This window comes from Chiloscyllium plagiosum, unplaced genomic scaffold (genome assembly GCF_037043375.1).
Source record: "Chiloscyllium plagiosum isolate Xiang-an unplaced genomic scaffold, Cpla_swu_hap1 HiC_scaffold_27, whole genome shotgun sequence".
Lineage (NCBI taxonomy): Eukaryota > Metazoa > Chordata > Chondrichthyes > Orectolobiformes > Hemiscylliidae > Chiloscyllium > Chiloscyllium plagiosum.
The window spans coordinates 71,388,663-71,460,751 of NW_028270165.1; the positions used below are offsets into that span (position 1 = coordinate 71,388,663).

The following is a 72,089-nucleotide window of genomic DNA, read 5'->3' on the forward strand; positions in this document are numbered from 1 at the left end:
CCTGTACGGGCAAGAAAACGTGAATCTAACTCAGAAGAGTCTCCAATCAGAATGTGCCAGCATTCAAAAGGGTAATGCCGTCGGCATTCCGAAATTAACCAATTCAGAAAGGATCTAAGAGTGAACGCGACTTTGAAAGGAATATCTGAGTATTATGGTCAATTAGACGAAGTTTGCAAATTAAAATTGATTTATGTTTGGTTTTATTATTTCAAAGATTACAGAGTTTCATCAGGAGTGGATACTTCAAACCATTCTTTAACTCAGCTCTGAAGTTACTCCGAGTCCCAGCATAAATACATGGATTAATGCAGGAACTCATAAACTGCAGCAGGTATCCACTTTCCTGCTCAATAAACGCTGACTGGCTTAAAGTGAAACCTGAGAAAAAGGTTACATTCGCAATTCAGACATAGGTGGTCGTTATTAAAATTAACGAATATGACAGGATGAAGCTGCCCAAAATAGCGAATCGTAAAACCATGGAACTTTTTCATTTTTTCATCTCTCAATCCCTCTGATTTTCTCCACAACTCTGAATCCAGAGTCTTCTGTGGGCTCCATTAGCCACCACAATATGTCTGACAATTAGAATGTTCAGCAATAAAATCAGATTAAATGGAAGGCATGTGGTTAAAATGGTACAAATCAAATCATACGCTGCCCATGCAGGCGACGCATAAAATATTAATTTTATGTCGCACAACCAGAGTACATTATTAATTATGTAGGTAAGTTCATTAATAAAAAAAAACATAAAGGCACTTTTTATGCAGTTGACTGCAGTCACGATTCCAATAACCAACGATGCTGTTCGTTCCGTGCAGTACTTCATATTCATCTTCTGACGAGCAATGGCCAGAAATCGATCAATGGTAAAAGTAACCATCAACCATGCTGAACAATCAGTAGCTGTGCAGAGGATTGCATCATGGACACTACACACTGGAGTGATGAACGAGAAGGTTTCTGAGAAGTTAATTCCAGCAACTCTGTTTAACATTACAGCAGTTACCACGACCAGGAGATCTGCCATCGCCATGAACATCAGGTAATAAATGATACAAATAGAAAGACCGCATTTTCTTTGGGAAAGGATCACAATCACTGTAACGTTATCTGCCAGAGAAACATGTATAGATGTATGTAGAAAGCAGAGTAGTAAGAGCGTCTGAGATCAGCAGATAACGAGAACTGTTCTACAAAGTTTTGAATGAAATCAATACGTTTGAGACATGAGCTTGAATTTGAAATTACCAATTAACATTTGGGCAGTTATTTCTACATGCAAACTGTTTGCCTTAGGGCGGCATCGCAGCATAGTGGTGTTTCACAGCACCAAGAAAACGTGTTTGATTCCAGCCTGGGTTGATTGCCTGTGTCGAGTTTGCACATTCTCACGATGTATCGTGGGTTTCCTCCAAGTGCTCCAGTTTCCACCCACAGTCTAAAGATTTGCAGGTTAGTTTGATTGCTTATGCTATATTATCCCATAATATCCAGGAAACCTTTGGCTAGGTGGGTTAACCATGATGAATGTGGGTTTTACGGGGATTTGGTGTCTCGGTCTGCCAAGCATCACAGCACACCTAATGAGTCGAATGAGCTCTATCTGCACTGCAAGGATGTTATGATTCCTGATTTGAATATAAACAGACCATCGGAATATGAATGCAAATTAATATAATGACAAACACCATACAACAAAATGCATCGAAATTTTATGTGTAATCTGAAATGAAGGATTATAAATGCTATAATGGTCATATTGACAAAGTATTATCGAAATGTATTCCTAATGAGAAATAGGAAAATAAAGCAAAAGAAATTTGGAAACTAAAAAGAAAAAAGATCCATTTTTCTGAAGAGTGAAATTTGCTCAATCTTACAATCTACTGCAAAATTATTCCCCATTGGAAAGATCGACGGTCAAAATCACGAAATGCTCAGAGAATCACATGGAAAATATTGAGTTTGAGAAAATAATGAAGGGATTCTAAAAGTGTTAAACTTGCTCTGCTTCCACATCCATGAGCAACTCACGTATAGTTGTATTACTTCATTAAATCATGCGCATTTTAAATTCGGAAGCACGTGCTTATTGGTGTTTAACGTTGCTCAGATCAAAGAATGCAATCAGTTCTGTGTGCAATGTTTCATTCCCACTTACTTAAATGGAAGGCCTAACAGTCAATTAAAAATTGAAAACGAGCGTTAACCATGCATAACTGTCAAAATTTGGAACAATTCATGTAAAATCGACACTGCTGGCGTCTACTAAAAAGAAAACTGAACTGAAAATAAATTATAGCAACCCGTCTAACATTGCAGATATTATCATGTCACAACCAAGGAAATCAGCTGATAATGATTAAACTAGAAACATGGAGTGCAATCACTGAATTAGTTAGTTGATCGAGAAAAAAGAGGGATAAACAAAGAAAGAGAATGACAAAAAATGAGAAAGAGCAAGAGAGAGGAAGAGGGATATTTGAGCGTGTTTAAGAGAGTACAGGACCGTTAGTGGTTCAACTTCCAACCAAATGCCCGGACCGTTTTCTACGACACGGTGTTGAGGGCATTGATTAATCTGTGATCCTAAGATAGAAATCATTCCTTACTCCATAAATAATCATTCTGCCATTAAAAGATAAATTATGTTACGTCAGGTCAATAGAATGTTAATGTATTTTAATAGAATTAAACCTGTAGAAGAAACACGGAATGTAAAATAAGTGGAAATCAACACAGCAGCATCGAATAAACGAGAAAACGAATGTTGGGTTACATTGCGGACATCACTGATTTGGTAGATTACAAAGAGAAGTCAGAAGTTTGGAACCTAACAAGGACACATTTTCTCGCCCACTGAGGTTCTAAAGTGATCACATAGAAAGCCTTATTGTAACATGATTAGCTGTTAGAAAAGATGGAGAACAACTTGCTCAAGTTTATCCTCAAATGGAGTGAGTGAATATCAAAAAGCGTTACTCTGAATTTGGAGTGTGATTGTGGAGTGGCACACAATTCTCACTTTGAGCTCTTAAACGAATAATCATCTAGTTTCTTCTGTGTCACCCTGGATGATTGGAAATAACTGACGGGGAGAACTCAAAGAGCGTCCTACCAATTGAACATTCCACGTCACTACCTCCACGCCAAACTAAACAGCTTCAATAAACTAATTCATTGAATCCTGTAAAATTCGTCATTTGTTTCAATCTTCTCAATCAATGAGATATTTACAGTAATTATTCCATCATTTCAGAGGGAATAACTAATGAAATAAACGATATTTACATGATATTTACTATTTGCCCACAGAATTGATGCCAAAATGGCAATAACTAAACAGCTGCATTTCTGCAGCATCCTGACAGCATGTTATTATAAACTGAAGAAGTCAAAACAACACAATACTTCTATCTTTGCACAGAAACAACGGGATGGTCTTTCACCTGGAATCACAGCATTAGTAACACAAGGGTACTTCATGTAAACTGTAGTAACACTATGCCAGTTCATCATAGGACAGTGGTAATGCCACATTACGTTGCATTTGCACAAAAATAATGAGAACATTGCAGTAATTCACCCCCAATAGCATTGCCAGTGAATTCCTGTGATTGTATTTAAAATATGATATCAGTGTAATCAAATCACTTCATAATGACCCTGTCCGTTAAATGAGCGCAAGTGCATTTATTTCCTCTTATGCTAGTAGAACATGGGATCAGTGACATCGTTCAAACAATCGAACGGCCACCATCACAAGAAGGTAGCATCAAGTTAATACGGAGAAAGCACTTTGATAACGTGCTTTCTTCTCATAATGAAGGCATTCCACGTTTAAACGAATGAAATTACAGCATCCATACCAAAAAAAAAACTTAAGGCCATAAAAATCAATTAGTTGAATGCTGAAATGGCAAAACTAATATCGTTATATTGGTCAATGATGCTGTGAAAGAGAAGTCGTGCCATGGAATGGAAAGAAAAGAGCACATTAAATTGGAACATGTAAATGTGCTTCAGGTAAAATTGTAGCATTGATCGAACCAAACAATGATACTCTCACTTGTAAACTGACTACAATGTTTTACCTGGAACGCGATAGCCCGACGGTGGGATAATAAATGTCAAACGCCTTCGCTGCTGGTATTCCATGCATTATTATCAGACGCTCCAAGTGCACGTTGCAATGCTCTGAAATTCACACTGTTGTTCATAATTGTAGGCTCGAGGGAGGTCATTTGTTGTTTCGATGCTTTGAACTAATTAAATTTATTTCAGGAAACAAATGAATGCAGCTACTGCTCGAATGAAATTTATTTTTTGGAAGAACATAATATTATCCCTCATGCTGAAGGTATTAGGTTGAGATTTAAAGAGAAAAAAGATTGTTCAAGTTATATGTGCAACGTGACAATATATTATTTAAAAGTATATGCTAAACTCTTATATTATTGTGAGTAATTCTGTGGTTTTGTCTCTAGAAAATATAATTAATTTGGTAAAACTTTATCCTTGTCTTTCAAGTTATGTATTTTAGCTATTACAGCCAATACAAACATGTTGTGGGCCAGAAAACACAAACAAATTTCACATTTTATTGCAAATGAAAAATATTCTCTGCAAAAGATTGGCATGATAGTTGCTGAGACAGAGTCTTTGAATTTTAAGCTACCAGCTTCTCAGTTTCATTGCTACATTTGAAAGGGTGGCCTTAAAAGTCAAAATCGGATCAAAATTTAAAATTGTGTTATACACTTGAGATATGTATTCACTATGGTATAGCATATAAAGATAGCATAGAAATCCCATGCAATGTTACATTTCACTCGTTCCATTTTGTGAAACGCATAGCCAAAAGTGGATTACAGTCTAATTGGTATTGTTGTTTCCGATGGAGTGTGGCCTTTTCAAACAAAGGTTGGAAATGACTGATGGCGAAGCACAAATAAATTATTTAAGTATGATCCCACTGTTTTATTCCACCACATTATCATTTCAGTCTCTTCTTGAACTTTAAGTGATATACATTTCCTCTGTTTGATGTATTATCTTTGAATGGAATTAATTCTTGAATATGAAATATTATGTTAGCACTTTCACATTAGGAACACTGAGTACGTTACTTTTACACAAGAGAATTCAGTTGAAAGTCTCAAACGAAAACAACAAATATTCCAATTGCAAAGTAAAATAACGATATTAACAAAAACAACATAAGACTAGAAGGGTTCAGCATAATCTGTGACCAAGATGAATTATTCATGAGAACTACTCATCCTGTGCCGAAAAATATGTCAGGATGAACAACCAGTCTTCATTCCCCCTGTAAGTAACTGACTGCCTCTCGTGTTGTGCCACTGCAAAAACAACTTGCAACGTACTGACAATGTTCTGGTGTCATTGTGTGAATGACTAAAGAAGCTGTAACATGAAGATTGTCAGACGACTGCCAGGTTGCTTTCTGGAGTGCCATCTAATTGCTCCGTCACTAATTAGGCAAGGGTGTGCTGAGTTCATGTTTACAACAGTCCACCTATCAATAAAGATTCAGTAGGCAAATAAATTTCAAACATTTGGATCCAGATCTGGTCTCTAGATTGGCAGCGATGGGACGTATCGAAACAAGTTGCCAAGTGTGACCCAATGCTCTGATTGCCTGTGAGTATCTGTGAATTTTGAAAATCATGGAGCATGTTTATTGGCTTCAGAAGAATACAGTCCGGGTTACTGAAATTCAGGCCATTGAGGTAAATGTCACAAGGATGTGAAACTGGAGAAAATGTAAGTGACCCACAAGAGGAGGAAGCTGAGTAATTTGACTAAGATCTAAACAATGGATAAGCAATTGAGGAAAGAACTGGAAGATAGAGCATTGTATGTAACTATTTGCAATTGTCAGATATGGCAGGAAGAAGAAGCACATTATCTAAATGGCGAGAGTTGCAGAGCTCTGATATACCGAAGCTTGTCACAGTCTATGACGTATGGTAAGTTACTACTGACATGCAGGAAATAATTAGCAAAGTTCATAGAATATTCTGCTTTTTCACCAATGGAATTCACGGAATCATAGCTTCACGTTTCGTTACTCTGTCAGAGGGGGCTATTCAGCAACTTAGTGTCAAATTCATGAAAAGTCCACACATGACCTGCGCACTTGTTCGATCTACAATATTTCAATGCCTTATTGAATGTCACAATTAAGCCTGTCTCCAGCCCATTATTGGCTATTCACCCATAACAGTGCGGATAGTTGTGTGAAAAGATCATTTATCTCATCCTCACATTACCTTTTTTTCACAATATGCCTGCTGCAAAATTGGAATATTAGAATATCATTTTATTGTCACGTGCACATTGAAAGAGTACAGTGAAAAGCTTTTCCAATGTCTGCCTTCTTATGGCGACATATTACTGACACAAGTGCTTCAATACAATTCTTGAATCCAGCAGAGAAATAGAAGTATTTGCACTACTAAACCGAGATGAAAATAACTTTAAAATTACAAATAGATATTGCGTCATTGCAGTTCAGCGCATGATCAGAACGAACGTACCACATCCCACTCCAGCACCCAACAGCAAGCCTCGTTCTGATCTCGGCCCCATTCCTCTTCATACCGACAATCAACTGCTCCAGGGTACGTCCTGGTCTGCTTCCCCTGTACAGGTGTGTGCCTGATACTCACTGCCTATATGGTACACCGTGGCTGCTTACTGGCGGTGCTGCTGACGGACTGATAGCCCGCACTGCTTCCTTCACCTTTTCCAGGCCTTGCAGCACACACTCAGCTCTGGGGCTCGTGGCCGACTCGCTGCTTCGGGGTTGGTGGCTCCCACGTTGCTTGTGGCGCACACGCTGTGAAATCTGTGGCTCCTGTCTGTCGAACATTTTACCGGTGGTAATAGTTTCTCCCGTTCTATTCTGAACAGAAACTTGTACATCAGTAGGAAGGTACTGCTTCAGGAATACTTTCGGTGTGTGTCTGTGTGTGTCTGTGTGTGTGTCTGTGTGTGAGAGAGAGAGAATACATCTGCCGTGCTATGCGCAGTAGTGCATTCTTTATTTAAGAAGAGTGTGAATGTATTGATTGCAGTTTTCTGAACTTATACTGTACCTCAGTCTCGAATGGGTGGGTTGACTTGTGAGGTCAGGATGGAAAGTTGAGACTTGTCCATTTGAAGCTAGAAGAGAAAAAGCCCATTCGACTGGCACATTCAAAACCTTGAGAGTTTTGATAGAGTAAACATGGAAAGAAAGTTCTATCTTGTAGGAGAATCTAGAACTCTGTATCCCAGGATGATGGGGAGGAGGAATCGAGCATTTAAGGCAAAGTTAAAGACTATTTCTTTCCTCGCAGAGTACTGTGAGCTTTTGGAACTCTCTTTTTCTAAAGGCATGATAAACAGGTATTTGAATATTTTCAAGGCAAAGTTAGATACATTCTTGCTTTTAAAAAATCGTGAACTATAACTCGGATTCTATGGGAATTCTGACAAGCAGAGGATTCAGAGAAGTCTTGATATTTCTGAACGTCAGAACAGGCTTAAGTTGCGGAATCCAGCTGTCAAAATGTAAATTCGTACGAGATATTTGTTAAAATGAAAATTTGATGTTGTTTCCGTATTGTGTTCCACGATACTGATAATTCGACTGGGTTATCTCATATTTGAACATGATTCTAAAGGGATGGACCGATTCTGATTAACTGAGTCTGAGGTGGGCTCCTCCAGATTAGGTGTTCAACCAAAATCCTGGTACCCAGTCCAGGGGAATGTTCATGAGTCTCTGGCTGCAACAGAATTTAGTGAGTGAGGTCTTGTAGTATGTGTAATATTCCCAGTGTCCTCGACCAACATTTCAAACTCAAAGAACAACATCAATGAAACCACATGACCATTTTCCCAGCTCATTTCTCTAGTTGCACGTAGGACGGCAGCCTCTATTCTCAGAACAGCTACCAAACCCATCCCCTGTGCGTCAGAGTAATGTAGGAGGGATTTCACATCCGGAACAAGGGCAGTGGCCTTTGCAAATAAACTTGATCGTTCTGCTGTATTTCAGTCCAGCTAGGAGCTTCCGTCTCCCCGAGAAGCCTTCACCTTCCAGACTGTGCAAATCATCTGCTGCACGAGGAAGCAGCACGATGGGACTCCTTCTTGTCCTTACACTGTGTGTCTATTTGCCAAGTAAGTGCGGACCGAACAATCTGACATTGTACACATTTAGTGCAAAGTTCCCCGAATCCATGAAGAAATCATAGAAATTGCATCTGGTTCAGTTTCACTGTGCGGATTTATATCTCTCCCATTAATTTCCAGGATCTTTCTGTCAGTCAGTGGTACAGACTCCACGAGCAGACACCAAGGAAGAGTGCCAGTCTCTCAACATCAACTGCGTTTTCTATGGTGGCTTCTTTGCATCTCCTTTGAAGCGGGGCGAATTCTTCAGACAAACACAGACTGGAACCAAACGAGAGCGGATCTTGTCAGGAGGACGATTTGTTGTGAGGACAAATACAGCAGAAAAGACATTTTCACTGGAAGTTCAGAATCTGAATGTGAAAGACACTGCCACGTATTATTGTAAAGCTTGGTACCATACAACCCACAGTGATTTGACTCAGCCACCCGCCATACCAAAACGCTCTCTGCAGATTATCACAGAACTAAATCAAATTCCGAAGCCCATTAGCCCTGAACATCCCATATTTACGCTTCTCAGTGCCTACTCCGCAGTCCTGGTTATAGTAAAACTGGATTGCTGTTGTTATCATTTTGAGTTTCGTAAATGCTGAGGGTGTCTGTTAGTGTCGTCTTTTGTGGGATCGTCGTCAGTGTTATGGTGTGGGAAAGTACTAATCCCTTTCAGGAGACACTGACAGCAGACTGGATCCAGTTCTGGAGCTGGGACCTGGAGCCGCAGATGAAGCAAAACTTTCACTTCTGACCATGCCAGGAGATTTGGTGCTGACGAGAAACATTGTGTGGCTTAATGGGATTTCACAGTGGCTGAGACTTAAACAAATATCTTGCACAATTACAATCAATATTCTGTAGATCCATAGCCACATATGCATTAGGAGAATTTTGCGGCCTGGTTTGGTGTGATTATGCTTTCTGATTTCTTTTTCAGTTTTTTCACATTATTCTCAATTTCTGCGAAGAGTTCATCTCCAGTTCAGGTTATTGTGCCGTGTCTCAACCATTTTAGAATTTCCTCAAAGACAACTTGACCTGACATATTATATCAAATGCAGAATCGAGTGATGTGATTCAAATATCCTCAATAATCAAGCAGAGCAGACTGGTGATTTTCACACAAGGGATTGATGTGCCAGTAGTTTTTGCACGAGTGTGACCGAGAACGATGTCATTGTGGACGTCCGAAGAAGCAGTGGATGGATCTGGGACGGTGGTGACTGTCACAGCCGGTAAGTGACGGCAAATACCACTATGTTCAACACAGTACGGAAATTGCTTGCTTTCGTTATATTCTTGTGATCTATATTTATTCAAAACAATTTCATCTAAAACAAACCGTGTTCTAAGGCAAGTTTTCATCACAATTTTAGATTTGAGAGCAGAATTTTCAGGATGAGTCACGTCTGGGAGTCAAACCCGAGGCAATCGAGAGCAGGTTCAGTTCACCCAATCTGTTGCATCCTTGGTCTAAAAGGGCATCAGATGATACAATCATCATCCCAATCTCTCACTCTGAATTGTAATTGCGATAAATTGATTCAAACCTCTAACTCCCACTGGCACGTATTGCATTGGGCGTTACTGTGAACACAGGAGCGGGGTCAAGGAGGAGCCTTCTGTGTAAATAATTTCTGTCTGATCCTGTCAATGGGAATGAGGAATGAGGAACTAAGAAAAGGCATCTTCGTTGTAATGATTGGTCTGAGACCCCTGGAGGGGCACAAATCTCAGAAAATGAGAGATCAGGATTCAGACTTCCTAGTTTTAGGCCTGGCAGAATTTCACCATTGGACAGTCAGTGACTGAATTTAGCTTTATTTTTCCTGATACTTTTTCTGTTGCCTAAATATTAGCACTAATTTCGGTCATTTCCTCCTTTAGACGGAAAGGAGTAACTGTAAGCACCCACCCACGGTGAATGTTAATGTTTGAGATACTGGTATTGACTTTTTATTTTCCACAGGCATCTCGAATTTCGTAGCAAAGCGCAAACAGTCAAATTATAAGAGAATGCAACTTCACCTTTATTGTTAACTTTTCAGTTGTTAGAAAGCAGGCAATCAAAGCAGTATCTAACGGTTTGAACCAGAATCGAGACCATGCCCGTGCACGATAAAATAGTTAGTTTCAATCTGGCAATTCATAGTCTTCTCCGAATTCCGGACACAAGGTCTTTTCTGTGCAATGTTTGGTTTCAGGATGTTGCTCCATTTGTCACTGTAGATGTCGCAGATGTATCTTCACTTTGTTTTTTTTTTCAATTTGAGGTCATGCCACCCTTGAACAAGACTCTCATATCTCTGAGCTGATTTATCCAAGAATCGCATAAACAGAACACATTTATATCCTCCGTTTGCTGGATCAGTCCAAATGTATCCTTTTTTTCTAAATACATAGGCGGAATACCCATCATAACAGGCGTTTGCTAAGGCATTGTGTTTCATTTCAACTTTTTCCTTTCAGAGCAAGTGGATTTGGTGTTTGGTCAAAGGGTGGTGATGGAGGGTTGATTTGCAAAATGGGGGACTTTGATCAGTGGTGTGCCAAAAGGATCGGTGCTGTGTTAACTGCTTTTTGAATGTTAATAAAGGAGGTTTGGTTAGTAAGATTGCAGGTGACGGCAAAATTGATGATGTCGTGGACAAGGAAGAAGGTTATCTCAGAGAACAACGGGAACTTGATCAGATGGTTTGACGGGTAGAAAAATGGCAGACAGAGTTTAGACTAGATGAAAGTGGGAAATAGGGAAATTCAGAGCCGATTTGTATACTCAGTGGAAAGATCCTGGGGAGCCTTGCCAAATAAAGAGATTGTTTAGTGCAGGTTCACAGTTCGATGTAATTGAAGTCGCAGCCAGACAGTGCAGTGAACTAGGCGTTTGTTGTGCTTGCCTTTCTTTGTCAGTGCATTAACTGTAGGGGGTAGTAGGCCACGTTGCAGATGTACATGACATTGGTTAGGCCAGTTGTGGAATAGTGCGTTCAATTCTGGTATCCATGCTATATGAAAGATGTTGTGAAACTTAAAAGCGCCCAGGAAATATTTATATGGACGTTGCAAAACTTGGATGATTTGAGGTATAAGCAGAGACTGAAAAGGCTGAGGCTGTTTTCCCTGGAGCATCAAAGGCTGAGGTCTGACCTTACAGAAGGTTATAAGATGGTAAGGAGTATAGATAGAGTTAATAGCCAAGTTCTTTTCCACAGCGGAAGGGAGGCCAAAACTAGACAGTGTGGGTTTAACGTGAGAGGGAAGATTTAAAAGGGACTTAACCGTTAACTTTCTCATGCTGAGTTTGGTGAATTTATGGAATGAAGTGCCAGAGGATGTCACAATTACAACTAAAAGGCAGCTTGATTGGCATTTAAATCGGTAGGGTTGTGAGTGATGTAGGACAAATGCTGGCAAATGGGACTGGATCAATTTAGGATATCTGGTCGTCATGGATGAATTGGACTGATGGGTCTGTTTCTGGGCTGTACACTGCTTTGACTCCGCATATGGCCACCATCGGATTGTACGCGTTTGTATTACATTAAATATAACTTATAAAAGAACAGCCATATCTAATTAAAACGTATCCATTTCTTAAGGGATCCGATATGTAATCCACACTTTGATCGATGTTTGAATACAAAAGGGCTCAGTGTATTTGGAAACAGCGTGGGGCATAATGTGAAGACAGACGGGCCACCCTAATATCCCTCATTTTAGGGCCCAAATAAATGGAGGAATGGCCTCTCCTGTTCAGATATCATAGCATTTTGCATCATCAACTTTGATTTTATTTTACACCACTGAGTAAACGGTTGAGCAGAATTACGCGTGATTTGGAAAGTTTGAAAAGACTGGGCCTTCTCGCAAAGGTCGACAGTATGAAGAGGTTTCATAGAAATTTTTCAGTCTTCGGATAAAGGCTGAATCAAATGCATGTGGAGATATTGGTTCAACTGTAAATCGCTCCAGAACAAAGCTCTGTCAATACATGAAGTGCCAACATAACAGATAGATATATTCAGAGGTTTGCATTCATAAGGAGACAGTTCAGAGTGTGGAGCTGGCTGATACGTTGACTGGTTGGAGTGAATGTTTCAATGTGATGACAGTATCGTTGCAAAGTGGGGATAGGAAAATGGAAGGGAATAGAAGGAAACAAGAAACAGGTAGAAACGTGTTTCTTCCAGTTCGGGAGGAAGGAGGTATTTGCAGCGCACAATTGTTCCAAATGGACTATTCCTATCCTGGAATTCCTATAGTGTGGAAACAGACCATTGGCCCAACAAGTCCACAACGACCCTCGAAAGAATAACCCACCCAGAACCATTCTCCTACCCTATATTCCAATGATTACAGTGGAACTTCACAATCCTTACTACAATAGGTATTTTAGCATGGTGAGTTCACCGAATCTGTGCATCTTTGGCCTGTGGGAGGAAATCGGAGCACCCAGAGGAAAACCACGAAGGCACGGGGAAAATGTGCAAACTACACACAGACAGTCACCCGAGGCTGGAAACCATTCCGGGTCCCTGGTGCTGTGAGGCAGCAGTGTTTACCACTCAGCCAACATAGCCGCCCGAATGTAAAGATGCCATATGATGCAGATTTCAGAGCACACTTTGCCAGAAAATACAGAGACGTGATCACGAATAAACTGATGACCTTGATATCATGAGAATCTAGTCCTCAGTGACGTTGAAACCACAGTGTAAATGTCACTGACTGAATCCAAACGCCAATTGCGGGAGTTTGGGACGAATTCACGGGATGTTCAATAGCAAACAAATATCACGAAGTGAGAGGTATTGCTTTTGAAACGAAATGAAATAATTTGAAGCAATTGCCAGAAAAGTGAAGTCGAGGGGAATTAGTTCCCTGATTTGCAGAATGGCAATTATTTGCGAAGTGAACAGGAAGAGCAGTGTGGTCATGGACTGTCGCAGAAAGTTGGCAACCATACCAAAAGTAATGAAACTGTGGTGAGAGGTTAAAAAATAAAGCATACGGCTTCATAAGCTTTATTAAGAGGGATTTGGGGCCAAAAAAAAACAACTAGGTTGTGTTAAATCTGTAGAACACGCTTTGACACCAACGCGATCGTTGTGCCAGAGTCTGGGCAACGTTCTTTAGGACGGATGTCAAGGAATGACAGAGCACTCAGAACCATTTGCAAGAATTATTTCACGGTCCAGGGAGTTTGCTAATGGAGCTGGATTGAAGAAAGTGGGGCCATTTTACTTCCATAAGAGGGGTTTGAGGAAATAAAGACGGAATACAAATAACAATTCAGCACGGAAATTGACCTTCAGTCCTCTGAGCCTGCGCTGACACATATTCTCCATTCCATACTGACACCGCCTTTACAAACAGGATCTGTATCGTTTAATTCCCTTCTTCTTGCTATATTTGTCCAGCAGCTCCGTAAAATCCGGTCTTGTGCTTGCTTCTGTCTCCTCCTCTGCCAACGTTAATCTGGAAATCCTCTCCCTCGCACATTCCTTCTGAACTCTCCCCTTCGCACTTTGAACCTGTGTCGCTAAGCAATTGACCCATCCACCCTGGAGAAAAGCCTTTTCAATCTATCCACGCCATTCACAATCTTATAAACGCCGATCAGATGGATCTCACAATCTCCTGCCCTCCAATGACAACAATCTCAGTCTACCCAAACTTTCTTCCAAGCTAAAATCGTCCATAACAAGTAACATCCTGGCAAACATTTCTGTACCCTCTGCAAAGCATTCGCACCGTTCCTGCTTGGGGCAGATGACTAAATCTGGATGAGTGTAGACAGAACAGATAAAGTAAATCTGCTCCAGTTGGTGGAAAGCTTGAGAACTGAAACTAACACATTGAACAGAACTAATAACTGATTCAATGGCGACTTCAGCAAAATTAAGTTCACGTCAATGGTTATCACACGGAATGTATTTCCTGAGACGGCAAGAAAGACAAATTTGATCCAGGTGTTCAAGAGGAAATTGCGCAATTATCCAAGAATTAAGAATGTGTCAGGCTGCTGGCGGCGAGTACACGCTGAACTTCCCATTCAGAAAGGCAGCATGTACACGCCAAACCGAACGATCTTCCGCTGTGCCATTACTGTTCTTTGATTCTATGCCGGATACTGTGGCCTGCAGATACCTACTGTCCATCTTAGCCATTCAGTGTTGATACGTTTTATCACGTTTTGTTGCATCATAATGAAGGTAGTGATGGAACACAGCGGGGGATATTGTCGGTTTTGCAAATTTACAAGGTACTCCTCGTGGTGAGGAGGATAATGACGGATTAAAATATTTCCCACATGCACATTTCAACTGAAATGCACAGGAAGATTTGAGATAAAATCGATAAAAGAAGGCACCCCAGCTGGTTAGCCACTGTTCCGTAGTACAGGTGCAGATGCTTCTAAAGAAACAACGAATGCTCCCAGTCTGTAACTTTTTCCCATTCGCCTGGAATCATTCCCTTTCTGTAGTACGTTTCTAATTACCATTTGAAATTTGATCTTGATTCTGAAATCTCCTAACACATTCTGGCATTTGAGCCAGCTCATCAAATTTCCTTGTGTCAACAACAAGAAATGGCAACATCTCGACATTGTTTTATTAATTATGATGAAGACATCTCAAGACTGCGTCAAATTAAGATTTTGTCTTTTTAAGTAGTCGAACTGTTTACACCACTACCAGGTTTTTGGTATAGTCAGTGGGCAAAAAAATAAGAAAAACTTTTTTTTTTAATTCCACAGATTCACCGTCCCTGGTGTCCCTCAGTCTTCCTCTAACAACCTCTGCTGCAGGCGACACCGTTACTTTCAGCTGTAAATATTCAGGATTCTGCCAGTACACAGTTTACTGGTACCGTCAGTTCTCAGTACAGGCTCTGAAATACCTGCTACAGAGATACACTTCAGGAGAACAAAATAAAGAAAATGCAGCTGGAGGAAGAATTTCTGCTGATATTGACTCTGCAGCTAAAATCAGTCGATTAAAGATCTCCACAATACAACTGACTGACTCCGCTGCGTATTACTGTGCACTGAGTCGGCGCTCAGCATACACTGTGATCCAGCGCATGGAGAGAGCTGTACAAAAACATAAACATACTTGTGAGTATTACACAGTGATACAGAGCACGAAGAGACCTGAACAAAAGCGTAAACAAGCTGAGGTTTGGAGCCACAGCAATACAATGAACAGAGAGAGCTGTACAAACTAAAGTAGTGGTTTGCAGTTGCGGGATGTGGGAAATTTGTGAAACAGGGCTGCAGCACAGAGACTGTATTCATTGTTTGGAAATCCATTGTACATAACGGAAAGGTGATAATTATATGAATAAGTTTGTAATTTCGTGAAAATTAACTTCAGGTATTACTTTCTGCATTTTTGCTGACTGCTATTGAAGAATTAGTCCAGGCGCTAGAGCATTTGTTCTCTTCTAGACAAGTACTGCATGGAGAAAGCAGATTCAATGGACATTTATAGAATTAACTGGACAAACGCAGTGGCTGCTCAAATTTGTCGAATTCTAAGGAAGCAGAAAGACTCCTGGGAATAATTGTATCACAGCTTGAACGACCTGGAACAATGACAATATGACAAATGCATGAATATTTGATTTTAAATTTGTATTTGTAGGTTTTTTTCCTTCGGGAAAAATAAACCCTAGTCTAAATGTAGATGGAAAAGTACTTTCCAACAGGATTTTATGGAAAAGCATAAACTATGTTTATTACTGCTTATTTGAAAATCAAGTGAAAAGGATAGATTCGGTTGAGCTGGGTTTCCATCGTCAAAAATTATGCGTTTCATTTGTTTACTTTAATCGTCATGGGAGGTATATTCCTCCTTCATGTGAGTGGAGTTTTCCACTTCGACTTTATTTGAATTGAAAGTTAACTTTATTTTAACTTAGTTCAATCCTACCTTGGTTTGTTTGAGATTGGGCACCATCGTGAGAACTTGCCTGGCGGACTCAAAATGCTCAGTTTGTTTCCGTTTCTGTAGGCTTTGTTGTGGTTTTACTGTTACTCACTAGGAAGTGCATCTGCTGCGTCCAATACAACTGAAATACCGGACAAAGAAAATTTGTCTTATTCTGCGCTGTGCTAACCGAACCTCTGAATTTTACATGATGTAAGATGTTCAAGGCAGGGGCGGGCTAATCAACCATCAACCAGAATTTTGTACTTTACACTAACCTTTCACTCCCTAACCATCACAAACCATTTTCACCAAAGCATCCTGTTCTTCTATTCCTTTGCCCCTACTCTAATTTTCCTTCTCCTGGCATCACCACCACGAGTTCCATGCACTCCACTGTCAATGACGTGTATACTCTGATGCGATTCGATAACAAAAACATTTCTTTCTCTTACTGTCCTGTTATCGAACTGCTGCATTGATCCTTCTTTATTCTTCACCTGTGCATAAAATACGGATTTTTTACACTCGCGTCTTGAACGTATGCATATTTTGAAATATTTTTGTCATGTCAACTCCTTGTTCCAAATTTTCCAATTATTATGGATTAGACCAGAGCCCCTGAAAATATTTTAGGGATGGAGCCTAGAACCTAACATTTTCTTACTTTAAAGATAGATGCGAACTGGTTGTTCCAGATGTGATGTGACTGGTCCGCCAACACGAGGTTAAACCAAACACAATTTATTCAAACACTGTAGTTAATAGACACAAAAAAGAAAGCAGAATTTAGAACAGCTTAACTATTGAAAACCATAACCGAAAAATAGGTGCAGTACCGGTTGCTAATTAATTGTCATAACGCAATAAATTCGATAACATCTCCGTGGCAAGATGATGGCAGAGTAAGATGCTCCTGCGAGAGGTCTTCTACCCCACCAATTCTTTTTCTTTCTATTTCTTTTCTTTTCTGTCTTTTTTCTTGTTCTCCTCTCGCCACAAAAGTGAATCATGGAGCAGCAGCAGGCATGGGCAGCACATACCAGACCAATGAGTCCTGACACCACGCCTGGGTTGCACAACCTGAAACAACACGTGGACTGCGAAAACCCAGAATCTCTGGAGCAGTTCATGGGCTGCAAGTCCCGGAGCGGCACGTGAGCTATGAGTCGCAGAATGGCACGAGCAAGCAGCTTTGGAGCCGCAAGTAAGAAGCGAGTTTTGGCCCAAGACTGGCTGGGGAAGGTAGTACTCGAATTTACCTTGGAGCAGCTGAGTGGCACAATGAAGCAGACTGGAGTCTTCGAGCGGAGCTGAGACGGCAGTGAGATTGAGATCTGCGTGGGCACCCTGTGCTAAGCTGCTGCAATGTGATGTGTATTTGAAATATCTTACCTTGCTGTCATGTCAACCCTTTAAATAGTCTTTGTTCAACTTATTTTTTAAACCCTGTAAATTAATGCAGCTATATTTATTGCTCTGTTGTATGCAGGATGTGTACCGAGGTACTTGGAAGTAAGATCTCGGCATAAGAAGGCAGACAGGTTAAAACGTTTCCACTATCGTCTTAAAATGGAGTATACAATGCAATAAAGAATATGCTATTTTAATCTATTTTATTATATTCTGATCTGATCTATTATATCGTATTCTAAACGCACCTCTGGCAAAAAGGTAAATTCAAAGACAGGTTCTTACATGCAGTCTCCAATACAGGAGGAAACAACATCAAGACGGATTTCAGAGAAAGTAGCAGCTCATTGAAGAGTTCGGGTCTTCTTGGACCGCAAACAGCTTCTGGCTGATCAAACTAAAAAAAAACCTAGAAAACATAGTTTGTGAGATCTAGTCACTCCCATTGCTTCCATTCTTCCAACTTCATTAAAAAAACCTAAAGCCCTCTTACCTTGTTTAGCTAAGACCTCTCCCGAATGCTGTCCTGAACCTATGCCTTTACAACGTCTCTTCAAACAAAGCCCAGGACAGAATAACCTTTCAAACTGATAGTATTGACACACGATAGAAAATAGAGCAGTTGTTTTCACTTTCCAGATCAAACTATGTTGTTGCAGATCTCTTCTTTCAGCAAACGCCAGAAATCATAGTGGTGAGGGGCCAATATCAGCAATAGAATCATGCCGGACATTCCACCTAAAAGCCAGCTCTGCATTAACTATAGTCACGGCTGATCATCTCCCAACATTACACTATCACAGTTAATTCCGAAAAACAAACATATTATAACAATATACCTGTGGTAGTCATTCGTGAGGCCAACATTTATTACCCAGTACTAATTTCAGGGAACAAGGTGCTGGTGAGCAGCCTGCGTCCACGACTGAAGACTTCAGGAGTAAGCACGCCCACAATTCTGAGGGGAATGAAGTTCCAGAAGTTTGACACACGGTCAGTGAAGAAATTGTTTCATTGTTCCAAGCGAATCTCCCTTTTAATGATTAATTTATAGTGATTAATTCGAAATTTCATGCACTTGCTACAGGAGCCAAAGGCCAAGATGAAATTCATCAGGATCGTCCTGCATGAATTGTTCGAGAAATTAATATTCAAGAAGTAAGTGCCCTGACAGTCATCTACTCTGACTTTGTTTTTTTAATGGAATGTAAACATCCTTGGCCGTATTGTTCTTTGCTGCCCGTCCATCTCAAAGGGTAGTTTGTAACATATCATATGCCACTTGTCGGCCACACTGAGTGATTAAGCAGCTTTGCTTCATGAAGGACGTTCCTGAATAGTATGTCCTTCAGTGATATCCGACCTTGGTGACGTGGCTGCCATAAGACTGTCGTTTTTTTTTGACTTTGTAACATAATTCAAATTTCACCGTGGTGGGATTCACCCACATCTCGATAGCATTCGTGTCTTAACTTCCGGATGGCCAATCCAGTGACAAAACCACGACTCTGCCGCCTTCATTCAAGTGTGACTCCAAATGCAGCACGATAATCTATCTCTATAAGTATATCAAAAGTTCCAACAAAGTCCTCAAGGCATTATCCAGCGATCAGAACAATACACCTCTGTGTTTCCCAGAAAATATATCTGTGGACTAGGACAAAGTCTATTAAACGACTAAGTCGCCTGTAATCCAAAGGGTCTTGATTGAGACTTTTTCTTCATTGTGTTGAAAAAAACGCAATTAAATTTGCATCTTTGTTAACATCGCACCAGGCCCTGGTTGTTATTGTACGTGTCACATCAGTGTCGAATGAAGGAATGGCCTTTGAAAGGGCACCAAGGAGATTTATGAGGATTAGTTAGGACTGGAAAAGAAAGATTGGACAGGGACCCGTTGTTTTCGGAAGCTGAGGAGCTAAAGCGGAGATTTCTTGGAGTTGTTCAAGTTTGTAAGGGGCGTGGATACAATAGTTGAAAGGGTGTATTTCTCTTGCTTGCGACATCAGTGACTCCGGTTCATAGATTAACAGTTATTGAGAACTGTTCACCGGTATTGTGAGAATTAGTTGGGTTTTTGTTTTTATCCTGGACCCTACACATATTCTGGATCTCGGTGGCTGAAATCAAAATGCAGGCACAAGTGTTTAACCCACTGAGCAAGGGGATATAGACTGTAAGTCCTGACCCTCCAAGTTTACTGAACAACACACTCGAATTAGGGAAATGATGGGAAATGTAATTCGGTTTGATGGCTATTTTCCCAGTCAGAGATGGCCAAGCTGCTCGGTTTCCAATTGTGCTGTGAAATTATATATATTTTATTAATGTCCCAATTGTCGAAAACGTCTCATACTGCCTGAGGTGGGAGTTTGGCATTGAGTGGATTGGTCCTTAGCAGAGCTGTCATCGATCTGAATGGTTAAACTGCCTTCTTCTGTGCTGCATTTATCTTTTCTTGTTGATTGTGGCATTAGCTTCTCGATGGATAAGTGCTTCTCAAGGTTGTATAACTTCCGTGATACTCTGTTTTATTTGTCTAACGTAATGTTTCACCTGTCCCCAACCTTCATTGCATGAGCACATCGTTGGAAATAAAAGACATCAATTTGTTCAGAGATTACTACGTGTGTCAGCAACAGAGAGGACTTAAAACAGGCTCTCGGGCTCCTCATTAAGTACAAAGGACACCTCAACAAAGAATTATTACACTCGATCCTCCCCGTGATAAGTAACTATCACATGTGCTTCTCTATAATTACCAGGGTTGTCCCGACTCCTCTTCTGCAACAAGGGAACAACATTTCCTAACCTCCAGTCTTCTGGCACTACTCTTGTCCACAATAATAACTTAAAGATCGAAGCCAAATGCTCATCAATCTCCTCCTTGGATTCCCAGCGAATCCGAGGATAAATCCCATCCGGCCCTGGGGTCTTATCTATTTTCAGATCTTCCAAAATTGCGAACACCTCCACTTTGAAACCTCCATCATATCCAATTTGTAGCCTATATCTCCGAATTCTCACTAACATTGCCCTGTTCCAATGTGAATACTGACGAATAGTATCCATTAAGCGCTTCCCCGATCTAGTCAGTTTCCACACACAACCTTCCCCTACTTTGTTTGATTAGACCCAATCTTACTCCAGTCATTATTTTATTCCTTACAGACATATCGAAGGTCTTAGGGTGTTCCTTGATCGCATCCGCCAACAACTTCACACGTCCCCTCCTGGCTCTTCTTAGCTCTCTCTTTGGATCTTAATATCTAACTTGTAACTCTTCAGCCCCCTAACTGAGCCTTCACACCTCATCGTCACATAAGCCTTCCTGCTCCTCTTGACAACAGTTTCAACTGCTTTTAATAAACCATGCCTCCCTCTCTCGACAACTACCTCCATGCCTGATACACTGATCAAAGACCCACAGTAGCTGTTTGTTCAAAAAGCTCCACATTTCAAGAGTGTCCATCCCCTGCAATTTCCTTCCCCAGTCTATGCATCATAAATCTTGCCTAATCGCATCATAATTGCATTTTCACCAGGTATAGCTCGTTCCCTGTTGCATATACCTATCTCTGGCAATTGCTATTCTAAACATAAATGAATTGTAGTCATTCGCGCCGAAGTGCTCATCTACCGACAAATCTAACACTTGGCCAGGTTCATTCTCCAGATCCAAATCGAATATGGCATCGCACCTCGATCGCCTGTCTACAGAAACCCTCCTGCACACATTGAACAAACAGTGACCCTTCTAATCTACTTGTACGTTCGTATTCTCCGTTAATATTGGGGAAGTTAAAGTTTTCCATAACATCTACCCAGTTACTCTCGCTCCTATCGAGAATCATCTTTGCAATTCTTTCCTCAACATCCTGCAACAATTCGGAGGCCTATAGAAAACTCCCAACAGGGTGACCTCTCCTTTCCTATTTCTCACCACAGTCCAAACTACCTCAAGTGGTGAGTCCTCAAACGTTCGTTCAGCTGCTGTAATACAACTCTTGATAAACAATGTCACAGCCCCGCCTATTTTCTGTTCTTGCTGAAACATAAAAATCCTGGAATCTACAACAACCATATATGACACACTTAAATAATACTTTGAAGGTACTTTCAAAGGAGGGCATCTAGTTTCTCCTCATTATACCATGGCTTTCATGGCCCTCCTCTAGCCATAATATCGAAATCCCAGGTCGCAAACCATGCTGCAAGTTCACCCACCTTTTTCCGGGTGCTCCTGGTATTGAAGTACACACATTTTAAACCAACATTCTGATTGCTGGTACCCCTCAGGACTTTGTAATCCTATCCCTAACCTCACTACCCTCAGCCTCCCGTATACAGGAACTACAATTCATGTTCTCGTACCCCTGCCGTATTAGTTTAAACACCCACAAACACCGTTAGCAAATTTCACCCACCCCCCTGAGGATATTGTTAGCCCTTTGGTTCAGGTGAAGACCATCCTGTCTGCAGAGGTCCCACCTTCCCCAGAAAGAACTCAAATTATCCAAGAATCCAAAGCCCTCCCCCTGCACCAACCCTGCAGCCACGTGTTCAGCTCCGCTCTCTCCATGTTTTTCACTTCACGTGCACGTGGCATGGGCAACAAACCAGAGATAACAACTGTTTGTTGTACTGTAAATTTCCACAGTAGCTCCCTGAGTTTCTGCCTTAGATCCCCACCTTACTTTCTCCCTATGTCGTTCGTGCCTATGTAAGCCACGACTTGGGCTGCACCCCTCCCTCCACCTCCCCACCCCCCCCCCCCCCCCCAACGATCCTGAAAATAGGATCAGAGACATCACGAAACCTGGCACCTGGGACGCAACACACCAATCGTGAGCGTCTTTCCTTCCCACAGAAACTCCTATCTGTCTTCCTAACTATGGAGTACCCCATGACTAAAGCTCTGTCCTCTTCCCCCTTCCACTCTGAGCAAGCGGGACATACTCTGCGCCAGAGACCTCTGCCTCATTTCTTACCCCTGGTAACTCGTCCCACCAACAGTTTTCAAAACGGTACACTTGTTGTTGAAGGGAATCACCACAGGAGATCCCTGCACTGCCTGCCGGTTCCCTTTCCTACTCCTGGTGGTGACCCATCTACTCTCTTCATATGGCTGTGGAGTAAGTGCAGAGAATTTTGAGAAATTCGATGTGTCGACGTTCAATCACTAAAACTTTGCATGTCTGCGATTCTTTGTTGAATGAAAGCCATGTTATAATGAGGAGAAACTATATGTCCTCCTTTGCAAGTACCTTTAAAGTATTTTTTAAGTGTCTCACATATTGGTGAGAGTTAAAGTCTCCGCTCAGCCTGTTGCACACTGTTCATGCTCAAGTTGAGCTTGGAATCACTGAAGTTCCAACATTTGTAGTATATGAAAATGGAGCGGAAAGTTGACATTGATTTCACGTGAGCAGTCACGGGAGTCTAAATTATAACGTTGCTTTCTCCCCACAAATGCTACCAGATGTCTTGAGCTTCGCCAGCAAGGTTTGCTTTGTTTCAGATCTTGAGCATCCGCAATTCCTTATTTTATTGTTTTGGTGCAAGTTATAATAAGAAACACAAAAACTAATTCTTCTGATGATACCATCAAAAGATTCTGAAAATGAAACTTCGGGAAAGCTCATATTAAATTTTGTTTGCAAAATTCGATGAATCGACAAACTGCAGCACTTTAACCATTTCTGTCTTGCATCTGAAGCCACAACACAATTTATTCTGATACCTGATACACACAATTGAAAATGGTTCCACCATACAACAGGTATCTCAGCCATTTTGTTCATCGGTACTTTTCCCGCTGAGTTCAGTAATGGCAATATAAAGAACACTGGAAAATAAATGAACTTGAATAATCCTAGAATCACTACAGTGTGAAGCATGCCAATCGGCCCATTGAGGCTACACCAACTCTCCAAAGGGCATCCCAACCACACCCATTGCTACCCCATCGAACCCTGTATTTCAAATGTCAAAAGCTATCAACCTAGCCTGCACACCTCCAGGCACTAACGCAAATTAGCATTTTCAATCCAACTAACCAACCACGTCTTTGAACTGTGGGAGGAGAACAGACCAGTGTGGAGAAAGACACACTGACACAAATAGAATGGGCAAACTTCACATAGAGAGTCGTCTAAAGGTGGAATCAAGCCCAGGTCACTGGTAGTGTCAGGCAGCAGTGCTAACCACTGAACAATCATCCGCCCAACTGAAACATTTTTACATATTCCATTACGTTGGTGGAAATGCCGATCTTCAATCAAAGCATTTAGTCTGAGACTCCTATATTATCAGAACTTAGCCGGAAAATATTTGTCCCTGTTATGACTGGGTAGAATGATCACAGCCAAACAGTTGACTGGGCGTGAGAATGCGAACTTGCATGCAGCGAATTGTGAAGATCTGGAATGTATGACAAAGTTACTGGTAGCTAGGAATAGAAAAAGAGGAACGCCTCATCTTCCGCCTCAAAACACATTAACCCCAGTCCATCAATGTGGACTTCACCAGTTTCCTCATTTCCCCTCCTTCCATCAGTTCCAACCTTCCAGCTCAGCACTGTCCTCATGACCTCTCCTCCCTGCCAATCTCCCTGCCCACCTATCTGCTCCACCCTCCTCTCTGACCTATCACCTCCATCCCTACCCATTCACCTACTGTACTCTTTGATACCTTCTCCCCAGCCCCATCCCCCACCCCCATGTATTTCGACATCCTGGAGAATTCCTGCCTTCATTCCTGATGACGGGCTTTTGCCCGAAACGTCGACTTTACTGCTCCAAGGATGCAGCCTGACCTACTGTGCTTTTCAGCACCACTCTGATATAAACTCCGGTTTTCAGCATCTGCAGTCCTCACTTTTGCATAGAAAAAAAAACCTTCAAAAATGTACTCATGTGCGTATGCATCTATCAATAGGATAAATGTGCCGGCCCTGCATAATATGTGGTGGAAAGTAACTCATTCGGTATTAATTTGAACCAGTAGAAATATACGCATATAGAAAATAGTTGCAGGATCAGGTCATTCGACACCTCGAGTCTGTTCCACTATCCAATGTGACCCTGACTAATCATGGAGATCAATGCGCTCATGCAACCCACTTCCCATATCCCGTGATCCCTTTACAGACAAAAGCGAATCTTGATCGTTCATACAAGAAAGAGAGAGATAATAAGAATGCCTATGTGAGAGAAAGAAAGTGAGCTTGTGTATGAGAGAGATAGATAGTGAGATTGTGCACGAGAGAGAGAAAAAAAACCCACAGGAGATGAAGGTCCGAATGGTCCCTGCACTGGTCGTTACAAATATCTTCTTCCGTGTGAAGCTGTCAAAGTCTGTCTTTTTGTGTGGAGACAAGAGTGGGGAATGCCCGATTCCTCTGGTCAATTTTTGTCTGTAAATCTCACCGTTCTTTTTTTCCATCTGAGCCATTGAAATGGAACAGCAATAACGATTAACTTTGCTGATTACACAGCTTGTAAATGTTATCATGGCGGCTCATATCCCTGTTCACAAAGGGCACAACTGGCCGGATGCATAATAATGTGCGGCGTGCTCTCTAGCACAACAGATAGTGCAAATCTTGCAACCTCAAATGATTAGAGTGTGATTGCATGTTTCATCCTCACATGCCTCTAATGCATTTTGAAAACTCAGTGTTCATCACGTGCCAAACTAGATGGCTTTTAGAACATAGAACATAGAACATAGAACAATACAGCACAGAACAGGCCCTTCGGCCCACGATGTTGTGCCGAACTTCTAACCTAGATTAAGTACCCATCCATGTACCTATCCAAATGCCGCTTAAAGGTCGCCAATGATTCCGACTCCACCACTCCCACGGGCAGCGCATTCCATGCCCCCACCACTCTCTGGGTAAAGAACCCACCCCTGACATCTCCCCTATACCTTCCACCCTTCACCTTAAATTTATGTCCCCTTGTAACACTCTGTTGTACCTGGGGAAAAAGTTTCTGACTGTCTACTCTATACTATTTCAACAGTTCACCAAAAAAAAATGCTGATGTGAAAGGTAGCTGGTAGGATTCGAAAATGTGCAAGGAAAGCATTGTTGTTGCGTTCACATTGCGGCAACAATCACCAGTTGAACGCTGATAAAGTTCGTCTGAGATCATACAAGGACCCCACCAGCGAAAAAGGCGAATCCACCAGGCCTCGTCTCGGTCTGATCCTATCCTTCCATGTAATTCTGCTGCCTCTCGTTAATCCTGCCATAGAATGAATATTAGAGTGAGAATGAAGGATGAAGAGTATCAACGGGTTTGGGGATTCCCCAGAAAACCAGTCTCAGGATCAACACATTTTCGGCTGTTAATACAGGAGCAAACAACAACACTTTATTTTCTTTACCTACTTACTGCATGAGGACGTCGCAGGTCAGGCAGCGTTTATTGACCATCCCGAACAGAGGGTAGTTAAGGGTGAACTACATTTCTGTGAGTCTTGAGACACGTGTCAGACAGACCAGGAAATTATGGCAGTTTCCGTTCATTCAAGACATTAGTGAACCAGGTGGGTTTTTCAGATAATCGACAATAGATTCATAATTATCATGAGATTCTTAATTTCAGTTTTATTTTTTATCAAATTGACATTTCACCATCGACCAGAGCAGGATTAGTACCAGTGTATCCAGAAATTCATCTGGTTCTCTGGATTAACAGACCAGCAATAAAACCAGCAGGTCATCTCCTCTTTGTCGCCACCTACATTCCCTGATGAATTTCAAACCTGTGAGGCAGGAGTGGGTTCACTGAATATATACACAAGCGAAGAGTGACTATGATATTCCTGAAATTGGCCCTCAGTTTGGGGTGAAGAAACTTGGTTCATAATTAACTGTGACAAGGTGAGGACTGCAAGGTGAGGACAAGATTGACTGAATGGAGGTCAAAGTCGAAGAGTGTGTTGCTGGAAAAGCACAGTCTGTCAGGCAGCATCGGGGGAGCCAGCGAACGATGAACGGCTTATGCCTGAAACGTCCATTCTCCTGCTTCACGGATACTGCCTGACCGCCTGTACTGTTCAAGTGCCACACTCATTGACTCATTAGTAACTGTTCCAAGTTGAATATCGTCCTTCGGAAAAAAAAAGAGTAGATTGGATAATGTGGTCAATAACAATGGCAGACACTGGAAAAAAATGGTTCATGACTGACAACAAAGCTATCCCAGTGAGGAAGAATGATTCTACTAAGATGTTAAATCAGTCATGGTTAACTCAGAAAGTTGAAGAAAAAAAATTGAAAATCACAGGTAGAGAGGTTAAGATGCATGAAAGAGGATTGCTATTTTCTTTTAACAAAAAGCATTAGAAAGTGGAGGTACACTGCAAGAAACAAACAAAACAGTATCGACTTGTTTAACAAGTTAGTGACCCTTCAGTAGTGAACTTAATGCGTTGAAAATTGGAGATGGAGACAGAGACAAGCAAAATCAGTGATGTTGTTCTCGTCTCAGATCCAGAGACCCATTCAAAACAGCATTTCACTGATTATGACAAATCCATGCAGCCGATACACGGAGTAACTTGCTCATTATGGGTCTGAACACAATAATGAAATGTATGCATGTTACTTTCCGATTAATAAAAATGGGAGGAGCAGACTTTGTTGTTTGATAAATTCGATCAGAAGAGGAAAGTGGGCTCAGTGATCTTGAGGTGAAGCAATCATAAAACGTCTTCGCATCATACTTATTTTACAAGCAACTGAGGTCATAGAAATGTATTCCTTATTTATCAGAACTGCAAGCTCCCATGTTAATTTGATGTTTTCAGTTTTACTATGTCAATAAATGTGTTCAATTTCTTCTTCAGCATTACCTTCTGAACACACAAACTCCACAATCACCGCAAAGGCAGCAAAACTATTGGAGAACCAGAAACTACAACGTCTTAGCCAAAGCACCCTCACTACGCCAAGTTCGAATCTTATCATCATTCTTTTACAGTAACAAAGTCAAAATCCATGAGTTTCTCTTCCTTATAGAATTGGGGGTACATTTACCAGATTGGCAGTCCGTGGCATCTTGGTAGCATCACTGCTATCGCAATCCAGTTGCTCAGATTAGGTTTTAGATGTCATGGACCCTTCATTCTATCTGGAGGTATTTGATCCCATATTCTCATAATATGGAGTTAAAGCTTAGCACCTGGAAATGACTGTGAAGCTCTCATTGGTGTGCTCTCAACAATGTCTTCTGCAAATGCAATGAAATCCTTGGCGTGTTACTTAAACCCACTTGCAATGAAGACAAATCTAGAAATATCATTGTCGGCTCCTTACTATAATTATACACGAATTCTGAATAGCTAGTGTTGTGAATGGATAAACGAAACATTCCTCTAACATTATGCCGATTTAGACAGACGTCTAATCCATAAGAGAGTGAAGGGTTATGGAAGTAAAGCAGAAAATTGGGTTTTAATATCTTCAAGTCATCCATATTCTCTTTGAAATGTAGTATCCCGGTTGACTGAATGGCCACTTTCTGCTTTTACATCTTATTGTCTATTGTGCTCTAATGATTATTGATGAAATTCTGCTCTCGGTTTATTGTCATGAAAGGTACACTCTCAAGTTCCCTCCAGAGTCGCTGCCACTGATTTTATAAGTAAATGTTTATATTTCATGCTACTACTGCCCTCTGGTGGCAGCCTGTTATAATTTTTTCACCACGTTCAGAGAAATTGGACAAATTATTTTCAGAGAGTCTCAGAGATATAAAGAAAAGAAAGAGAGCCAATTCGTCCACGACGACCAGATATCCCAAACAAATTGATTTCCATTTAAAAGCATATTGCCCATATCCCTCTAAACACTTCAGATTCATCAAGGTTTCTTTTAAATTTTGCAAGTGTTTCAGCCTCCACCACCTCCTCGCAGAGCTCACTCCATAAACATGCAGCCCTTTGCATGAAAAAGTTGCCGCTTTGGTCCCTTTTAATTCTTTTCCCTCTCGCCTTAAATCTATAACCTTCACATTTGGACTCCCTCACCCGGGGGAAGTGATCTTATCCAATGAGGAGAAAGTGAGATCAGCAGATGCTGGAGATCAGACTCAAGAGTGGGGTGCTGGAAAAGCACAGAAGTCATGCAACGTCCTAGGAGTGGGACAATCGACATTATTGGTACTCGCCCTTTATCAGGAATGAGACAATCTAATTCTTGATTAAGGGCTTGTGCCCGAAACGCCAATGCTCCTGCTCCTCGGATGATGCCTGTCCTGCTACGCTTTTCCAACAACCCACTTTCGAATCTTATTCCATGGCCCTGTCCGTGACCTTAATGATTTTATACACCTCTTTAAGGTCACACCTAAGCCTCCAAAGCTCCAATCGAAACAGCTCCTGCTTATTCAGCCTCTCACAACAGCTCAAACTCTCCAACCCTCGCACATCCTTGTAAACCTTTTGATAATATATTCTGCTTTTACTACAGGAATCATTCACTGTATGGACATGTATTTTCTGTGTAATTGTTTTCTGATGATCGTCATAACTGTTCAGCATTCCAAATAACTTTTACGAAGAAAGTTTAATGCACAAAGTGGACATTATGCCTGTAGTGCATTTCAGCCAAGGTTCAATTACAAGAAACATTTTCATCATTCTATCGTACAGACATGAAGGACCCGTGGGCCTATTTCTGTGCTGCATTCTTCTATTACTGATTCTAACTGTCGCTTCAATGTCTTGACTCAATCAACAATAAGTTATGACATTATTGCTGTTGGTGTTACTGAGTTGTCAGACACTGTTTTCCATCACTGCACATTGGCGTACTGAGACAAAGACTGAGCGCTCCCATAAACTATCCATGCAACTGGTTACCATGAACTTGCATGTCTGCTCATGTTTTTGATAAACAGGTTTCACCTCTTCTATAACGGAAGAGTTACTCTGACTGCGCAGGATGTATTAACTCCAGAATGGTGCCAAGTCCCACAAGCGTCCTTATTCCAGAATCAGGAATGTCTCTTTCATGACTCAGTTTCAAAATGGGTTCATGTAATTCTCAATTGTCGCCAGAGGATGAGAAGGAGCCCATCGGTCTTTATAGGACATAAATTTCTCGAAGTGACCCGCTGGCAAAGAAGGAAACCTTACATGAAGGATGAAAAATTCTCAGTTCCATCCAGACTGACCGCAGAAGCTTCACGTGACTGGACGGCTCACAGTCACGAGTCAGTCATCACAATATGTTTTTGATTGGTTATTATTGTTAAGATATAAATTAGAAACCCCTTTCCTATTCATATGTGAACCAAGTCTGCGTGACACTTGATCACAGAACCTATCGTTCACCATTCTGCAGTTGCAAATATAGACATAACAGGGCAATACTGAAAAACCCGCAATGTGGTTGATGCTGTTCTCGTTGCACGAGTGTTTGATTATTAGAAATACGTGACAGGTTATTGTATCTCAAATGAGTTCTGCTATTCCCTATGTCGCTGGAGAATTCTGTTCTACCGAAACCTTTTCCTGCATTTTCTGCACTACAACATCACTGGAACAGTGAAATAGTTTGGGACATCTCAAAACACACAAAACAAATTATTTATATGCAATATATTGAACTAAAAGTATTAGTTCATATTAATAGTAGATTATTAATCATTAAAGTTTTCTGTTCGAAAACTTTATCAGTGATATCAGTCTGAATGCGGGTATCACTTCAGAGCCGCCCCTGATCTCAATGTTTCCTTGACATGCTATCATGTTCAATTGCTCTCTGACAGTTTTTGTCCGGGGTCAGCCCAGTTCCGAGTCTCTGTGGGGTTCAGTGCGCAGTAATACACTGCAGAGTCTGGAAGTTCTGTTTTCAACATATTCAGCTGGATCGTGCGGTTCACATGATCCAACTTCGAGGAAAAACGGTCTCCTGGAAGTCTGTCTGTGGTGCTGATATATTGGTTTCTCTTTAGGAGATATTCCATGGAGCCGCTGGAATGCTGCCGGTACCAGAAGAGGTAAGGATCACTGGTTCTTTTAGCAGTGTAATTACAGAATAACAGGACATCATCCCCCTCATTCACTGCGATTGCGGCGGGTCTTTGTGAGACAGAATCTGCATAACAGCGCCCTGTAAGAGAGTAAATTTTAAAAGTTGATTCATGATTCTTATTGCCCAAATGCAGCCCGTTCACCTTGATCAGTAAACAGAGAAAGAAGAGGCAGGGAAGCTGGAAAAGAATCCAACTCGTACAACTCAGCCACTGGGACCAACAAGATTTTGACATATGAAATAAAAAGGTTTTTTAAAAAAAGAAACACAGGCCACGCGTTTAACGAGATGATTTCCCATTTCCCTTCCAAGGGGACACCTGGAAACAGTCGGTTAGTTTAAAAGTCCGGCCTTTGTCCCGTCATTTCAGGTCGCTTCAGTCCTGTGTGGATTCCCAGCCTAACTCTTCCACTGTCATTTTGCAAGTACAGTCGCTAATTTCTTCCAATCTTTGCTGAGTTGGGACACGTTTAGACCCAGATTATTTTCATCTGTGGAAAATGTGTTCCTGCCTCTGTGATGCCAGGACACCGCAAATCAATGTGTACCCCGGCAAACAGCTGACGCATAATGTTCCACAAGCTGTGGACCTACCGGTTAGAAGAGCTGCAACCGTGAGTAATGAGCAGAGAGTTCGAGACGGCATGTTTGCTGAGATATCACGTTGAACATGAGCAGAACTGGACGAAATTAAAATTGTTTTCGTGAAGAGTTGGGAACAATTGAGTAATTTCCGGATCTCTGCTCATTGGTTCATTACTGGCAAAGGCATCAGGTGACAGCCAGGGAACTTGGAGCTGTTTCATTCTTCAATTGGACCACTTTTAAGCTCGTGGGATCCTCAATTCGTGCCATGACTATGAACAAGATTCTGAAAAACGGTTATTGATATGGCACTGAAATGTTGATTTTGTTTTTTTTTTCTTCACGGGTACTACCAGGCTGGCTGAGTTTCTCCAGGTAATTTCACTTTTCTTTCAGGTATCTAGTAAATGCAGTTCTTTGTTATTTGTTTGAACAACAAAGTCAATTTAATCACCTGACAACACGGCGATGGACAAGAGTTTAAACCAAATGTTGTCCCAAAACGGTCATTATTTCTGCAGGCAACGCTAGAAAAGTAAAGTAGTTCATGTTGTTTGACAATCGGAACTGGTGTTCCCCAGTTGCTCTCTAACGATGATAGTTCCCTGCAACTGATATGGAAGGCCAGTGGGTCAGAGAGATTTGGAATAAAATAACTAGATAAATAAATAATTGAGAAAACTTCAGCGTATGTAATGGCAGAATCAAATGTTGTTTTCTTGGCATTTTGGTGGCAAACTCCATTGGCTGCAATGGTAATTCAGTGGTTAGCAAGGCCTGTCACACTGCACCTGGGTCACATCTTCTATTCCAATTTCGGGTGAACAATTTTTGGAGAGTACACATTCTTGCTGTGCTCCGGGTATTTGCACACAGTTCAATGATGTGCAAGCTATGTGGATGAACCGTGGGAAATGCTTGATTAATGGAATAGGACAGGATAGGGTGCATGCTTTTCCGTGGGTGGGGTTGGTTTCCATAAGCTGCATGACCTGCTTTCATACTGTAGAGCTTATATATTGTCAAAAGCTGATTGCGTTTAACTTTACCTTTAGTCATCGCAAATGAAACTTATGTTTCTATGTCAGATGCAGTGTGTCCAAACGCTTGCTCGCCGTCATATTGTCAGGCATTATTAGATGTAAATATCACCATTACCACGAGCACCATACAAGGACAACTGATCCATTTTAGAAAATGTTGCGGTACAAACTTCTTCATGTGAATGGGAATGGTGAAAGACCAGAGATACAAATTAACACACCACCTAAATCCTGACTAAAGTGAACGTACAACTGACAAGCTTACAGATGACACAAAAGTAAGTGGGACGATAAGTGGTGACGGTGACTCAAAGAACCCATAATTCGACAAAGACGTAGATGATAACAGTGAGTGTGAGTATAGCACCCTCTGGTGGATCGGTATGAAATTTGCAATGCCTTAAAATGAACAATTTCTGGAAGGGCAATAACAGATGATGAATTTTCAGGGCCTGTTCTCGAGATGATTGGATTGCATAACCATTGATGTCGAAGGATGGGCAATCATAATGCCTTCACGTTTCACTGAATTATGATTTAAACTGTTATTTACATGCAGCGTCATATGCTCATTGTTTTGCACTTTCTTGCCATTCTCCTTCAATACTTTCTCACGATAATGGCGGAGGTGAAACTGTAATCAATTGGTATGTTTTAAAAAAACAACCTTTGATATCATTTCGAGGAAGGATATTGCCAGTGTTCCCTGGTGCACATTTGTCTCCAGACCTGACAAAGTGGCTGATGCTTAACCGACCTCCGAATATATTTTGTAATGCACAAAATTCAAGGGGAAATTAAGGAAGGGAAAATATTGCCTTTACCAGTGACAAATTCTGGAGATTTCTGGGATATTGCTTTTCCTCTGAGTTTGATCACGTGAACCGCTCGTTCCAGGTGAAACCATTGAAAACAGAACTCACACACTCTGCAACATATTGTTCTTCTCAGAGACGCAGAATTGAAATGGTTCACAATTCGATCTTACATCTTCAATCAAAACTTTAGTATTTATAAATATATTCTTGAAATGAATTGATGCTGCCAGTTTAGGGAATGAAAAATAAAGAACGTATTTCAGGCCTTTTGAAATGTCTCGAATGCTTTCGCCGTTAAACCAATGGGACGCTGTAGAAAATCCAAGAACCAGTTTTGTTACAGTAAACTCTTACTGTGAGGCAAGTAACTGCAGCACTCATTCGAGCAACATCGAAATGTCACATGATTCTAATAATGAAACACTGGAAGAACCAGAATCATGTCAAACACAAAACAGTGGCATGGGGAAGCCACTAGAGGGTGTCACTGCATCAGTTTAAACAGAAGACGGACTGACAGATGTGGAGATTGAGAGAGAGACATTCTGAGCCTCTTAGTTATCAGGTTGGAAATCATTCATTCAAACGTCCCTCCAGGACAAAGACTTTCCCACTGCAGGCATAGATGATCTCTCTTTCACACGCGTGTGCGCGCGCACACACACACACACATACACACGCACGTATCGAGACAAACCTCAAGGCGAGCAGTAACATTTCATCACTTTATCAGCAAGAGAGACAGAAAAGAGAAAGAGATATTGACTCTTTTCTTTGAACAAACCTCCGAAACAACAAACAGTCCATTGCACACAGATACAGATATAGAGACATACACAAACGTAGAAACACATATGAATACACACTAAATACAAACACACGTACTTACAAACGCAAATAGATAGTCAGGAGCAGAGATACAGAACATACAGATAGAGAAGCAAAAACACAAATACATGGACGCATGTACTCACTGTCTTGGTCTCTCTGACAATCCATCTCTCGAATTTCCCGTGTACAACATTGAAAACGTCAAAATTCGGAGACAGTTTGAGAGTAGAGTTCATGAAAGGCATTCCCTGGGGGCAGGAGTGTTGATAACTGAGCTCACATTCTCCAGAAAATGTGTCAGTAATTTAGGAATGAAGTGAGAAACATTGATTCGCACAAAGGATTGTGAAACTTTGCAATTCTAAATGAAATTTGGAATGAATCAACACAACAATTTCACTACCATTACAAGACATAAATACACATCTTTACTCTTGATGTGAAATGAATGAATCGTGACACTAGGAAAAGAGAGTGGTTTGCTCAGCCAGTCTGTACCATTGCCACAAAATTCCACGGTCAGTCTGCATTTTATTCTGTCTTTTTCATTATTCCAAATAAACTTGAAATGGACGAGAGAGCAGAAAGGAATAGAAGAAGCAAAGGTATTCACAGAACAGAGGAAAGAAAGTCTTGGCCAATTAATGATTGCATTGCAAAAGCAAAAGGCAAGTGTCTTCAATGACAATGATATCCAAGCGACAGGATAAGAAGCGCCCATTCATGAGATATTTAGTATAATCACAGCATAAGTATGTAATAATAATTGCTTCAGATAAGCAAATGTGGACATGAAGTTAACAGTGAGGTGGCCGAAATCAATTTTCAACTTACTCTGAAACTTTCGATGTAAATACAGATCCTATCTAATGTGCCATGCCAGAACAATACCCAGTGCTCCCTATATGATCTAACCAGGGTTTTGAAAAGCAGCAGCCAACCTGACTTTCAATTTTCTCTATTACAGCCACCACAACACGTTGAACGTCGACTGATATAAATTAAGACATACTTGACTTGAAAATTGTCTTAAAATGGACATCAAATTTGAAATCAACTTCTTAAAATCATACATAGAGTTACACAGCACAGTAACGGACCGTTTGGCAAGCTTTTTCACGCTAAACAGATGACATACATTGATTGTGCTCCATTTGCCAGCATTTGATCGGTATCTCTCTAAACCCTTCCTATTCATGTACCCATCCAAATAACTTTTAAATGTCATAATTGTACCCGCGTCCAAAACTTTCTCTGCCAGCTAATTACTTCCATGCACCATCCACACACCTTTTTTATTGCGCTTTTATTATTTCACAAAACGTATCAGAGGCCAGACTGTAAACCGAGATTTTGTTGGGTAAGGAAAATGCGTTAATAAACACAAACTCTGCATATGCCCTGAAACTACGCGGAATCAAATTTAAAAACATAAGCTTTTATCTCGCAATAACCCCTTTCTATGTCCAGACCGTAGCAATAGGATCATGAGTAATGCAATACCGACTTGATCATGAGCCGTAAGTATTGTGAAGGGCGCATGTGCAATAAGGTTACTTGGTCTCTGTCAAATATGAAAGAAAGCAGAATGTGGGAGGATCATTGGAGGTGGTTTGCGCGAGCGTGGAGCTTTCATAAACACCGAGTGCACACCTCAAACCTCGAAAAAGACACTCATGGTCCTACACTGACAGTGAACTAACCTGAAGCTATTCTGCCACGTGTCTCAGCGACAAACCCCGACTCATGGTTGACATCTTTTTTGGTGGGACGCAATAGGCAACAGCGTGCGTGCACGCCAATCCTGAGTTCAGAGAGGAAAGCCATGATTATATATGCAAAATGGACAGGGATGGAGTTTATAAAATCTTTTTGCAGGGGATTTACCCAAGGGGAATTTAAAGCAAGAGGAATAGTGAAGGAAGACTGGAAGTGCAAAGAAACTCAAGTCAGGTAGAATCATTGGAGGGAAAAGCAGCGAGTCCAACAATGCAGAAGAGTGGCTGAACTTGAAATGTTAATCCTAATTTACTCTCTACACATGCTGCTGTGCCAGCTACGTTACTCCTTCATTTCAGATCTCCAGCATTTGCAATATTACACATGTAAACAAGAGATTTATTTGTCACTTCTGCATTTCTATTCTGAACGGGTATTGAAGGCTTTAATTACGTTTTATTTTTTCTGCAGTACATTTCAAGCACGCACTTGATAGCTGAGAAGCTGAGCTCATCTGTCACATCAAGATACGACACAGAGTCGTGAAATTCATCATGTCTGAACATCATTTGTTTTGAAGTTGGAACACAAATGTTCATTTATTCTGTCTGTCGGCAAAGGCTGCAACTAAGAATGAGAGCCACTGGGTGGAGAGCCAATTTCAATGGGTATGAATGGATTGGAGCCAGATGAATTGCAATCAAAATGATGGGTGAACATTGTATTGCTTTCAAGCAGAAATAGTTCTGACAAGATTAAGGTATGTCACCATTAATGATGGAGACATTTGGTCATAAAGCCAAAGCTGATTTGATGACAAAATAGAGAAAGAAATTGAGATTCCCAAGTAAAAGACACTTGTTGACAAACATGAAGTTGATAGTTCAATGATAACCAGGGTAAGTTTGGACTGTTCTGGGATAAAGGATTAAATAAATTTCAGAAGCAGAACGAAAGTTTCGAAAGATGGCAAAGCTAACTTTGCTATGCAGCAAAGGCTGTTCAATAGGCATGTAACCAATAAATGTGCAATTAAACGAAAATGCATTGAGTGTGGAGAAGACTTTAAAAGATCATCTAAACTGGACAGATTCAGTTTCACCCGCGCCAGAGACTTGAAAAAGGTTTCAAATACCCGTCCGAGTTGGGAATGTATTGAAGCAGTCACACTGAGTAGAGGCCCTTCATTTGTTTGAAGTATGGAAAGGAATTCATTGGGTGTTCACATATACTGACACATCCGCGGTTTCACACTGAGGAGAAAAGAGACCTTTTAAATATCCAAAATGCGAGAATTTCTATAAAAGTTCGAGTGAACTGAATCTTCATCAACGTGTTCATAATGACGAGAGGCAGTTCTTCTTATCTCACTACAGCACTAGATTCAAGTGATCATCTCAACTCGCTGTACATGAGGGAGTTCACACCACGCGACACCATTATCCCGCCATGAGTGTGGGAAAATATTTACCACTTCATCCAAACGTTTGGCACACCAATGATTCGCCTTGTGAATAGACCACACTCCTGTCTTGGGCGGGGGAAGGGTTTCACTAATTCATCTGAACTGCTGATGCTTCCGCGTCTTCACACTAGAACAACGCCGTTTTTATGCCCTGAATGTGGGAAAGGATTCATTGTCGTTCAATCTGATCATACAGCAACAAATTCACAAATGAGATCTCATTCATATCTTATAACACATTGTTGTATGTCTTCACGTATACAACGAATCAAACATTTTGTAATGCAAAGATGTGCAGGTCAGGTGAATTGGCCATGCGAAATTGCCCATAGTGTTCGGTGCGTTAGGGGCAAATGTAGGGGAATGGGTCTGGGTCGGTTACTCTACGTGGGGCCGGTGTGGACTTGTTGGGCTGAAGAGCCTGTTTCTGTACTGTAGGGAATCTAATCTAATCTAGTCTAAATACTTTGAAGAAGGTCTATTTTAGATTGGTCATTGAGAAGGTGGTCACAGAGACATCCAAGGTGTCAGACCGACCACGCAGTTTCCACTCGTGGAGACAATGGTTCCTAATGTTGTGGTTGGAGGGGTGTCACCAGGAAAGAGCTTTCCACTTATCTGCTGTGATTTGGTTTATTTTTATTGGGGACATCGATGACCTGGTGGTATATTTTAATGGTAGTTTGATGGAGGTTTAGGGGGACATGAGGAACAATACATTAACCAAATGACTTGCGAAAGTTCAATTCACTGCCTTTCAGGGTGGTGGAGGAGAAACTCAAAAGATATATAACAAGAATTTAGAAGGTCACTTAAAATGTCAATAAATGCCTTCAATATCAGTGATTCTGACAATAATTCCATTTGTTTTAGCTTCCTTCACATAGTCCTACAATGCACACATGTCTTCCCGAAACTATAAGCGTTCTGGGATTGGAAACCACCGTAGTTTAAGATTCGCATTTTTGTTTAGCTCCATGATTATAACAAATCCTGTCGAAGTAATCTCTGCAGAAACACAAACTTCTAAAATATCTGCACTCATCTCATTCAGGTCTGTTATGTATTCTTGATGTAAATTGCTTCATGACTGGGGGCCATTCTTTTCAGTTGCACATGATAGAAGTTCTGGAATTACCTCCTTAAAGTGCTCCCCCTCAATGCATCCCTTTCCTTCTTAAATATACCCCTGAGCGAATTCCTCCGGGACCAACATATCTGTCACCAGTTCTGGTATCACCGAGGAAAAAAACACAAAACATTCCCGTCCTGGATACCTGAAATAAAAACCGACATTGCTGCAGAAACTCGGCGTGCCTGGTAGTATCTGTGGAAGAGAAACGTTTCTAATTGAGAAAGACAGTTCTACAGAACTGAAGAGACGTGGAAAATTGGTGGAATTTAGATTGTACTCAATGTGATATGATCAGTTTCTCCCTCGTGTGTACTTGCTGATGTCTCAGAAGGGTGGAATGACTGAATGAATCTCTTCCATACTTCTGGCAGGTCAATAGAGTTGGCTCAGTTTGATATCACCAAAGTATTTTCTGCACAGAGCGGGAAATGAATCCCTTGTTATATACTACATCGTTTCTCTGCTTTCGGAATCCAATTTGAAATAGAACATCCTTTCTTGTCCGTTCTGCTGAATCAGACATTTGAATTAAGCTTTGTCCACACAAGCAAGACAAGTACAGTTTCTCTTCACTGTGAACGGGGCTTTTTCCTCACATCTTCCAAAATCGACAAATGTTCAAATACTTTAAAATTAGACGTCTTCTCCCAGCTCTGCAAGAATGGTTGACTCAATTTTCCATCCGTCTGTAAATTTACATTCCCTCTTCATTGCCTGTGAATTGATTTTAAATAGAAAAGCATCAGAGTGAGGACATTCAAAATTACGAAGGCAAGTTTTGAAAATGTGATGAAAGAACCTGATCATTTCTGGGGACATTACTAGGAAAACGTGACCAAGAACACCTATCGTATTGCCATTGAATCACGAATTGTGAAGTAATACACTGGCCTCTGTAGAAAGAGACAAATAGGAGAGGCAGGAGAAGAATAATCGGGTTATTCCTTTCCGACAATAGCACCAGAATGTTGATAGAATCTCCCAAGCCGTTCACTTCCATCAATCAGAAGGACCAGGGCAGCAGGTCTCACACATTTCACTTCAACGCGGACACTCTCCTGTCTTGCGTAACATCCAGTACTGGAGATATCGATGACCAGTCACATCAACGAGTTCTTTCCAGCACGGAAAGAAGACCTTCGGTCCAGAGTCAATGCATCAGGTTCAGTGGCTCTTCTTCAGAACACCTGCATCGTCCCTGTGAGACACAACACATTCATAACTCGGGCATGTTTTTCGGGTGCAAAAAAATGCAATGATATTCGTACAAAACTAAAGCCTAGTTACAGCAAAGAACGGAGGCCTTCGATGACGCCTCAGTCGATGTTACTCTCCCAGTTTATACTGCCTCACCTCGTTCCTCAACAAAGGTGTTGTTACACGATCTTGACAACAGGGTAGGAAAATGAAACTGCAGTCTCTTAGCTCTGTCATCATAGCTCTGATTGAGTACAGTTGCCTGATTCAGGGAATACAATCACTTAATTCCAGCTCTTTTGAAGCAACCTGCCTCTTTGGACTTATACTGGAACAGCCTCTTTCATTCAATCAGGGATCTGTTCTCACTCAACAACAACTTGATGGCGAGAGCTTTCACGTAAGCAAAGCGTCTTGGAGTTTCACAGGTATTTCAGGTCATATTTAATCACATGACCGAATGCTTGGCCAAAGCGATCAGTTGTAGTGAGTGTTTTCAAGGAGGAAAACAAAGTAAAAGATTTGCAAATATTTTGGGAGAAAATTCTAGATTTCAGGGTCCAGGCAGCTCAACAGTAGGGTATTCAAAATCGGCAATGAAGTGTGTTCGGAATCGGTGTTCTATGCACGTGGGCCCACAGCCAGAAATATGCGCATACTGGAGATCGAAACTAATGATATTCAAGTGTTGGAGAGATTCAGCACATCTGGCAGCATTTGTAGAACACGTTTCAAAGGTGAATCTTTGGAATCGGAGCATTAACTATCTCTGTCTCTGTGAATGCTACCAGCGCTGCCGACTTCCTGATGTGCTTGCTCTTTTAATAAAGGTCTTACAATCTTCTTGTTTATTGACATGTTGTAAAGTGAACGCTAGCTGAATCCACCTGTGCAATGGATAGGGATTCACTTTAACAAACTTTTAAAAAGTCTGAATCTCAGTGTTTCACCCAGAAGAGGTTTTAGCAGAGGTTAAAGGGGAAATAAACAAAGTGCACTAATAGAACACAAATGGGAACATTCACAAGAGATCACATATCGTTAACTATTGGTAAAGTCGTCGATGACAAACATTCAGAATCCACAACCAACGCTAAACCCTCGTCCAGAGAGGAAGATCAATGATACTTCGTCAGACTAATTGTTGGAATGGTCGGATTGTCCCTACAGTAAACTCCATCTGAATCCTCTACTGTATGGAAGAATGGGCGATAATCTTATTAAAACATGGAAAATCTTTCTCGGGTTAAATTATGACAGCAGTCAGAAAGGACTGTTTCAGAAACGGTTTGTTTAAATGTCTGAGAAAGTTAATTCATCATGTACGTTCTGTGCGTTCACCACAACATTCTGACTGGACGATATCATTTTTGTCATCCTGACCTCAGTTGCATGACTGAGTGTATCCACGTGCTTTAAGGTTCAGGTTTCCTGATCAGATGTTTGACTAGGGTCCCACAGAGGTGCTCAACATTAAATAATCACCAGCACTATTGAATTAACATGAGGTGGGGGTGAGGCAGGGAGTTAAAGAAACTGATACTGGGGACAGTGGAGTGGGATCGCTGTTTTTGACTCCTTGCAGCAACATATCTCCACATTCTTTGTTCAATACATATGACTAAATAAACATGGATCGGGTACCCAGCTCATTACTGCGGGGCCAAGAAGGATTGCACGATGGCTGACAGAAAATGTCCTCACCTTCAACCCAAACCCCTCCCTTTGTTCATTGCGCGAGTGTGGGATGTGGCTACATATCTAGCTCACAGAGTTTGTGAAGTGACATAAAACTGTACGTTCTCTCCTCAAAACCTACTTATTCAAACAGTGCACGCCCAGACACCTTGATTCCACGGGGCTCATTAATCACCTCGTGGACACTGGAAAAACAACCCAATTCATCTGAAATGCTTCAGTACAGGTCACGAAAGAAAATCCAAGAATAATTTGTCTTCCCATCATCAAACTATCAGCTCCAAACACGGGAATGATGGGCACCCTCCATGGTTTGATTCTGTGTGTTGGTTTACCCTGTGAGTATCTATCACAGAAACAAACATTGCATGAAATTTAAAATGCACTGCTGCCGATTTCGTCCACATTACAGGGATGGGTCTGCAGTTTTCACCGCGTTGTGTCGGTCAGTTGTAATGTCCGCTCATTTCTCTCTGTTTTATTTCCAGGTTATTTCAGTCAGTCAGTGACACAGAGCCCAGTAGCGGTTAATAAGAAGGAGTGTCAGTCTCTCACCATCAACTGTGTGTTTAAAAGTAGTTATGACTTTTATTTTGAGAGTGGACACTTCTTTAGACAAACGCGGACAGCAACGGAATGGGAGCGGGTCTTTAGTGGTGGGAGATTCGTTATGTTCACAGATAAAGCACAAAATTTATTTTCGTTGGAAATTCGGGATGTCAGAGTTGAAGACACCGCCACCTATTACTGTAAAGCTCGATACCGGTACTACACACACAGTGATGGGCCTCGGCTTCCCGTCGCTCAAAAACTCTCAATGGAGATTGTTACAGAAACAAATTGACAACTGAGCCAATCTGCCCAAAAAATCCCACATTTCTGCCTCTCAGCTGCAAGTCAACCAATTTGCAATTAGACTGCATTATTGTTTATAAAAAGTGTGTTTCACTGATAACAAGTGCGCTCTGATGGTGATGTCTTTTTTCAAGGCTTGTGTGGGTGAATCGAAGTTAGGAATGATTGATCCCAATTAAAGGAGACTGACTTGAGAAGTCTAACAACTGGAATCGGGATTGCAGTTCAGCTGTCATATCCAACTCCCAACAAGCCCTTGGAAGTTTTACACAGACTTATAGCACTGTGTCATTTTGGAGCAAGACACAGTGAAAGGAGCCAGCTCACATACCTCTTTACAATTAAATTACAAATTCTCCGTCCCCAATAGTTAATTGTGCGCTTGAAGTTCACTTCGCTGTAATGCAGGTTGATATCTTTACAATCTGTAGCAAGCACGAATTTCTTTACTCGATTCTTCTTCGCTGATATGAAGTGAAAATCCAACTCATGTATTCCTGTGCCATTTGGGAGAAGAACAAGAGAAGAACTTGAGTCAAAGGAAACTTGGACACAGAGGATATGGTCTATTTATCTAAATCTCGTGAATAATTAGTTTGTTCAAGCAGGGTGCTGATGATTTTTGGATGCTTTGAGGTACCATTGGTTCTTGTACAGAGGAGACTGAGAGGCGCATTGCTGTGTTATTATGACCATGTTGATGGATCCGGAACGGCGGTTACTGTCACAGCTGGTAAGTGACTCTGCATTCCATCTTGCTATTCATTATGTTGCTGAACGATAGATTTATTTTTGTTAGTTTAAATGTAAAGAAAGTAAACAAATATCTCAGGAAAAAAATCGCTTCTGCTCCAATGCCGGAGTTGCGTGTCAGCAGAATATGCGAATCAGGTCTTTGTTTCCTCGGGCGAAAACAACGAATGACACCTGGCCCTGAGTCAGCGGTTTCACTGTACCTGTGGTATCAATGGCCCAGCGGGTCCACAGAGGGATACCACCAACATGACGAACAGGTGCTTAAATGAAGGAGTACCGACTGTCTGGAATCGATTCTACGAGTTACCTGCGACAGAGGGAGCTCCGTCTGTTGCTTAGGTCTGTAAGAAAGAACTTTGTACCAGGCAGAGATTCAAGCCCGAATTTCAAAAGTTCAACAGAAACATTTAACCCACAAGAAAATCAGAAACACTACTCAGCGAACCTCAGATATAAGAGATCTGGCTGTATGTCAAGATGAATTATCCTATTTGAGGAATGGGTGCCAGGAATGATCGACTTGCTGTTTCTTTTCAATTCCTTTCATATATGCATTCATCTGACCAATCATACATCCATTTTACCAGCCTCCGAATTAAACGTGAAACTGTAAAGAATTTTGGTTTATTTAATGTAGGTATTTTGAGAAATCGATTTGTTGTAATTGGAACCAGTTCAAACTGAAGAATGCTCATTCGAGACAGCAAGTAACAATTCATCGAAAGGAATATATGACAATTTCTGGGGCATCGATCAAATTACAACTCCTCATCAAGCTGTTGAGTGAGTCATGCAGAGGGAAGGGCTGGAATGGGTTCTAGCCTGAAATGATAGTTAGACATTTGTTGTCCTTAATTGAGAATGACTCGATTGGTTTTCGAGCAAGTAAAGCTACGCTTCACCAAGCATTCGCTTGGGATAGCGTTATTGTCTTCTGTAAAGCTATTCTGAAGCCTAAGCTCCATTACTGATCGTTTGAAAGAAGCAGAAGTGTTCTAATTTGAGCATATAGAATTTTAAGGGGTAGACATTATATGGAATTTTCTCCAAACAGGAAAGTCTATCCAACGGTCACAATTTGTGATTAAGGGACAGCAATTTGGACTACGAAGAGAAGAATGTTTTTCAGACAAACAATTGCCTTGAATTAGTGGCATTCTATATCTCAGAAAGTAGTGGAGACCCAAGCGTTAACTGCTATCGCTGGTTCTGTTTTGCATTAGGAGCAGCGAAGCACGAAGTGACTTCATGAAAATCTTAAATACGATGGCCTCGAAACTGGGATGGATGAGACTGAGGTCAGAGCAATAGGCCACTAGCAGAACAAATAAAGTAACAAAGGTGAAGAAATGTGCAAAATGTGGAACTTGCCACCAGAGTAGTTGGAGCATATTGTATTGAATCATTTATAGAAGGTTTTGAAAATACAGGGAGGAGAATGGAATACACCAACACACTGTGTTAAATGGGAAATATGAATTAGATTTCAGGCAGAAGTGAACGTTGGCATAAACCAGCAGCAATAAATCAGTTTGGCTGAATGGTCCTGTCTACAGTTTTACTGCAAAACTGAAAAGATTTCCACTCAGAAAACAATAATTCAATGAAAGTAATTGCAATTGAGGAAAATCTGAAAGGTAGTTTCCAATGTGTAACAGTAAAACCACCGTAGAGACACTACAGACAGAACCAAACAGACTGCTGAGAGACGTTTGTGCAGGTTGCCATGCTCGCAAGAAAAGAAAAAGGCACAAAGGAAAACCAGAAATCAATTGATACAAAATTGAAATATTTCACGTCAGCTGTGAATGCTGTGAGAAGAAAGTGACGCGATTGGCGACAAAAGTGGATCAAAAATCGGGTATACACCCATGAACAGAGGTAACATGCAGACAATGATTGAACTAACCAGTGCTGATCAAATCCGTCGTTTATTTTGGATCAAACAAATTATCAGGTCTCCCAAACCAAAGTTTTCCATTTGCCTGCGTTTGGCCTGTATCTATTTAAACATTTCTGCCCATCATACGTTTCCAAACGAGTTTTAAATGATTTCACTATACCTGGCTCGAAGACTTCCTTGGAAATTCATTTCATATACACTCCACGCTCTGTCATTTGTGTCCCTTTTAAATCTTTCTCCTTTCACCTTCACCTTATGCCCCCCAGCTTTCAAGATGACGACACGATGATCGCTGGAGTTTGCCTGTAAACAGAATATGTGGATGCTGTCTTCTTCAGAATCCTTTGTAATTTTTCCTACTGCACTCACGTTCTCCATATAGCCCTGCATTCTTTTTGCCTGATTCAGTTGCAATCGATTACCAATTTGAATTTTACTGTTGATTCTGTTTCCAGCAGCCGTTTTTGCAATGTATTGCACATCACAAGAAGAAGAATTGCCACCTCATCGCCTCATTGGTTTACATTCTGATAAAATATGACATATTCAAATCTAATATCAATAAAATGAACAGAATAACTCCCGTGATTTGCAATTTCAACGGAGACTCAATATCTGTTGAATGTCATCCCACAGGTTTCGGTTCCCTGGTGTCCCGGAGTCCACCACTCCAAACCTCTGCTGCGGGTGACACCGTTACATTAAGCTGTGAATACTCAGGGATCTGCCAGTACACAGTTTACTGGTACTGTCAGTCCCCAGGCCAACCTCCGAAATATATGCTTCAAAGACACACCTCAGGAGAGCAGAATAAAGAAAATGTTGCAGGCGGACGAATTTCTGCTTCTCTTGACGCTGCGGCGAAAATCGGTTGGTTAATGATCTCGCAAACACAACTAAGTGACTCCGCTGTGTATTACTGTGCACTGAGTCGGCTCTCAGCCCGCACAGTGATACACATTACGGAGAGACCCGCACAAAAACCTGAACATGCTAGGAATTACAAACAGAGTGCCACAGATCACGGAGACAGATCTAAAATACCTGAATATGGGGTGATTACAGACACAATAATACACAGCACGGAGAAAGATTTCAAGTAAATGTTACTCAGGGTGGAGTATATTGTTGTTGACACAGTAACACAGAGCACGGAGAAACCCACACAAGAAGCTGAACACGATGGGGTTAGACACCCAACATCACAGAGCGCAGGGAGAGCTGCACAAAATCATGTTGGCAGAGGCCTGAGGAGGTGGACTTTGAGCTCGGGTCTTGGATGGGTTTGAGCCGGATTGTCTTTATCCAGAATCAGCTCGATTGATTAGTATTGATTGCTTGTTAATGCACTGTTTGTAAAGGAAACATCCTGTTGACGGGAAGAATTCTCGCTTTATGTAAACCAGCGTCTAACATAATGCGTTTCTTCTTTACACACTGTTAATAGAAAATCAATCAGTTAAGGAGATGGCGTATTACATTTTACACAAGAGGTAAACAGCATGAGCAAATTCGTCAATAACTCGTGTATGCTAATTGAATTATTATTCGAACAGGAAATGCGTGTTTGACAGATGGGAAACAGCAAAGGTTTGAGGACTATTTGGTTTCCAGCTTCATGGGTGGGGATTGGCATGCATACCGAGTAACATTCCTCTGTACTATGTGAGTTCGTGATTTCAGTTTTCAGTTTATAATCTTTTCTGAAGAAACATAATTCTAAAAATACATTCAGACATCAGTGGCATGTTTCATTTCCAAAAAGCATGTTTCTGAGACATACCAATCTGGCTTCTCTCAGGAACTGCGCACAGGAACATTTAAACGAAAGTATATACACTTAAATTGAACACCGACTGTCAGAGATCAGTGATTTTGACACAGCAACACTTCAGGTAATGTTCTGTTTTTTTTCTCTAGTGTTGATCAAAAGCAGGCTCGATATAATTGATTTCAAATTATTTTGAATTTTCACGGTCAGTTTCTTTTAGTTTCTTCAACTACTTTGTTCTGTTTGTGGTTTATGCCATCGTGGGAGATTGTTCCAAAGTCTCTGAGTTGTCGGTTGGTTTCAGTTTGTATTGATTCAGCTGCGGTTTTACTGTTACTCAGTGGGGAGATTTCTCTTCAGCATATATGACCATCCCAATGCCCTCCAATCAATTGTTCGATTCTTTCCCATCTTGTGGGGGGCCTAGCTTACTCTGAACTTTATATTATTAACAACCTGTAGAGCAGGTTCAGGACATTTACCTAATTTGACCCCGCAAATGTATGCCCATCACATGAACCTCCCTCCACTTTACACTGAATGATATATTAACAGTTGGAATCATGCAAGTGTCTATTCCTTTCGCCATTCTTTCGCTTCCCTGTCCCATCTACTGCTTGCATGAGTGTTTGTATTCTATTCTAATATGCATTTGCATGGATGCATTTGCCTTAATATCTCCATTTGTTGTTCTAGTGAACTTTGTCACGGAGTCACGAATAAGAACTATTTTCTGAATTCAGTTCATTTAACCAGGGCATCATTTAAAACATCCCTGTTCAGTCACCTTCTGGTTTCACATTTTCTGGAGAAGAGTGATCCAACCTGTTCACACTTTTCTTCAGCCGCAAAATATAGATCTATTATGCAGGGAGTGAACTTTTGTGGAGTCAGTGCTCATCAGGTTAATTCCTTTTTACTGGATGGCATCGAATTTCTAGAATCTCACTGAGGAGATCAGCCACCATCATACCAAATACCACACAAGGCTCGAGGTTAGACTGCCCTTCTAACTTTTACTTTCGTGCACAACTAACGATGACGTATTAGATTAGATTCCCGGCAGTTTTTGAAACAGACCCTAAGGCCCAAGAAGTCCACACCGGTCCTTCGAAGACTAACTCACCCAGACCCATTCCCTTACCCTACATTTACCCCTGACTAATGCACCTAACACTATGGACAATATAGCACGGTCAATTCACCTGACCTGCACATCTTTGGATTGTGGGAGGAAAGCCACGCAGCCATAAAGAGAATGTGAAAACTCTACACAGGCAGTCGCCCATGACGTGAATCGAACCCGAGTCCCTGGCGCTTTAAGGCAGCAGTGCTAATCACTGAGCGATCATGCCTTTGCAGACATGACTTAGTAACTATATAATTTATATTGAAAAGTAGGAGGTAGCAATCATTTTCTTTCTGAGCATTTTATCATTATAAATTCAACCAATTTTGATTGCAGTTCTGCAATTCTCTGCAGTGCCCTGAATCCTCGGGATTTTGTTTTCACATCTTCTCAAGTCTTTTATTTGGATTTATTGACAAATCGCTTTCTCCGCTCTCAACATCAGAATATCGCAAAGCATAACGTCACTTTTATTTCTATTTTCAATTAATACGAATATTGAACCTTCTAACTTAGCCTAACTGGATTTCTCAAACGTTTTTTCTTTGATTTCTGAATTCAAGCTAAAATTTAAAATTTACACTAGATCGACTTTCCCTTGTCAAGAGATTTTTTAAAACTAGCTCAAATGTCTGTGTCATTAAGATTTCCTTGCTATTGAACCTTCTATTTGATTGATCTAAGATACTTGCAGCAAATAATTCAGAAACAGAAAAACTTGATAATTTCTTGATGAGCACATGCTCATTATAATTTTTCCAAGGCTAATGGCGAGTCCTCACCAAAATAACCTTTACTGACACAATTTTCCTACACAGATTGCAATGACATTTCTTTTGTGGAAAATGCAGAATTAAATTAAATTTAATATTTAACAACTTTTTCAAAATGGGAGAGATAGGACCAGCTGTCCACTACAATTGCTCTGATTTTAATCATAAATTTATTAATGCAAGCGGAAATTCTTCTGAAAGGAGTGAGATGAATAGCTTTCCTTGCTCCAAGAAGACGTGAAGAAAAGCGTGTTTGAAGTTAACTGGCTTGGTTAAACCTGACTGATCTTGCAAGGTGGACCATGGTTCTTAATGGAACCAACACCTCCTTACTGAGTTTTATAAGCGCAGTTAGTAAATGGTTATGTTTTATTCTGAAGTTAGTAGCGCGACGTTTGGGGAGATGTATAATCTGTCTTAAGTTCTGATAACCTTTTAAACATTTTTGTTACTTTATTAATGAACAGTAACTCTAATTTATGTAGTCTCAAGACCATTATACATCGTTAAGGAGTCAGATTGGAGCAGATCACTATTTCTTTGGCCTGCTGCACATTGCTTTTAAATTAAATCTCTAATCATTTGACCCACGGTAGCTGTACTGGAAAGCTTTGAAGGAACAGTTTTCAAGTATATCTGGTCGGCATGGACGAGTTGGCTGGAAGGGTTTGTTTCTGTGCTGTGCGCCTCGATGATTCTATGCTCTGTGGTTATGGCTCCCTTAGTACTACCCCAGTTACAAATTTTTATTTTACGAGTTCTATCTCTTTAATCATTACATTTTTTTCCCATTGGAGCTAATGTTTATGCCAGTGTTACAACGTCAAAGGACCCCGTGCTCTATCTGACTTAGTTTACATCTACGTACGCTCTGTAACTCTTACAGTTTCACTAGGCCATGATTCTAATGTGTCCAGTACGTGCCTCCTTGATGACCAGACAGAGCACGCAGTTGTTAAATGCACAAGATCCTATGACTGGTGTGTGCAATTGCAATGTTTACCGAATCAGCTCCTGTCTCTGTTCACAGTTATTGATCAAACTGTCCACCTATTTATTTTCTACTCAATTGTCGCTGCTATCGGTGCCCCTGGTAAGTCACTGATGTTCGAGAAAATCGATTACCTATTCGTGTATTTCCAGAGGTTTATTCATTATCTTTCCAGGATTCAGTAGAATTTTCCTGAACTGCAACCCTTTGATTTTAAAGGACTTCAACAGGTATACAGGCCGTATAACACATCATGAAATAATACCTGCAGCAAACTTATAAGAAAATGGTCTATGAAAATTGAGAACTGCGTTGAATCACAATGCATGAACATTAAACAGTAATATTGTCACAGATTGCGTTCAAATCCAATTCAGTAAACTGCAATTTGGTCCATTGTAGGATGATTGGCTTAACATAGTGTGGTAAAATATTCCTGGATAGGAATAATGTGATCCAGGATAGTCAGCATGGTTTTGTGAAGGGCAAGTCGTGCCTCACAAACCTTATTGAATTCTTTGAAAAGGTGACGAAGGAGGTTGATGAGGGGAAAGCGGTAGATGTGGTATATATGGATTTTAGTAAGGCGTTTGATAAGGTTCCCCATGGTCGGCTACTGCAGAAAATACGGAGATATGGCATTGAGGGCGAGTTGGAGGTTTGGATTAGAAATTGGCTGGATGGAAGAAGACAGAGGGTAGTAGTTGATGGCAAAGTTTCTTCATGGAGTGCCGTCACTAGCGGTGTTCCGCAAGGATCTGTTTTGGGACCATTGCTGTTTGTCATTTTTATAAATGACCTGGAAGAGGGGTTAGAAGGTTGGGTGAGCAAGTTTGCGGATGATACGAAAGTCGGAGGAGTTGTTGACAGTGAGGAAGCATGTGGCAGGTTACAGCAGGATATAGAGAAGCTGCAGAGCTGGGCAGAAAGGTGGCAGATGGAATTCAATGTAGCTAAGTGCGAGGTGATTCACTTTGGGAAGAATAACAAAAAGATGGGGTACTGGGCTAATGGTCGGATACTTGGTAGTGTGGATGAGCAGAGGGATCTTGGTGTCCATGTACACAGATCTCTGAAAGTTGCCACCCAGGTAAATAGTGCGGTGAGGAAGGCATATGGCGTACTGGCTTTTATTGGTAGAGGAATTGAGTTCCGGAGTCCTGAGGTCATGATGCAGTTGTATAAGACTCTGGTACGGCCGCATCTGGAATATTGTGTGCAGTTTTGGTCGCCATACTATAGGAAGGATGTGGAGGCATTGGAACGGGTGCAGAGGAGGTTTACCAGGATGTTGCCTGGTATGGACGGAAAATCGTATGAGGAAAGACTGAGGCACTTGGGGCTGTTTTCACTAGAGAAAAGAAGGTTTAGGGGTGACTTGATTGAGGTGTACAAGATGATTAGGGGGTTAGATAGGGTCGACAGTATGAACCTTTTCCCGCGTATTGAGTCGGGTATTACAAGGGGGCATAGCTTTAAATTAAGGGGGGTAGATATAGGACTGATGTTAGGGGTAGGTTCTTCACTCAGCGAGTCGTTAGTTCATGGAATGCCCTGCCAGTAACAGTGGTGGACTCTCCCTCTTTATGGGCATTTAAGAGGGCATTGGATAGGTATATGGAGGATAGTGGGTTAGTGTAGTTTAGGTGGGCTTGGATCGGCGCAACATCGAGGGCCCAAGGGCCTGTACTGCGCTGTATTCTTCTATGTTCTATGTTCTATGTTCTAAAATGCCTCCCTGTACTGCTTTCATTACAGTACCTAAATATGAATTACTTTGTGGTTGTACTTTAGAAGACGTTTTGTAATATAAACCGATATTCACTGATTAAACGAATCTACAGCATGTGTTGTGCAGGGGTGTAATAAAGTGTAGAGTTCCCAAAGGACAACAGAATCGTTAATGTGGTCTTAGGACTTAATTGAAGTTTAGTCTCAAAGACGTCAATAGCGATGCAATATTTTTGAACTTTTGTTAGTCTGCTTTTCTGCTGTGAATTCTCTCAAATTTCAAATCATTATATTTTAAATAATTTACCAAAAAGATGTTGTTCCTCAATTATGAAAACGCGCAGTTCCACCTCGTCTCAAGTTATCTCACTGCATGCAGCAAGCACCAGAACAATGTGGCAAACCAACTTAGTTTTGAGGAAAATGAAATATTGATAAACACTTTGACCAAAGGAACGTCTGAAAGAAGAGGAGCTAAAGCCGAGCTGCTCAGGTGGTAATTCCAACAATTTGGGTTTTAGTCATTAAATCTATAAGCAACACACTTTGGAATATTAAATTGAGGGATGCACAGGACATAGAATCAAACTTAACATGATATTTTAGACAGTTGTATGATGCTGCGGGAATGGATTCCACTAGAGTCGGGGGCATCTGAAAATTTGAAGGTTGAGGTTGCAAAGAGTGAGACAACTCTGTAAGGATCCAATGTCGGTCAACATTTATGTGTTAAAGGCTGGCCCGTGCTTGATATGAATATGTTCATGTCAGCCGCATTATTTTTGTTATTGCGAATTGAACAAGTAGCTACTTGGCATTAACTCAGTGACTGGAGAGCGATTTTGTTTTCCTGGACTGATCACATTGACAGATGATGTGGTGGTGATATGTAAGACTGGGGTGGAGAAAGTCAGACGTGACAGTAGACCTGGTTATTGTCCAATGGGTTTGTTTAAAATAAGAAGATTTGGGACTGCTATTCCATCGTAAGGTGCATCGCAAGATGTTTAATGCTGCACTGGATGTCTAATAATTGTCAATGTTTTCAAAAATAAGGTGGACACTGGAAGTGCCAAGGTGATAGTTGAAGGCTGTTCTGTGCAATATTTCACGAAGATTCAGACAAAGTTTCGATTGAGTTCAGTAATGTCTCATTTGATTTTACACAGCCAATTTGCTTGCGATTATAATTCTATTGCGAGGACGGTGTGGTCTCTCAAGGTGAATCACCTACTACCTGGTGGCGATCGCTGTGAATTAATTCCTTGTCATTACTACTGCAGTCATCCTCAATCGAATCAGCCGCATCTATTTTCGGAAAAGTCTCTTCTCCGCCACTCCTGCGTGCACTCTCAGTGTCGTATTGGTCTGTGCCACTCTGGATTGCTCGGTGTGGTTGACAGTGGCCTTTACCAACGATCGCTTTGCAGCCATCTGCTATCAGAGACAGAAGACCAGATACAGCAATGAGAAGACCGCATTACTGGTTATAGGAATGATCTGTGTTCTGTGTTGCGTCAAGACCATCCCTTTGTACTTTGCATTCCAGCCCTTGTTCATTTTGGATGGGGTATCATGGTTTTGCAACATCAAAGCCAGCTTCTATACCTGGCCAGTCTGGCAGGTATATGATTGGCTGTTTCGCATCATGACACCTTTTCTCCCATTCTTTGTCATTCTGCTGCTAAACATCCTTACCATAAGACAAATCATAGCAGCCAACAGAGCTCGCAGGAGGCTCTGGGGTGGCGAGAATCGACAAGATGCAGAAATGGCGAACGGCCAAAGGTCCATTGTCTTGCTGTTTGTCATCTCTCTCAGTTTCCTCCTCATGTGGTCCCCTGTTGTTGGACATTTTATCTATGTGTGGCTGAAAGCTAAGAGTGACTTCGATGGACTGGATTTCAGTAACCCGAAGTACACATTTGAAGAGAGCACCAACATACTCCAGTTACTTCGTTCCTGCAACAACGTCTTCATCTATACGGTCTCACAGAATTTATTTCGAAAGCAGATGAAGAAAGTTCTGATTTACCCCTTCATCATTCTCGCCACACCTTTTAAATGATGAACGATTAGAAAACACTTCATCTTGTTTCTTTCCCAACAGAGTGGCCTAGCGTTCACCACTACCATCTTCATTCGATAAAGAAATCTGATGAAAAGAAGCCCCAGTCTCAAAGGGACATAAGGACTATACTCCTGCTGTACAGATACCTGAAGCATAGCCTGAAAGAATGCAGAAATATTGGAAATTATTTCCTTCTGGACATGAAGCGAATTTATGACTTGTATCCATCCACATTTCCTCCAACTCTCACTGCTCTCGTACACATCATATTTGTTTATTTATGTATTTTCCTCATTGTTTTGCTGTTGATATCATTTTCCCATCTCTTCATTCCTTACTCACAGCATTCTTTCCAGTTTTTCTTCAGCACTGTCGCCCTGTTTGCCATTATTTCATTTCTTAGACCTGTCATATCTCCCCATCCATCTAGTTCCCGATGTTCCGCAGAGTAACGTGATCTTTAAGAAGACCCATAACCCAATACATGTGTTTGAACTGTGTCTTCAGGAATGTGTGTTCTTTTTATTGTTGAGTCTGCATGTTTTACATTTATTCTCCTGTACTCCTTGGAGTACTGAACATTGTAACAACATCATTAGGTTCTTCCATAGTTTCTACATCAGAACTTCAGTTTTCTGCACCTGAATTTCAAATAAACAAGAATACATGCTTAAACAAAACCAAATTTCCAGTTTCATGGCATCAATAATTTTGCAATAACTATGATTGAGACTATCATTATATAAATTGCCACGCTCTATGTCTCAGATTCTTGGGGCACTCCAACTAATAACATTCGGCCATCCTGAGAATAATCCATTCATTTCTACAATTTGAGTTCTCCTGTGAATTCATCACCTCAACTTAACATCAATCTCGTATTCTCTAATATATTTACCGACTTCCTGTATGGGATGTTATCAAAAACTTTCAAAATAACGAAAACACATCACATCTGCAGGTTTCCCTTTATCGGTGCTACAATTAGCATCCACAAAACGAATTCGAGACGGTTTGCCAAACATTCCTTCCCTTTTGTGACTCCGTATTAACTCATCTAAAACACATCATTGTTTCGAAATGTCTATTTATCGTGCCCTTCATTATGTGACCTGGTAATTCCTTATAATTGACATTCAACAGTAGTCCCTGTTTTCTGATCCCACTCCACTTAAATAGTTGGATTATTATCCCTTTTTTATTATCCTCAGGAAATATTCCAGAACTTCTCGAATTTCCAACGATAACCATCAATGCACTCATTGTCTATCCAGCCACCTCATGCAAGACTCTGGAATGGACCCCATTTGGCCCAGGAATTTATCAACCTTCAATGTAAGAACTTTTCTGTTTCAGCATCCAAAGGGTTTTCATGCTCTGGACTCCTCCTCAGATATCATCCATTATTGGTAAACAGACACTTCAAATTTTTGTAATTTATTTGTAGATGAATGTTCAGACAGCAAAACCGTAGAAGGAAAATCATTCAATAATTTCACAACTAAAGATAGAAACAATTGGGCAAAATGCAGAGAAGGACTGAGATGTCCTTCAAATTAGGCAGAAGACCTAAGCTCACATTTTGAAATAGGAACTCTTTGATGGAGTAATCAAAACACGTGGAAGGGTTCTTCAGAATTTGCAGGTTGCTGTTCTCGTTTTACGTGTGTGCAATTGTGCAATATTCCAATATTACATAGCAGGCATGAAATGGTGAGTTATTAGTTTCGTTCATCGGACCAGAAACGAAGGTAAATGTTCGAATGTAATTGATACTCTCCAGACTCTGAAATTGTATCCATTAGAGACCTTTTTGTTTATGTCACGGAGCTCAAGCGAGGAGTTTTGAGATTTCGATTAGTTTATAACAAGTGATGCATGGCCCAGCGAATGTCTCGTTCAATGCCCTGTATTATTTAGCACTTGCTACTACTGGTGTCCCTTAGTCGGTAACACATTCTAACGATTTGCTTTTAAGTTCAACTAAGTAGTTTCTATTAAATTTCACGATCGTCTTTTTTTTCTGATAGTCACCGCTGAAGGAAACTCAGCCCAGATCACTATGTATATTCAAAATATTGAGATGTACTAAATTGCACGCGTTTGCAGTGCACAGCAACATTGTACCCAGACTGTTATTCTGAACAATGAAGTAACAATTAGTTATTAGATTATTGGTTTGTGAATTTTAATGTGTGACATTGCCTGAATAATATTCAGATTAACTGCACAAAATTAAATTTTACTGCAATGCCGGCAACGTCAAGCAGCTGTTTTTGCTAATGTCTGGAATAATGCACTAATGTGTTCAATATTTTTATGCACAGATGACATGATGATCCCAAAGAAAATTATTGCACATGCGTCATTATTTTAAAGATTAGAAGTGTATCTTGTGATTACTCAAGTCAGTTCAAAAATTCTAAGCACTTTCCCCCAGCCAACCTGCTGGCGATCATTATACTATTACTAGGATCGTGCGTACTCTCTGGGTGCACCAACTTTTTCTTGGTGGGGATAGCAGTGAGCGATTTTCTTGTGATCATCACTGGGTACATCCTGACTCAGATCGGCGGCATTTAATTCTTACACAGCGCCCAGTCCGTGACTACTGCCTGGGCAGTCAGCACCATGATAATCTAAGCCATCCGGAATGGCTCAGTCTGGCTGATTAGTATTCACCATCAGCCGTTTCGTGACTCTGAGGACCAGGTACTGCACCGAGAAAATGTATCACTGTTCATTGGAGTGGTTTTCGTCCTGAGCTGCATCATGAACCTGCCTTCAGACTACTTCTACTAGCCCTTGTACATTGTGGACTAGGTGTTCTGGTTCCGTGACTTCAGATACTCGTACTGTAATTCATCTGCATGGAAGTCGTATTACCAGCTGAATCACATCTTGACGCTTTTTCTCCCCTTCCTCCTTATTCTGCTGCTCAGTGCCGTGACTGTCAGATACATCTTGGCAGTCAGTAGTGCCCGAAGGAGGCTGCAGGTCCATCATACTGCTCTTCATCATCTCGATCAGCTTCCTACTTCTAAGGGTCACCTTTTTGTCGGGCGCTTCTTCTATGTGTAGGTTACAGGTGAGGAATACTTCAGTGGCTTGGATTTCACTGACTCACAGTTTATTCTCCAAGAAACGACGAACATGATGCAGATACGAAGTTCCTGCACAAACGGCTTCATTTATGCAATATCCCAGAACAAGTGTCGAGATGAACTGAAGAAGGTGTTATTGTCTCTCTTCACATCTCTCGCTGGGTGCAAATAATTTTGTCATGTTCTCCGTCGATCAGAGTGGTTTAGTGTGGAACACACTGTCTCCCTCTCAAAATTAAATTACGTTTGTGCGTTCATGCTTCTGTCCTGGAATTATGACCAGTCCGTTTTCCAGCCTTGACATCCTCTGTTACTAAGACCAATAGAAAATAAAACTAGAAGAAAATGTATTTTCAAGGATGAGATACTCAACTGTGGACTATGTCTGTGATGAATATGTTACACTTCCAGTGGTCCGGGCGAGATCATTTGATATTCGTCTCTTTCTCTCCCGTCGCTCCTTCCCTCACAGTCGCCATTCTTCCGTTATTTCCTTCCTTCTTCTCCCTCATTCGTGTCTCAGCACTACCACATCTACTTCTTTGAATCGTTCACGTTGCCTTTCACTTTGACACAGGTCCTGATGAACAGCTCATTGCGTCCTCAACAATGATCTCGACAGCTTTCATGTTTTCGCTGAATGGTAAACTCCACGCCTCTCCTGGTAAAGCTCAGCTTTAGTTTAAGTCTTTTACAGTATTTGCAGTATCCGAAGAACACAGCGCCCCCCCCACCCCAACCTCCCCACACCAAACCTCGACATACACACGTATATTCTGCCCTTTAAGTCAAATGTCGTGCTCGTTTACTTCACCACAAGAAAATCAAGGTTATTTTCATGACTTCCCAACGTTATGTTTTGATTAATATGATACACGACAAGCCGAAACGATGTTTTGCTTCCGCTTTAGACAACAATTAACACAATTCTCAGGTCCTGATTGTCATTTCTCTCCTTTCCCTCTGTGAATATTCTTAATGGAGTAAGGACACCATCTGGTGGTGCATTCAGATAAATTAAGTGCGACGATGTTCAGTTACTGAAATTTAATATGTCTGGTATTTATTCCACAATAAATATGATATTATCACGAGGACAAACAATTGCTCCTCCATTGCAAGTATCGTCATTGTTATTTATCTGTTTTGAATGACACTAAATAATTTAAAATATATACATATGTTTAAACGTGCGTCACATACTCTTGCGAATTGAACATCTCCACCAAGTTTGTACGTATTCTTCATGTTGCAGTAGTGTTTGGACTGATAGACGTTTCAACATTAGTGCCGGACGAAAACGTAACAGAAGAGATTAATTGAACACCGACCTTTAATTTGCCATGTTCTTATCGGTGAGAGCACGGGGAAGTGGATCTGAGTCCACGAAAAGATCGGTCATGATTTTATAATGGTGGAGTAGGCTTGAAGAGCCGGACAGCCTGCTCTTGCTCCAAGTTTTTATGTCCTAATGTTCTTATGATCGTCAACTGGGACACGCAGTTTTCTGATGAAGAGTCTCTGGACTCAACATTTTAACTCTGTTTTCTACGAACAGCTGCTACCAGACCTGCTGAGTTTCGACAGCAAATTGTGTTTGGTTTCAGATTTCAGCATCCACATGTCTTCATTTTATTGTTCTGGTGCAGACGATAAAATGAAATACAAATTAATGATTGTTCTGATAATATATTTGAAACTTCTGTGCATAAACTGGATTTTGACAAAATCCACACCTTTTTGTCACTAATTTAATCTTTCCTGTGTTGCATCCTCCGCACAGTACAGTTTGTTCCAACACCTGAGACAGGCAATCAAAAATTGCTACATCATCCAAGAGACGTTCCAGCTATTTTATTGATCAGAAATTTGCGCACTGAATTCAGTTATAACAGTGACCAGATATGAAGACCATCAGAAAATGCATCAACGTCCTTCAAATCATCAATAGCCCCAGCATCCAGGTTGCGAACACCTAAATCCCACTCCACAAATTTGGACATGTGTTAGGATGCCTAACCTATGACTATGAAAGTAAATCATCTTCGCTGAACTCGAAGGAGTACTAAAACCTCAAAGGAAGCTTTTCAAAGACATACTGAAGGTTTCCCTCCAGAAATGGGAGAGATTTAAACACGTGGGGGACCGTCGTCCAGGAAGAACTGACTTGAATTTATTGCATCCAGGGACACAACTCTTTGAGAAAAGCCACGCACGAGCTGAAACTTGGAACAGGAATTGTAGAAAGGAATGCCACCAATGTCGAAGCCAAAAAGTAATTCCAACTCCCTCAGCAATGGCCAAATTCGTGGTCTTAAGTGTGGATCTTGGACTTGGTACGAGTCATGCCAGGACCCACAGAAAAGTGGCCAATGACAAGGAATTTTCTCGCTTGAACTCGAACGCTTTAACGAGTGATTTGAGAATCAAGACCAGTTTAGACATATTGTAACATCCACCAGAACGTGGTGGAGTGACACCTATGTCCACCTGGGTCGCACTCAGATGTGCTGTTCTTTGCAGCGCCAGTCTAGATCATGTTTTAGCAGCTATCTTGCAGAGTTGAGTTGTTAACCGAGCCATGAGCGGGAATAGTAACCTTCACAACGTGAACAAAAAGCGAAGATAACAATTGATACTATTTACGTGGAGTTTGCACGTTCTCCCCGTGTCTGCGTGGGTTTCCTCCGGGTACTCCGGTTCCCACCCACCATCCAAAGATGTGCAGGTCAGGTGAATTGGCCATGCTAGATTGCCCGTAGTGTTAGGTAAGGGGTAAATGTAGGGGTATGGGTGGGTTGCGCTTCGGCGGGTCGGTGTGGACTTGTTGGGCCGAAGGGCCTGTTTCCACACTGTAATGTAATGTAATCTAAAAAATTGAGTCTTAAAAAGCCTAGCATTTTTCTGGAAAGCAAACCGTATTTTTTCCAATATGGCTGCTTCATTGTCATCTCTTTCCCTGTTGGAAATTTCTCTCTTTTCATTCACAGTTATTCCTCCATTTTATAATCCAATCTCGTGAAATGTGCCTTCATGCCTCGTGCGAGTCTTTTGAAGTCAACAGATTGAACAACTTCGACGAGGAACTTCTGGTCCAATTTACCCAGGCTTCTGGAATGCGACGAGTTGAACGACACTTTTTATGGGTGATGTACATCGCTGCAGCTCAGCGACTCAAAGCAGACCCTGCCCTGTTCTTTCATGCAGCACGTCTGATGACCAACATCAAATAATGACAATTACACTTCCTTCAGAATGAAACCCAAGACGACAAATTGAACCTTTTCAAACTTCAATGCCATACATAGGATTGGAAGGACATTGTGACTGTCGACTTCTCAATATTTCGTCTCACGTGTGATCTGATCGAAAGGTTTCACTTTTTCCATAACAAAAGCGTTATGCTGATTGGCAGAATGTACTAACTTCTGAGGGATGCCAAGCCCCACGTTCATCTTCTATTCTACAGAATCACACTTTACTGGATCTAATGCCCAAATTCAGGAAATTTACTTTTGTGACGAGCTACCAAAATAGTACCTTGTTTTTCTCAGTTATCACCATAAGGAGAAGAGCAACCCGATTGTCTATTCACAGCTTAAATATCCAGATGTGATTCGCTGACAAAGAATTAAGAAATTTGCTGAGAGGATTAAAAATGCTCATTTCCGTCCAGCCTAACAACAGAAACCTCAAGTGACTGAGACTTTTACTGGCGGCTCTGACTCATTAGGCAGCCGCTACTCAATGCTTTTAATTGGTTAGTGTGGTTCAGACGTGAGTTATATCCAACCTAATTCTTCATATTTTGAAACATGTCAGCGTTATCCTTCACCAGTGAATCGATAACGTGCCATTCTGGAATGGTTAACGTGAAGTTACAGGGACAGTACTCAAGAATGCACAATATGTTTGCCATTGTTCAGATTATTCCAATGTTTCATGATCAGAATCCTGTGGCAGGTTATTCTCTCAAACTGAATGCTGCAGTTCCATTTTACTGGAAGATTTTGCTGGATCAAAACTAGCTGTTGAATTTTCCATAGCAGCTCATCTCTGTCACAGCATTTTCTAACATCATCAAATGCACATTTTTTTTTTGTTTTACGTTCACAAAACTATTCGTTTATTTCAATAATGGATTTATAATAGTTAAAGATTTGTGTCCGAATGTCAAGTATCAGATATCACTGTGAGCTCGAGAATCACTTCAGATATACTCCGAATCTCACTCTTTGTTGAACACACTATCATGTACAGAGATGCTCTTACAGTTTTTGTACAGGGTCAGCCCAGTTCTCATTCTCTGTGGGACGCAGTGCGCAGTAATACACTGCGGAGTCTGTTTGTTCTGTACTCAACACATTCAGCTTGATAGTGCGGTTCACAGGATCAAAATTCCAGGAAAGCCGGCCCAGTAGAAAGCTCCCCTTTTTCTCGCTGTATTGGTCTTTCTGTAGCAGAAACTGCACGGATCCGTTGGAAGGTTGACGGTACCAGTACAGGTCAGGATTGCTGCTTGTTGTAGTGTAATTACAGAACAACAGCACATCGTCCCCCTCATTCAGTTTGATTGCAGCCGGTGTTTGTGAGACTGAATCGCCATGACAAAGTCCTGGAAGAGCCAGGAGTTATACAAAATTAAATAAGACACGACAATATACTTAACGTCCATAATTCGCCCATGTATATTCATCAATAAACCGAGAAATAAATGAGGGAAGTCAAAGTAGATTCCATTTCATATGGGGTGATCATTGCCCATTTCATCTCGCGAAACCTGTAGCGAAACATGAAAACTGTTGGTGGATATAAAACTATCCCCTCGGTAAAATCATCTAAATTGCCTTAGTCCTGCCTGGATTTACACCCTGACTTTTCCATTGCCAATGGCTCATCTACATTCGCTAATTTCTGTCAGACTCTGCTCATTGTTGGGGCAAGTTTAGATCCAGATTTTTTTTTTAATTGGGAGAAAGTATTGTTGCTTCTATGTTGCGCAAGGTGCTTGAATAAAATTCAATTCTCAGCAAAGAGCTGAAGCACATACATAGACAGGTGTTCAACCTACCAGTTAGAAGAGCTGCAGTTGCGAGGAGTAATCCCAGAGCTCCTGGTAACATGTTTGCAGAGAGTTCACGGTGAATGTGAACAGAACTGGCTGAAGCTAAAATGGTTCTCGTCAAGAGTTGGGTAATTCAGGTTGAGTAATTTCCGGACCTCTGCTCGTTGGACCATTGTTGGCAAAGGCATCGTGTGAAAGCCAATGAGTACCAGGCTCCTTTGTTCTTCAGATGAGCCAATCAGCTTGAAGCTCATTTGAGCCCCACTTCATATTATGATTGATGTGATAAACTAACAAAGTTCAGAATACGGGTTACTGGATCTGGAAAGTTCACTCAGTTTTCTCATCACAGTTGCTGCCAGACCTGCGCCATTCTCCGGTTGTTTGTTTTTGTCTTGGATTTCCAGCAACTGCGGTTCTTTGTTATTTTTGTTTCACCAACTGGAGTGATTAGAATCAGGTGGATCTCATTGACTATGAGTTCTTTCATTGGGATTGTTAAATCGATGGAGCCCTGGGCAAAAGGTAAACATACCAGATTTTGAGTCGCCTCACATCAGCGACAGACTCCAAACAGACTAGCCATGGCCAGTGTCCTGTCCACATATAAATGAAGGGTGACCTGGTGACTAAATTTCAGTCTCTGTGCAGTTATTTCAAGAGCAAAGTAAATTTGTTCATCTATAAACAATGGTAAGGACAGAGATTAAACCAAACGTTGTCCCACATCGATTATTAATTCTATAAGCATTTATACAAATGGGAATTCGTTCATCCTGTTCGAGTATGAGAACTGTGGTGTCTCAGGTAACAAAGCTGGTCTTGGTCTTAGACAGTCCCATTAGCTGATGAGTAGGATCAGTGAGTCTGGGACCTTCTGATATAATAATGAGGAAATAAATAAATAAAATTTTAAAAAATGTTACAGTACAATCGAATGTTGCATTTCCTGGTATGATACGTTGCAACTGCCTTTCATTAACTTTACTTTGTGCCATCGTAAACATAACTCCTGCATGAGTATCAAATACGCTGCAGTGCATCAAACACACGGCTCACCGCCACATTGTCTCAGATTATACAAGACTAACTGATTTCTCACAGAAAACAAAAGATAATCTGTCAAATCATTTGATTGGGAATGGTGAAAGGGCAGAGGTGCATGCTTACGCAAATTCCAAATCCTGACTAATGTCAGTGTATGTTTACCAGGTTTACAAGTGACACGAAAATAAGTAACATGGCAATTGGTAATGATTATGACTTAAAGGGTCTCTTGAAAGACAAAGTCACAGACTGTTTCAAAGAGTGTCACTATACCATACTCGGGCGACATCTCCAGGAAATTTTCAAAAAAGAAATGAGCTATTCATGAGTGGGAGGAAAAGCAAATCGTGAATTTTCATCTGCCATTCTCAAGATGATGGCATGGTGGCACAGTGGTAAGCACTCGTGTTTCTTAAAACCAAAGACCCACGTTCGATTTCAGCCTCAGGTGGCTGTCATAATGGGGCCTGCACGTTCTCTCTATCTCTGCATGGGTTTCCTGTGGTTGTTCTGGTTTCCTCGCACAGTCCAAAGGCGGGCAGCTTAGGTAACTTAGACGTAGGAGATGCAGGGGGAGGTTGGGTCGAGATGTGATGTTCTTCAGATGCTTGGTGTGGTCTCGATGGACCGAATGGCGTGCATCCACGCTGCAGGGATTCTATGGTTAGATTGTGTATATATTGACCTTTATTAAATGTCGTTATTGGCAGGCTGTAGGCTGTAGGCACCGCTGTCTAGCCAGCATTTATTACCTGCCCCAAGTTGTTCTTGTGAAGGTGGGAGTGAGCTGCCTTATTAAACTGCGGCAGTTCACCTGCTCTGGGTTGACCTACAATGCCATTGGGGGGGACGGAATTATCCGTTTTTGAACAAGTGAATTCTGATCAATGCTCTGCCAATCAAACGGGCTGCATTGTCCTGGGTGGTGTCAAGAATCTAAAGAGTTGTTGGAGCTGCACCCATCCAGACAATTAGGGAGTATTCCATCACAACACTGAGTTGGGCTTTGTAGATGATGGACAGGCTTTCGGGAGACAGGAAGTATATGTAACTCCCGGCATTAATCCTAGTCACTGACCTGCTCTTGTTGCTCCTGCGTTTCCGTGTTGTGCGCAGTTGAGTGTTTAATCATTAAAACCCGCACGAAGTAGACAGTGGGAGATCGGCGAAGTTAACGTGGCGTTAAAGGACATGCCACTATTTTACCTTCAAGTTTCCTCCAACTGTGATTTGACCCGATCTTTCACATCATCCTTGTTATTTGTCTCTTTCTTCCGTTTCTTCTTCAACCGTTTCTCATCGTTCTGCCTTCTGCAAGTATTATTAAAGTATCTCTCCACTTTTCCTTTTCTCCATCACTCTTTCAGTTTTGCAAACAAGTACTTCCTTCACCTCCATCCGCATCCCCAATTGTCCTCACTTCTGACTATCTCTAATTTAATCTGTTCCATACTTTCAGGTGTATTTTGCTCACTTTTCCATTATCTCATTATTTTCCATTTTCCTTGGTTGGTGTCAGAATTAGTTGCACTGAAATTTCAAAGTAAGCATACTGGAACTCCCATTCTGTGCTGGTTTTAGTACGCGCTCTCTATCTGTTTGTAACACTGTGTCTTCATTGCACAGAGATAGATTGCAGTGTCATTCAGTCTGGCGTCTTTCACAGTCAGTGTACTGAGTTTGTAGTCTCCACTGATTGAAGCAGTGATCCTCTCGGGCTGATCATTTTCCCTTTTGGCCATCACCAGATGCTGGGGTGGCTGATTCGGGACCTGTCTGTACCAATGCATTGCGTTCGACATAGTGGCAATCGAGCAATTCATGGACACAATTCCCAATTCACGAACAACCATCCACGAAGGACGTTGCGTGACATCGCCTTCTCCAGTCACATCCCTGGAGGTCAGAGTGGAAAACATCAGGAGGATTCTGCAAATTCGGAACATTATCAGATTGTAAGACCAGTAGCAAAAGCAATTGTCCACGGGGTTCTCTTGAGGAACTGAAGGCAATTGTTACATTTACACAAGTAAATATCTAGAACAAAGCACGCTTGACGTCTAGCGCAGACCAGCCTTGCTGTTGGAGTTGCAGAAGAAGCTGAGTCTTGGTGTTTGTTTCTATAACAAGCCTCTGACAGTGAAAGGTGCTCACGGTCTGGCAGGTCATTCCTCCTTCAGCCGACGGCGTCAATATTTACCCCAGGTTCACACTGCCATCTAGTTGCATGAAAAAATAATTGCGACATCCACATCCTCGCACCAATTACACCTCAAGCGATACTGCTCAACGAAAGCAGATACGTCCTCCTGCCCAGAAGAAATCTGCATTTCAATTTCTTTTGCAGCATCCAACGATTTCAGAACATGTTCCTCCGGCATTGTAATCAAAGCTTTATTCCTCAAGGCCATTTTTGATGAATGAAGCAGTAGAATCGAATGCTGCTTTTGCTGCATTTACTGGGCAGATATATTATAATCGCAATTATTTAACTTTACTTTGTCTTATTGTAAATGTAACTCCTATAACTATATCAGATGCACTGCAGGTTGTCAAGTAAATGGCTCATGGCCACATTGTTCTGGACAATTAGAGGAAGGTGTCAGCATTGTGAGCCACTCCCATACAGGATTGCCAAATGATTTAAAAGGGAAGAAAACACAAATTGGTAAAGTCTCCAACATCTGAAAGGGAATGGTGTAAGAGCAGAGGTACATGACAACGTGGGAACCAAATCCTGATACGTTTACAGATGACACAAATATAAATGGTAAGTGTTGATGATTCAGAGTCCATAAGAAGACCAGGTTATCACCTGCTCCAGTGAGTGTGACAAATGCGCACTCTGATGAGATCTCTTGTAATTTTGCAGCACCAAGAAATGAGTAATTTATGAGTTAGTGGAATACCAAATCATGAATTTCCAGGAAGCATCCCACAGATGATGGCATTGTGGCTCAGTTGTTCGGACTGCTGCCAAACAGCAGCAAACACCCAGGTTCTATTTCAGCTTCAGGTGTCAGTCTGCACATTTTCCCTGCGTCTGCGTCAGTTTCCTGCAGGTGTTCTGGAATCCTCCAACAATCCAAACGTGTAGCTGAATTAGCCAGAGGAGGAGATGTAGGGATAGTTTGGGTGTGTTTTCCTTCAGAGACTCGATGGTTCCAATACCCCGCTGCCATTCTGTCGGGATTCTATGTTTAGAGTGCTAAAACTTTTTTTCAATTTGTGAGATGTGGGCGTCGCTGGCTTGCCAGTATTTATTGCCCATTCGTAGTATGTTTTAAGGATTTTGTAGCGAGCTGCCGTCTTGAAACGCTGCAGTCCACGTGCTGTCTGTATACGCATAATGCCATTGGGCAGGGATTTCCAGGATTTTCAATAAACGACAGTGATGGAACGCTGATATATTTCCGCGTTAAGACGGTGATTGGCTTCGACGGGAACTTGAAAGTGGTAGTGTTCCCATATATCTCCTGGCCCTGGAAGTGTTTGTGGGTTGGGTAGGTACTTTCGAACGATCGTTGGTAAACCTCTGCAGTGAAACTTGCAGGTAGTGCACACTTAGTGGCACACTTAGGAGAGGGAGTGGAAGCCTGTGGATGCTGTGCAAATCAAATGGACTGTTTTTTCTTGGTTGGTGTCAAGATTCTTGAGTATTGTTGGGGCTTCACACAGTCAGGCAGGTATAGAGTATGCCATCACACTCCTAAATTGTACCTTGTAAATGTGGGCACTCCTTGGGCAGTCAGGAAGTACGTTACTCGCCACAATAATCCGAGCCTCTGACCTGCTCTTGCACCCATTGCGTTTATGTGGTGAGTCATTAGATTAGATTAGATTATTTACAGTGTGGAAACAGGCCCTTCGGCCCAACAAGTCCACACCGACCCACCGAAGCGCAACCCACCCATACCCCTACATTTACCCCTTTAACCGAGCACTACGGGTAATTTTAGCATGGCCAATTCACCTGACCCGCACATCTTTGTGACTGTGGGAGGAAACCGGAGTACCCGGAGGAAACCCACGCAGACACGGGGAGAATGTGCAAACTCCACACAGTCAGTCGCCTGAGTCGGGAATTGAACCCGGGTCTCTGGCGCTGTGAGGCAGCAGTGCTAACCACTGTGGCACCGTGCCGCCCACACATGTTAAATTATTTGTCATTAAATCCCCCAGGGTGTTGACACTGGGTCATCCAGTGATGATAACATCATTTTAAAGGAAAATCTATCATATTTTCTTCATGTTTCCTTTTATTGTGACTTAAGCTGACCTTTCACCTCTGCACATCATGCTTGTTATTTTTCACTTGCTTCCAGTTCTTCTTCAACAGGTTCGCAACATACTGCCCACTGCAAGTATTATTAAAGTATCTCTATACTTTCCTTTTTCTCAATCATTTTTCTGATTTGCAAATATACACTTCCTTCACCCCCATCCGTATATCCAATTGTCTTCATCGCTGACCATCTTTAACTTTAGCTGTTCCACACTTTCTGATGTATTTTGTTCGCATCTCCCATATCTCGGCTTTTGGGGCACAGAATTAGTAACAAAGATACTTCAAAATCAACATATTGGAGCTCCCAATCTATGCAGGTTTTCGTACACGCTGTCAAGCTGTTTGTGACACTGTGCCTTCATTGCACAGAGGTAGGTGGCGGTGTCATTCAGTCTGGTGTCTTTGACAGTCAGGGTACTGGTTTTGTAATCTCCACTGATTGAAGCGGTGATCCTCTTATGCTGATCATCATCTCTATTAGCCATCACCAGATACTGGGGTGGCTGATCAGGGAGCTGTCTATACCAACGCACATTGATAGCTGTTCTGGCAAAAGAGCAATTCATGGACACAATGCCCATTTCACGAACAACCATCCAACGGGGGAGTTGTTTCACTTCACCTTCTCCGGTCACCTCCGTGGCCATCAGAGTGGAAAACATCAAGAGGATTCTGAAAATTTGGAACATTATCAAATTGCAAGAACAGTGGTGAAAGAAATTGTGCACGAATCTCTAGTGAGGAATCAGAGAGAAATTTTATTTTTATAAGAGTACATACCTGGAATAATGCATGCTTTATGTCTAACTCAGAACCGCCTTCCTGTTAAAGTTGCAGAAGAAGCTGAGTCTTGCTTTTTGTTCCTGTAAAACGCCTCTCATACTCACAGTTGCTCATAATGTCTGGAAGGTCACTCCTCCTCCAGCCCTCATTTTCAATATTGATCACAGATTCGCAGTGCCCTCTAGTGGCCTGTACACGTAATTGAACAATTCACTCATTATCGTTCACTGGACACTGGAAAACTGGAAGGTCTGCCCTCCTTCCCGGTACAACATGTGAACAGGTGAGATCCTGCATTTCAAATTCGTTTGCACCATCCAATGATTTCCGAATGTGTTCCTCCTGCATTGTAACCAAAGCTTTCTTCCACACAACAATTACTCTCAGAGAAATGTCCCCACCTTCATCCTGAAATATCGGTGTGTCCTTGAAATTGTGTGAATCCTCAAACTGATTACACTATGTTTCTGGTAGGTATCATGTGCGAATCCATGATGAAAGGTAGCATCACCTTCATCTACCAGAGAAGGGGGAGCAGGAGGAAATTAGAAACTTTTGGCCAATATCATTGCTGAATGCAGACTACAAGATCCTGTCTGAGGTCATCGCCAAAGAGGTCAGCGAGATCCACCCTGCCATACCAGGTAGAATGACTTCGGGGTGTCTCAGTCCCCTCAGGGATGCAAACGCCTAAACGGAGGACATGGGGTTGGATAACTCGCTCACCAGCCCGGACCAGGAGAAGGCCAATGACGGGATGGATATCATACACCGACATGCAAGACGTGCTCTCCAAAAATTGATTTCAGGAGGGAATCTGCAAACGGATCTGACTGCTCTGCACCAACATTGTCAGTTACGTCTCAGACAATGGGTGGGAATCAGAAAGCCTCCTGATCAGATCCACTGTCAGGCAGGGCTGTCCCCACTCTCTGGTCATGCTCGTGTGTTGTATACAGCCCTTTGCTGCGTACCCCAGGAAGAATGTGAGCCTGAGAGGGGTGACTATTGCAGGCAGCGGAGACCAGCAGGTCAAAGCCTCCCTGTACACGGATGGTGTTTCGTTTCAACTCTCTCTGGAGCCAAGGTAAATCGAGGCAAGAATGGAGGCCATGTTCTTTGGGAATTGGGCCGCCTGATCTTTCGTTCCCTTCAGCGTCAGGACAGATAACCGGAAAGTGCTCAGAGTATGCACAAAATGTTGAGGGGAGCGCAGCACCAAAATTAAGCAGGAACTGGTCTTTTGGGAACACTGCGCCCTCGATATTGTGGGTAAAAACCTGGGCATCAGGCGTGAGGTATCCTCTCTGTTGTTGGACATGGTGCATGTCTGGCCCATTCCCTGAACCTGCTCAGTTTCAGACAACCCAGCCATTTTCCACTTCATCTGGAAGCCTAAGATAGATCGGGTCTGGAGGGACCCCACGTACAAAACTCTGGATAAGGGGTGTAGATACTTACCCAACGTTGCCCTCATCCTGGGAGCCACTTTTGTGTGCGACTGCATCAAGCACTGCGTCGATCCTCGGTACGTAGACACCAAGTGTCAATATGCACTGAGGTTCTGCCTGTCCCCAGTGTTGTGAATGATGTGCCTGGCCTCATAACTGCAGAATTCTCCAAGTCGACGGAGCATCCTGTATCATCTGCCCTGCATCAAGAAATTTGCAGGGCGAAACATCTTTGACAACCAGACTATCAGGAAGTGGTCAGCACAAAGCATCCTCGAGACACTGACAGAAAGGTGGATCCTGTCCGGTGGTTCCCTGAGCAGATGCTCACAGTAATTTCGCAAAATGCCTCCTCACCAGAACTTCCTCACAATTACCAAGATATCGCTGGTCTGGTGGCGAGAAGGGCCCGAACTCAGATCCTCCATGCACACCCAGTCAGCCCTGCACCAGCGCACACTGCCTTTGAAGCGAATGTGAGGGATTAGACTGTCAGACAATTCCTTCTGGAATGTGCCTTTGCAAAGGGAGTCTGGAGGAAGTCCAATTATTTGTATCAAGGGTCGTCTCGAGCAGCTCTGTGACGCAGGGACGCACACCGAAGGACCGTCAGGTCGGTGAAAGATGCTCGTTGATCTGCCCGAAATTTGTTGATGTTCCTGAACAAGGATTTGGCCCCCATTGAGTATTGCAAACTGGCACATCCCAAAGGTCACTTACATGGTCAGGGACGCACTAAAGCTTGGGGCAACTGCCGCAATGGGGAAAGAACACTGTCTGAGGTCTTTCTACTGAAGGTAAATGGGGGTCTATTCTGTTATTGGATCCTGCTCGTGCCTAAAGTATTAGTATATATTAGTATTGGATGAGTAAGACAAGTGTTGGTTTTCTGGATAGATTCTAAGTTTAATTTCTTTCGTTTTTGTTATTTGATGAGAAACTGTATAGAACTGAACTGCTTTTGTGACAATGCATACAGATAGATTTTTAATGAATAAATTACATTTTTGAAATGAAAAAAATATTTATTTCTGTTAGGCGTAACATTCCCACAGGAAGATCGACGTTGATAGCTCATTACAGTGAATCACTTTGTTGGGATCTGTCAGAAATCACTCTCCTCCACCTCTCTCACACACACACACACACGCACACTTCATTTATCTCCATCTTCTGTTGGGTGCAATGAATTCTTTATGCTAGTGTCTATAAGAAAGTGAAATCTGACGAATTTGGAGTAGAGTTGGAGTAATGGTTAGTGTGGAAACTGGAAGGGTGTAGGGTAAGAGTGTGAGAATAAGGCTATTTTGTCCATCGAATCTGTTCTGCCATTTGATCATGGCTAATATGTTTCTCAAATCCATTCTTCTGCCTTCTCCCTGCAAGCCTGGATTCCCTTATTAACCAAGAATCTATCTATATCTCTCTTAAATACATTCAATGAGTTGGTCTCCACTACCTCTGCAGCAATGAATTCGACAGATTCTCAACCCTCTGGTTGAAGAAATTCCTTCTCATTTCAGGTCTAACGGGTCACTCTATTCAGTTTCTCAGTATTCTGCAAGTTTCAATCAGATTTCCCCATCCTTCCAAACTTCATCAAGAACAGACTCAGAGACTTCAACCACCTCTAACATGACAAGCTATTCATCCTGGGATCTTCATTGGAAACTTTCTCTGAATCACCTCCAAGACCAGCACACCCTTCCTTAGAAGTCAGGTACAAAAATGCTCACAACATTTAAAATGTTGTCTGACCAGAGCCTACACAGCCTCAGTCATGCATCCCTACTCTTGCATTCTGATGCTCTCAAAATGAATGCTGATATTTCATTTGCCTTCAGAACTGCCAACTCATAGAGTCATTCAGTACTGAAACAGTCACTTCAGCTGTGCTGAACACACATCCCAATCTGACCTAGTCTCACTTATGTGCTTCTAAGCTTAATATTTATGCTTGTGTGTGTGTGTGTGTGTGCACGCATCTCTGTGCGTTTTATATTCATATGCTTGTGTGTGAGAATCTTTGTGTTTCTATCCGTGTGTTTCTGTCTATCTGTACGTGTACCTGCATGAGCATGTGTTTCTATGTGTGTCTATCATTGTGCGTTTCTGTCTGTATACTCATTTCTGCACTCAATGCGGGAAACGCAGATGGAGGTTGCTCTCTTCTGCTTGAAATGACATAATGTCACCACCTGCTGGCGGATCGACGCTACTGCACGAGCGATAAATTTTTAATAAGGCATTTTTGTGAGGGATCCTGTTGGGAATTTTCTTGTTGGTTACTTTCTGATTTTCGGGGAATGGAGTTAACTCTAAGGTCCATGGATTAAAAATAAGGAGGCATAATGTAAAACAGAGATGAGTGGAAGCCATTCTGAGGCAGCTAAATTAATGGCATCATTTTTGGCTCTTTGCAGAGCGTGGGAGATAGAGGTATAGAAATGTGATAGTTACAGGAGATTCAGTCGTAAGCGAATAGATGGGTGTTTTTGTGGGTGGAAACAAGAGTCCAGAATGGTGTGCTGGCTGCCTGGTGCTGGGATGCTCGATGTCTCAGAGCAGTTGCAGGACATTCTGGAGGGGAAGGGCAAGTAATCAGTAGCCGTGGTACGCCTTGGTATGAACAACATAGGAAAAAAACTAAGATCAGATTCCAAAAGCAGAATGTATAGAACTAGGAAAAAAGTTGAAATACAGTACCTCAAAGGTACTCACCTCAGGATTACTACCAATGTAATGACGGAGTCAAAATCGAAAAGCAGGATGTATATGATGAACACCTGGCTTAAAAGATTGTGTAAGCAGGAAGTTGTCAGATTGGCCGGGCATTGGGACCGGTTCTGAGGGAGTTGGGACCTGCACAAACTAAAATGATAACACTTGGACTGATGTTTTGGGGGTTTAATTGGTTAGACTAGTTGAGGAGGGTTTAAACTCGTGTGACAAGGGAATGGGTACCAGAGGAGTAGAGTAGCAAATGGAGAAAGTAAGGGAGATTTAGAAGCATGACAAATATGACTAAGGAAAAGAACGGGAAAGGTAACGCTGCTGAAAAGACCAGGGGAGGTGGTCTGAAATCCATATATTTCAACGTGAGAAACATAAGTGGAAGGAATAGGGCCTGTCAAAGCAGGAAGTTGGAAGTTGTGTGTGGATTCTGTGGAGATGAGAGTGGTGTTAAACTGTGGTGCTTCACTCAAGAACACGGGAATATTGCAGAGGAGAAGGCTGAGATACGGGCAATTAGGCTTGAAAC

At 41.6% G+C, this 72,089-nt stretch overlaps 1 protein-coding gene and 1 gene segment (V, D, J or C); one reads left to right on the forward strand and one right to left on the reverse strand.

Moving 5' to 3' along the window:
* The first annotated feature begins 8,162 nt into the window (after positions 1 to 8,162).
* LOC122546502 (uncharacterized) lies at positions 8,163 to 15,444 on the forward strand. Its single transcript, XM_087975407.1, has 4 exons — positions 8,163 to 8,205; positions 8,338 to 8,628; positions 9,411 to 9,449; positions 14,975 to 15,444. Exons 1-4 carry the CDS (start codon positions 8,163 to 8,165, stop codon positions 15,442 to 15,444), a joined length of 843 nt encoding a protein of 280 aa, XP_087831533.1.
* Positions 15,445 to 30,334: 14,890 nt separating this feature from the next.
* On the reverse strand, positions 30,335 to 31,282 carry LOC148144556 (T cell receptor alpha variable 19-like). The segment is given in 2 exon segments: positions 30,335 to 30,696; positions 31,213 to 31,282. Coding segments are annotated over 2 exon segments (414 nt in total).
* Between the last annotated feature and the right edge of the window lie 40,807 nt (positions 31,283 to 72,089).

Coding starts and splice junctions, on each gene's coding strand:
- LOC122546502 (XM_087975407.1), top strand. CDS start 8,163: ATGGGACTCCTTCTTGTCCTTACACTGTGTGTCTATTTGCCAA. Junction 8,206..8,337: donor ACTGTGTGTCTATTTGCCAA/GTAAGTGCGGAC, acceptor ATTAATTTCCAG/GATCTTTCTGTCAGTCAGTG. Junction 9,450..14,974: donor GGTGGTGACTGTCACAGCCG/GTAAGTGACGGC, acceptor TTAATTCCACAG/ATTCACCGTCCCTGGTGTCC.